At 33.3% G+C, this 70,303-nt stretch overlaps 8 protein-coding genes, 1 long non-coding RNA gene, 5 other non-coding genes and 1 pseudogene across 16 annotated transcripts; 2 read left to right on the top strand and 13 right to left on the bottom strand.

The window, feature by feature from the left end:
• Window positions 1–6,213: 6,213 nt before the first annotated feature.
• On the bottom strand, window positions 6,214–10,658 carry LOC114377076 (uncharacterized RNA methyltransferase PG_1095). Its single transcript, XM_028335465.1, has 11 exons — window positions 10,266–10,658; window positions 9,951–10,193; window positions 9,685–9,855; window positions 9,449–9,558; window positions 9,057–9,165; window positions 8,778–8,933; window positions 8,544–8,659; window positions 8,290–8,456; window positions 7,640–7,770; window positions 7,429–7,567; window positions 6,214–6,801 (listed from the first exon to the last, which is right to left on the bottom strand). The coding sequence occupies exons 1-10, from the start codon at window positions 10,554–10,556 to the stop codon at window positions 7,460–7,462; spliced, it is 1,602 nt and encodes a 533-aa protein (XP_028191266.1). The 5' UTR covers window positions 10,557–10,658; the 3' UTR covers window positions 6,214–6,801; window positions 7,429–7,459.
• A 3,830-nt stretch (window positions 10,659–14,488) lies between these two features.
• Window positions 14,489–16,133, bottom strand: LOC114375957. The gene is made up of 3 exons (XR_003658873.1): window positions 15,660–16,133; window positions 15,516–15,560; window positions 14,489–15,418 (listed from the first exon to the last, which is right to left on the bottom strand). It is a non-coding gene; the product is annotated as an uncharacterized LOC114375957 (long non-coding RNA).
• Window positions 16,134–17,896: 1,763 nt separating this feature from the next.
• Window positions 17,897–21,791, bottom strand: LOC114376405 (IAA-amino acid hydrolase ILR1-like 4). Its single transcript, XM_028334506.1, has 5 exons — window positions 21,310–21,791; window positions 20,826–20,951; window positions 19,806–20,120; window positions 19,069–19,197; window positions 17,897–18,537 (listed from the first exon to the last, which is right to left on the bottom strand). Exons 1-5 carry the CDS (start codon window positions 21,664–21,666, stop codon window positions 18,130–18,132), a joined length of 1,335 nt encoding a protein of 444 aa, XP_028190307.1. The 5' UTR covers window positions 21,667–21,791; the 3' UTR covers window positions 17,897–18,129.
• A 3,085-nt stretch (window positions 21,792–24,876) lies between these two features.
• LOC114374627 (jacalin-related lectin 19-like) lies at window positions 24,877–29,272 on the top strand. 2 transcript variants are annotated; one of them, XR_003658592.1, is made up of 4 exons: window positions 24,877–26,845; window positions 26,958–27,971; window positions 28,178–28,381; window positions 28,478–28,616. XR_003658592.1 is itself a non-coding variant. In XM_028332291.1 (3 exons), exons 1-3 carry the CDS (start codon window positions 27,969–27,971, stop codon window positions 28,808–28,810), a joined length of 546 nt encoding a protein of 181 aa, XP_028188092.1. In that variant the 5' UTR covers window positions 27,871–27,968; the 3' UTR covers window positions 28,811–29,272. The 2 variants fall into 2 exon arrangements, 1 of the variants encoding a protein (XP_028188092.1); XM_028332291.1 differs by lacking the exon at window positions 24,877–26,845 and having other exon boundaries at window positions 27,871–27,971; window positions 28,189–28,398; window positions 28,478–29,272.
• Window positions 29,273–34,441: 5,169 nt separating this feature from the next.
• On the bottom strand, window positions 34,442–35,430 carry LOC114376582 (ESCRT-related protein CHMP1B). The gene has a single exon (XM_028334754.1). The coding sequence runs from the start codon at window positions 35,312–35,314 to the stop codon at window positions 34,703–34,705; it is 612 nt and encodes a 203-aa protein (XP_028190555.1). The 5' UTR covers window positions 35,315–35,430; the 3' UTR covers window positions 34,442–34,702.
• Window positions 35,431–36,230: 800 nt separating this feature from the next.
• LOC114377137 (60S ribosomal protein L28-2-like) lies at window positions 36,231–39,750 on the bottom strand. The gene is made up of 3 exons (XM_028335544.1): window positions 39,546–39,750; window positions 39,275–39,438; window positions 36,231–36,595 (listed from the first exon to the last, which is right to left on the bottom strand). Exons 1-3 carry the CDS (start codon window positions 39,691–39,693, stop codon window positions 36,455–36,457), a joined length of 453 nt encoding a protein of 150 aa, XP_028191345.1. The 5' UTR covers window positions 39,694–39,750; the 3' UTR covers window positions 36,231–36,454.
• LOC114377717 lies at window positions 37,033–37,123 on the bottom strand. The gene has a single exon (XR_003659156.1). It is a non-coding gene; the product is annotated as a small nucleolar RNA R24 (small nucleolar RNA).
• LOC114377720 lies at window positions 37,749–37,839 on the bottom strand. Its single transcript, XR_003659159.1, has one exon. It is a non-coding gene; the product is annotated as a small nucleolar RNA R24 (small nucleolar RNA).
• On the bottom strand, window positions 38,039–38,129 carry LOC114377718. Its single transcript, XR_003659157.1, has one exon. It is a non-coding gene; the product is annotated as a small nucleolar RNA R24 (small nucleolar RNA).
• Window positions 38,311–38,401, bottom strand: LOC114377715. The gene has a single exon (XR_003659154.1). It is a non-coding gene; the product is annotated as a small nucleolar RNA R24 (small nucleolar RNA).
• LOC114377716 lies at window positions 38,567–38,657 on the bottom strand. Its single transcript, XR_003659155.1, has one exon. It is a non-coding gene; the product is annotated as a small nucleolar RNA R24 (small nucleolar RNA).
• A 3,686-nt stretch (window positions 39,751–43,436) lies between the features above and the next one.
• LOC114373027 (dof zinc finger protein DOF3.1-like) lies at window positions 43,437–45,025 on the bottom strand. Its single transcript, XM_028330585.1, has one exon. The coding sequence runs from the start codon at window positions 44,471–44,473 to the stop codon at window positions 43,835–43,837; it is 639 nt and encodes a 212-aa protein (XP_028186386.1). The 5' UTR covers window positions 44,474–45,025; the 3' UTR covers window positions 43,437–43,834.
• A 2,753-nt stretch (window positions 45,026–47,778) lies between these two features.
• Window positions 47,779–50,130, bottom strand: LOC114376564. The gene is made up of 3 exons (XM_028334739.1): window positions 50,007–50,130; window positions 49,218–49,406; window positions 47,779–48,139 (listed from the first exon to the last, which is right to left on the bottom strand). The coding sequence occupies exons 2-3, from the start codon at window positions 49,397–49,399 to the stop codon at window positions 47,953–47,955; spliced, it is 369 nt and encodes a 122-aa protein (XP_028190540.1). The 5' UTR covers window positions 49,400–49,406; window positions 50,007–50,130; the 3' UTR covers window positions 47,779–47,952.
• A 1,047-nt stretch (window positions 50,131–51,177) lies between these two features.
• LOC114376563 (serine/threonine protein phosphatase 2A 55 kDa regulatory subunit B beta isoform-like) lies at window positions 51,178–59,543 on the bottom strand. 2 transcript variants are annotated; one of them, XM_028334738.1, is made up of 14 exons: window positions 59,140–59,543; window positions 58,269–58,372; window positions 58,061–58,159; window positions 57,856–57,975; window positions 56,761–56,964; window positions 55,425–55,516; window positions 55,043–55,161; window positions 53,863–53,986; window positions 53,483–53,606; window positions 52,576–52,644; window positions 52,387–52,478; window positions 52,223–52,300; window positions 52,067–52,137; window positions 51,178–51,961 (listed from the first exon to the last, which is right to left on the bottom strand). In XM_028334738.1, the coding sequence occupies exons 1-14, from the start codon at window positions 59,249–59,251 to the stop codon at window positions 51,825–51,827; spliced, it is 1,545 nt and encodes a 514-aa protein (XP_028190539.1). In that variant the 5' UTR covers window positions 59,252–59,543; the 3' UTR covers window positions 51,178–51,824. The 2 variants fall into 2 exon arrangements, with proteins under 2 accessions (XP_028190539.1, XP_028190538.1); XM_028334737.1 differs by having other exon boundaries at window positions 56,758–56,964; window positions 59,140–59,542.
• Window positions 59,544–69,170: 9,627 nt separating this feature from the next.
• LOC114374667 overlaps window positions 69,171–70,303 on the top strand; it is a 1,460-nt pseudogene continuing 327 nt past the window's right edge.

Raw genomic sequence — 70,303 nt, 5'->3', positions numbered from 1 at the left:
CACATTTAAAAAATTAAGGTGTTTGGGAATAGATTTTACACTACACCAAAATTCATCTTTGGTGTCAATTTTGCATCCTTTAGTGGTAACATAAGTTATTATTAAAATGTTTAATGACAATTAGATTGGTATCCAACAAAAGTATTATCGATAATTATAGCAAGTGTCTGTAAAAATACATTTTTTTTAGTTTTGCCTTATAAATTAACCTTTTATAGGTTAACTAAATATTCATTTACCACAAAAATTTAAATCTAGGATAGGTTTTTATTTGTCATTAGTTAATCATTTTGGCCTTTGTCATTCTCTTTTAATAGTCTCATAACGTTATTGGTGTTTTGCCCAACAATATATGAGATGTCTTTATATTTTTATTACTTTTTTAGAAGAAAAAAAAAAGTTACTTGCTACTAAAAATAAATTTTGTTGTAATGTACATACAATATCTTAATCTTATGGTGAGAGTCAAACTGATATTCGAGTCAAAATTAATTTCATATTCAAAGAATGTAAACATGTCATACCTCACGGTCTAGAAAAGCAAAATAAATATAACTTAACCTACATTCTAGTATGTAGGAAGGTGGGTGGGTAGGAATTGTTCAAAAAATTGTCCTGCTATCTAAAATTCATCTAGAATTGAATTCTGCCGATTTCATTTTAACTAGAATCCTGCAATCAAATGTCATTGTCAGCTTCTTATTTATTTCATGTAATCTTATTTTCTTTCTCCCATAATAATAACGTTTCAGTCCAATATGATGACAATATTACATCCCGATTAGGTCTCCAATTTATTCTTCTTCAAAGTTATACTCATATTAAGAGATAAAATCATAAAGTTTAGAATCAATTTAATTTTAAACGTTATTATGATAATTACTAGACAATCAAAAAATGATGTTTAAACTTTGAAGTGTGAATGGAGAAACTTCCATAGCCCGCCCATTGACAATTTGCTGGGCCCCACTTTGGGCCTACACTCAGTTTATGCATGTTCAGCCCCATATTATAGGATGTGAGCTGTTGGCTTGTCGGCTTGGCTCGGCTCAGTTCAGCTCCATAGCTTATGGTCCCCAACTTAGAAGGTTAGATTCTTAATTTATAATGTAGGCCACACGAGCTACAACCTTCAATAATAACAGGTCACACGTGAACTAAACGCTCTTGTTTTGACATGGCGAATTTTCATTGGTTGAAGTTCTGATTAGATAGGCATCGTCCACATAGCAAATAAAAAAGGTAAAAAAAAAACAAGGGAGTTGTATTTTAACTGGGGTGGGGACCAGAACATCTCATCCAACCACCATCCATCCTTAACATTATTATCCTATCCTTTACTATACACTATATAATTTCAATTTTCTCATTTTGATGTCGATGTTTTGTTTTGCATATTTCTTCTTCACATCTCATACCGCATTCCAAGTTAATTTTCATCAACAAATTTCAAAAATAGGAGAGTTATAACAAGGATCATCGATGAAGTTCAAATAACTACTTCTATTATTTATTGGTAAAGTTCCAACGTCTTTGTTGTTTCGTTCGAAAATAAAATATTTTAAAGAAATTTAAAATGACCAAACAGGATGAGTTTTCATTGTAAGAAAGCTGGGAGAATTTATCCATTTATCACCATTTCATATTAGTGTTTTTAACCGTACGTGAAACTGTAAGGTTTTCTCTCTCGGTATGAGACACACAAAAAATGGTTAAAAATGTGATGTGACCTTTTTTAAGTATCAACAATTACATTAGGATGTTACTATTTAAAAAAAAAAAAACTGAGATAAGGATCGAGCACATAAATTGCTCTAACATGACAGGTATCGTATTCAATCTTTTGTTTTTATAATAGAAATTCAGGGAAAGGGAATGGTGCTTCGTACGAAAAACCTCTACACTCATAAAATTATAAAGATATTTTCATTTATCTTACTTCAAACAAAAAAACAAACAAGAGTTCTAATGTGTGACACTATCATATGCAAGACTTTTATCTTGTTCCACTGACTAACCGGCCCCTTGAAATTAGTAACGTTTTCAGCCTAAGAAGTGTTTTTTAAGTTGTGACTACCAAAGCAGCCAGCAGCCCATATGAACACACTATAATTTTGAGTTATGAACAATACACTTATTTTCTCTTCCATCTATTTTTCACTCAATGTTTTCTTTTTCTTTTACTTACTCGCCATAGTAATTACCATATTACATTTTATAACTTTTTCACTCTTCCATTCATACCATGGATCCCATTAGGTGTTTGTTACTCATTTTCCTATAATATCATATTTGCCAGACATACAATTTCTTAAAATCTTAAAATGTAAGTTTAGATTTAATTTAATTCTAAAAACTAGTTCGATGATTGAGGATTGTTCATCACTTATGTATTTTATTATAATTTTATCTCTAATCAATATGAAATTTAGATTTTTCCTAATATATCCTCTCATGCCAGTATTTTTGAGCTTGATGCATGTATAACATGATAGGTGGTCCTTTAAATGAATCTTAAACATACTTTGTTATCATTTTAGAATGTGAGTTTAAACCTAACTCAACAAAAAACTAACTCGAAAGAATTATCCTTCACTTATATATATATATATTAAGGTGCTTTATCTTTCACCAATATTCCACTTAAGATTTTTTCCAATAGTCTTCTCAACCCCTACGTTAGGATGGAAACTTATGACAAACTGCCGGTTATATATGGTTGAGGGAAACTGAAATTAATTAAAGCATTGAATAAAGATGATCATGAACCCCACAACCATGACTAGTAAAATACTAGTATAGTAGTTTGAAGCCTTGACTCAAACATCAATGAGACGTTTACTATTATATCATAATTATCCACTCTCTCAAAAAATTCAGTTGTAGAAAGCGCACAAATATGGTCTTTTATAATAGGTTTAATTCTATTTCATCCTATAATTTTATAATTTGTATATTTTAATTTTTATAGGTTGAAAATAATCATTTTAATTTTTATAATTTAAATTTAAATTTTCTTGTAGTTTCTGTAATGTGAAAGTAATCTTTTTAATCCTTATAATTTATATTTTAATTTTCTTTTAATTCTTATAATTTGAAAATGATCTTTTTAATCTTATATTTTATATTTTAATTATTTTTTAGTTCTTACCATCAAAATATGAATAATATTATCAATTACAATTAATTATAAAAATATTAACAAGTAATTCGTAACTAATTTTTCTAATAAAAAATAGTTAATAATTTATAATTAATTTGTAACTAATTATTTTATATTTTTTGTAGTAAAGACTAAAAAGGTAATTAAAATATAAATTATAGAAACTAAAAAGATCACTTTCAAACTATCGAAATAAAAGAGAATTAAAATACAAACTATAAGGACTAAAAATATCACTTTTAAGACCTAAAAGAGAATTAAAATGTAAATTATAAAAAAACAAAAAGATAATTTTTAAACTATAAAGATTAAAAGATATAAATCATCAAACTATAGGAATCAAACGAGTAATTAAAATTTTATAATACTATTGTGCAATATTGACTTGTGAATTTTTAACACTTGTAAATTTGGTATTATGTTGTACAACACTGACTTGACTCATGATGCATGACGTTATGGACTACGCATAGTTGTTTTCCTAATCAAGATGTACAGTTAAAAAAAGATGTGATCATTTTCTGTAATAGTTGTAAAATTAATTAAACCCAGTCCGCTGTGCTACAATAATATATTATTAACCTTTGCTGATAAACACCGGAGAAAATTGAAAAAGAAAGGGATAGAGACAAAGAAGACGATGGAGATCGGAATTGAAACTGAACACGTTACACATGCTGACACAGTGGTCATTATATGGACCATTAGGATATAGGCTTCTCGCCCCATTCATGTAAACCCATAACCTTCTTTTATGGCCCCAGTTATTAGTCTTAATTATTCTCAAAGCCTTCAATGAGTTCTCGAATAATGTCAACTTAACAGAGGTGGCCCATTGCCAGATCTTCCATATATATATCTTTGATTCCATCTAAGATGTGTTGTTCGAGTAGTCTAGAAATATCATATTGTCCCAAGGTTTAAAACAATTTAAAATAACTCACGCATTTTATTTATTGAGCTGAGTTAGACATTCAATATATCTAAAACTATCACATTTTATCTGTATTTTGACTCATTTTCAAGTTTTTAATTTAGGAGAAAAAATTAATTATATGTGATGTGAAGATTTGTGAGAATAATAATAATTTTTCATTTCTAATACTATACATAACTAAGTTCTTGGTACAGAAATAAAACAAACACGTCGGCCAAAGATCAAATAGCAAAAGGGGTGTGAGTGTGATCACCATCGTTGAATGAAAGGATTTACATCAACAATGAATTATCGTGGTCGCAAAAAGCTTCCCCTCTCTTTTATGGCGCTTAGTGTTTTTTTTTTTTAATCCCATGCATGCATATACAACGGATTTGTCACATACGATGGCCTTAGCTCAACAACCAAATAAAAGACCCTACAATGGGGGGAGATGATGATGTTGACCCCCACGTGCACACGACACCAGGCCCACACAATCATCTGTGTCGTTTTCTTTTGTTTCCTCTTTGTAGTTGAAGGAATATTATTCATCATTGTTAATTCATTACCGTTACAGTTATTTTACTCGAAAGTTATTCTTCTCTAGCTAAGTTTTACTACTCCCGTACACAAACTACTGCATTCCAAGTATGTATATAAATACAAAACCTGATGCTGACTTCAAGTGCCCAGATGATATCATGTTCTTTCCTGGTATATAAAATACGTTCCAACTTGTCACTCCTCGCATCTCGAGGAACCATTTCCAATATCAATGGATTTTTTAATATGCCAATCATGTTATTTCCTACAAGATAAATGTTACCTCGCCGACTCCTTTTTTTTTTTTACAAACTTAATTTTAACTTATCAAAGAATTTTAAACGGAAGTGTTTGGAGCTAGGTCGAGCACCCTAGGAACGAATAGAGATCATTAATACAACATAAGAATTATTATAAGGTTAGTTTTGATGATTAAAAAAATGAGAGATTGTAAATTCAAATCATTCCCACTATAATAAAAGCTAACAAATATACAATAAACATTACATTTAAAAAAAATAAGAGATACAAAATAATAGACCAAGTATGTAATCGTTGGGATTAGAAAATCCCATTAACCCAATGCCTGTGAGCCCAAAAAGTATGACTCTGGATTCTTCTCACATGTGAGTATAGTATGATAAGCATCACCCCTCTTACAAAAGTGAGAACAATCCTACCCAAACCAGCCCCTAGAAAAGACAGGAACAATTACTAGACCCTTAGAGGAAACATGGCATAAAAACGTGTGATACCCCCACTATCACAACAGGTCACGCATAATAGAGCTCGTGGAGGTTTCTTGAGTACCTCTCGAATGTTAAGACTTATCAACATGTTTTCTTTAGTGTGATTTATGAACATGTGGGCTGTGTGGGTAGATTTTCCGACCATAACAAGAATTCACGTCCGATCATAACAAGTATTCACACCATCTAGGCTTAGCGCTTGAGGAGCTATGAACTAATTAACAGAGTTAATCAAGGTGTTTGGAACATGGAACATGGACCAAGATCCTTAGGAACAATCGATACCATTGGATACAATCAAAGAATCATAAAAAGCTACAACATAAGAGACCAACTAAGTATATATAATTCTTGAAACTAGAAAAACCTGCGAGCCCAAAAAACAAGGACTTTATATCCTTCTTGACACGAGTAGGCAGCCATAAGCACCACTTATTACTAATGTTGTTAGAAATTGTATTATAACCGTGATAAGCACTTCTTTTCATCATGTCTATTATTTCATGGGCTTTAACATTTCATTTCTTATCACGGTTATATGCCACGTTTGGATAATATGCCTTGCAACCTAAAACCTGAACACTATCAAAGTATATATAACCATTTTATCTTATTAATTTATATTAGGTTTTATATTAGGTATTTTCGGAATATAGAAACCCCAGTCTTGTTCTAAGTCTTCATAAAGATACATTCTATGATAGGGTGAGTATTGCGAAACATACAGGTCTTGTTTAGCGTACAAATTTCTGTTTATACCAGCAAGATTTCTTGCCTGCTTTCAGTTTGAATAGTTCCCTTTTATCTCAGGGAAAACAGGCCTGGAATAGAAGTACAAATACAACAAAAAAAATTATTATCTCATTAGGTAAAATCAGCTACTTGGATCACACGGCACTATTAGGCTTGGTTAAAGAAAAAATCCCTAAATATATTATTCACTGATATCCCTTTTGATAACTTCCAATGTCATTCTTGGTCTCTCTCCCCCTTTTCACAGGACTAATAACAGTACAAATACACAATGCAAAATTACTTGAAAGCATACCCCAGTCAGTACATTTTTTTTCATACAGAGCCACAAAATTAGCACTTGGTCTTCTTTCTAAAGATAAAGAAATGAAGAGAAGAATATGATCTATTTATATGCACGCTGAATACTTTTGGGCTCTGCATAAATCCAAAACCTTTTGGGCTCTGCATAAATGGAAATGTATGAGAAACTTTTACAAGGTTGCAACGATGTGATCCCTGCATGCTTGCCAATGTTACCACCATTCATAATGATCTTGTATTTGTACACTGATGCAGTAGTTTTGGGTAGGCAAAGCATTAGGCACACTTTGCAGCATAAAAGTATGAGTTTTCCTATCAATCACCTTGAAGACCCAACCTTGAGTTGCATCTTGTATTAAGCTTGTAATCCCCTGAAAGCCATATTAGAATCAGAGAAATAAAGGAAACGAAGGAAGGAGCAAACAAGTAAACAAACAACAATACATTTGTAGAGAAACAGAATTTGAATTAGTGTGGATTGTCTATCACTCACAACTTCAACTCATACTATCAGTGGCCTATAATGCATTGTACAAATTCAGGAATAGGTAATGTTACAGATATGGCCTATAAGGCTATAACCTATGATTGCATTAATATATTAGCTGCAGCTGCTTTAATAAAGTCTTGATAACAGTGAATAGAAATGGAGAATATGAGAAATGGTAATTTTTATAGCAGTTTCTCATAGCCACCATGGGCCAATCGATGCAACTCAATTAAGCCAGCTGAACAAGTCCAGTTATCCCCTAAATTTTGCAATTCGTATTCATTTCATTAAGAAATAGTAATTACAAATGGAATCTATATTTGACAACAAATCAATATATAGGTTTATGATAATTGCTTTGTCTTTTTACCAAATCTAGTTCAAATGAATTGAATCAATTGATAGATTTAGATATTTCAAACAAAACAGCCACTAAAAATTCATCAGACATCCAAATTGCAAACTCCCAACTTCCAAATGTAGCAAAGAAAATGAAATAGTGCCTGACCTTGAAATGGAACGTTTTAATTGATCACAGATTACTGAAGCTCCAGAAGGCAAACACACTCAATATGAGGGGTGTGTGGGAACATGTCAACTGGCTGTAAGCTTATTAGCTTGTAACATCCTTCTATATTCTTTTCTTCCTGCACAAAACCTTCAACAGCTCAAATAATTGAATCTCAAAGCCCAAGAATATAAAATAAAATGACACATACCACACCATGACAAAGATAATCAAGGTCGCGTGCACATGTGGCAGGATTGCAAGAGACATACACTATGCGAGGTGCCCTAAGATTTAGCAGGAATTTAATCAACTTAATGTGCATTCCTGGGCGATTGGGATCTGCATTAAGTTTACAATGGTGAGAAGTGTAATGCATAGGGTGACACAAAAAGACAACCAATATTGTGAATTAAAATCTTCAGCAGTGTAAACAAAATAAATAATCAGCATGTTAATACCTAAAATGGAGCTAAGTTTGTTTTCTTGGCATGGAAACTGTATGTTGAAATCTTGAAGCGCACATTTAAAAATACCAGTTTAAATTACTAATTGGCACATTTCTCCATACAAGAAGTCAAATGTAGCAAGTTCCCCTCAATTGTATACAAGTCAGTACAGAAAGCATTACAAGTTCACATTTGCATGACACTTATCCACTTGATTTAATGAAACAACATTCAAGTGATTGAAAAACAAGGTGAATAACTGGCAAATCCAATTGGTAGAAGAATATCTCCATATGTACTCCTGATTAAGATTATATTCAAGTAAATAGCTTTCAGCAGAAGCCAAATTAATTAAGAGAAATACATATAACATAAGAATAAGTAGGAATAAGGAAACTTAGAGCAATGAAACCTGAAATGACAATGTCAGGTTTAGGAAAATTCTTCCCAAAATTCTCATCAATTTTATTGAGATCTCCCTGGACAAATGTTGCATTTTGTATTCCATTTATCTTGGCATTAAGACGAGCATCTGTGATGGCTTGAGGAACTACTTCATAGCCATAAACATGCCTAACACTGTTCAGAATTGGAAGACAAGAAATTAATCTCATTGCTTCACAGTTTATCCTAAAATACTAAAACCAGATGGAGATCAAAGATTACCTTCTTGCAAGCGTCAGACCTATGGTGCCTGTTCCACAAAACAGGTCAAGGACAATTTCTGAGTCGTCACCCTTGACTCCAGCACAATCTTCTATAAGCTTGTATAAAACCTCTGCCTAAAAGGGAAAATAAAAATGATTTTTTTTCTTGACAGGTGACCATGACTAAATTTAAGAAATAAAATATGGGACAGGGTCTAAAGAGAATGCCAAAATTTTTGGGCTCATTGCAAACCTGATAAGTATTTGTTTGAAAGAAAGAGTTGGCTGATATTTGGAATGTAAGCCCTCTTAAGGTCTCTGTAATGCTAGATTTCCCATACAAAGTGTATTCTTCCTCCCCAACAGATGTGTTGCCAACAGAAGTATTTACATTATTAATGACACTTACCTATCATTCATGCAAAGAAGAAACTTCAATGGTATTAAAATCAATATGTGCATACAGTTTGGAAAGTTAAGGAAGAAGCACCTTTATAAGAAAAAAAAGTAATTAAAAAACTTAAGTACCAACCACTTCAGGAAATACGGAAACTTTATCAACTAGGAACTTCAACAGCTCTGGCTTGTAGGAAGAGGTCACAAAGTTGACCATAACTTCAGGCTGATCAGTTGTTACATCCCTGGAACAAAACTCATATTAATATAGATATTAAAAAAAAACACAAGGTATCCTTCAAATTCAAAGATATAGGAATGGTACAACTACAAGTGTAATTTATGTGCACAAATAATTATAAACACTCTTTAAATCTCAAGTATAGACCTGGCCATACAAAACATCAAGTTTTGCTACCAAGTTGATCGGTTTGCTGCAAAATGAAATAAATTTTAATTTATTTACAAGAACTACAATATCCATGTGTGCCTAAGCAATTGTGGGATCACAAGATATAACTTATATACCTTCCCGTTCTCAGCATCAAATGCTTAAGAAATCCCTTGTGCGAATGAACATTATAGGGAGAAAAACCAAGTTGTGGATCTCTCCAACATTCTTGGACAGCTGCAAGTACCTATTCAGATTTTCAAGTCAAAACCAAAACAGAAGGAAAGTGATCAAATAAGGTTCCAAGATATGATAGGCAATGAAATAAAACTAAATCTTGCAAAATCACTGCAGTGGATAAAGCAGTGCATACCTTATTAGCAGGATGAGATTGCAGTAAGCAGTTGTCAACATTTAGAATTTTATCAAAGAAACCCGGAGCATGCAAGCCCAGCGCATAATTTTCATTAGCATCATCATCAACGATTCTGTCTTGCAGTGATTCTTTAGGCAACCATCTTTGGGGACCAAACGAGAATTCCATCTGCATACACACACAAAACAAGTCATTCATTCAGCTCCTCGGGCCAATATCTGGTTAAAAAAGAAGTAGCAGAGACAGCATGACTATTGACTAACCTTATTCCTGTAATGAAACTGAATACGACAAGGAACAATGGGCTTCAGAACGGCGTGCAGTTGGAGATGTTGGAGAGAAAACTTTCCGACGTGAATGAGCAAGTCGCGTACCTGCTCCTCCTTGGCTCTGAGCTGAGCCTCGTAGGACAAGTTTTGCGTCTTGCAGCCGCCGCAATAAGGAGCGTAGACACAAGGAGCATCGACAATGTCACGAGGAGGAGTTATGGTCTTGACCTTAGTTACCTGTGTGTTAGTTAATTAAATGAGAAAGAGAAAGGTGTTTGTGAAGAGAAGAGAAGAGAAGAGGTGAGTGACCTCAGCGTAATTGCCTTTTTTGCGGGTGACGCGGCCGATGAAGTGTTCGCCAGGAAGGGCGCGGTCGCAGAGGACAACGAAGCCGGTTTGGGTGACCTTGCAGAGGCCCTTCCCTTTGAAGGCAAGGGACTCGCACACCAGTTCGAGGGTTTGGCCGCGCTTGGGGAAGTAGGAATTCGGAGCGGGGTCCACATCTGAGGCCAGAGAGCAAGAGAGAGTGGATAGAGAAGGCCGAAACCTTCGGATGTGCAGTGGCAGCAGAGTGTTGGTTAGATACGAAATGCTCGTCATTTCGCGGTTTCACTCTTTCCTCTTCCCTCTTCTGCACCCTGCGCAGTCCAATGCTCACTTTCGCGGCGGACAGGTAAGCTAGCTAACAAACTATATGTTAGATTGGAGTTGGACGATAGGTTTTTAGCTCCCATAAATTAATAAAAGTTAAATTACTCCTCTAATCTTTATAATTTTATGTTTCTTATTTTTTTAATTTTTATAGTTTGAAAGTAGTACATTTTAATTCTTTTTTGGTCCCTCTAGTTTTAAAAGTGATTTTTTTAATTCCTATAGTTTCATGATTCTTACTTTTTCATTCCCTATTGTTTTCAAATTACAAAGATTAAAAGAGACTTAAAATAAAAACTATAATCACTAAAAAAACACTTTTAAACTATAGAAACTAAAAGATAATTAAAATGTAAACTATTTGAATTAAAAATACCACTTTAAAATTATAGGAACTAAAAAGGTAAAAATCATCAGATTATAAAGACCAAATGAGTAATTTAACCATTAATAAATATGAGGTTAAATAGTCATTTTTCTTTATAAATGTATAATTTATTGACAAATGTTTAAAAGATATAAATATAAAATTTAGTTTCCGAAAGTGTAAAAATTACGATAAATATATATGACTTTCGTCTATACCATTAATAAAATAATCTACATTGGCACAGAGAGATGAATTTGTTTGGTCATCTCTAATTACTAGCATAGGAACATATTTGTCATATAATATTTTTTTGACTTCCCGTCTTCTCACTTTGCTGTCAAATGCGACCCTAAAAGATGAAAATACTATAAAATCTAGTATCCAAAAGTGTAAAAAATACGACAAATATATTCGGACGTTAATAATAGATTATGACTAATTATTATAATTTTGAAAAATTTACAACGATTGCAACAAAATTTTGGGAGAGTTATATCACATTGATAAGTGTCTGTTTTCGTTATATATTTTTCAAGTTTCATCAACGGTTGAGACATGCATAAAATATTACCAATGGAAGTGAATTTTAATTATTTTGGCGAATTCTTCTTACTTTTCTTTAACTACAAAAGAAATTTAATCTTTTGGATGTTAATTCTTGAATAAATGCTATCAAAACATGAAAAAAAACTTTATTATAAAATAATAAGAAAATTATGGTTTCTGTTTAATCAAACACTATTTATTTAATTATTTTTTTTATAAAATTTTCATAATAAAATATGATTGTCTATTAGTATATGCAATTACATCAAATTACAAATTATAATAATAAAAGTTTGTTGATTTTAAAATTATTTTTTTCAAATCTTACACAATTATTTTTTATTGACTGATCATTTAAAAAATCATAACCTTAAAAAAATTATTCCAAAGGAGGTAAGTATTTTTTACAAATTAAAAGTGTCATTGCAATTATAATTTTTCCTAAAATTTATTCATGGATCTAATTTAACTATAATGTTTTACAATAAGTATTTTTTTTTACTTGAACCTTTCATCAAACATGGGAGTGTAAAAAAATTATTTATAATTTATAAAATAATTTATAAAATGAGTATTTTTTTTTCTTTTAAACTCAATTTAATTTACGAGTGTTAAAAAAAATTGTCACAATCATTATAAATTTTTTTAAATTATAATAATTAGTCACAATCTACTATTAATGTTTGGATATATTTGTTGCACCTTTCATGCTTTCGGGAACTAAATTTTGTATTTTCAACTTTCAGGGATGCATTGTTCAATAGAGTGGGAATACAAAAAATCAAAAAAATATTATATGACAAATATGTCCATATGCTGACAATAAGAGAGGATCACGTTGATAATCATCTCAATAACAAATTTATCCCTCTATGTCACGTAAGCTATTTTATTAGAAGTTAACAGTCAGATATATTTGTCGCACTTTTTACATTTTCGGGGGCTAAATTTTGTATTTTCATCTTTCAGGGATGCATTTATTAATGAATTACACATTTAGAGACAAAAGTGACTATTTATCCTAAATATCAAAGTGCTTAGAATTTGGGGATTCTAACGTTACACTTATTTTGTTCAAGGGTTGTCATTAGAACTATGGAACAAGATGGGAAGCTAAAAATTATTCTAGGTAATTTGTAAATGATATCTAAATAAAATTTTATGAAAATTATTTTCAACATCTATAACAATATATAAAGAGAATATTTCTTTTTAATATACATATTTCATTTGATGTTTTTATCCTTAAATTAATTAGAAAATTATCATCTATTATTCTTTCCTTTAACTACTTGTGTGTAACTACAAACTTCTCTTATTCATGTTACAAATCACAATATCAATATTGTTGCCACCCATGAATAACCGTTGACTCTTAGTTGTGGTTCCTAACATTTTTTCTATGTAGAATTCATCTCATTTACACATTTTGCCTCTAATTCACTCTTTCAAAGCCTTAAATATGTTTGTCAATCTTTTCTTCCTCTCCCTTTTTTGTCAATATTTGTTGGGTAATCAATGTTCTCACAAATAAAATTACTCACACTCACAAACACAAAGGATTGTGAGAACACAACAAAGATTACACAGTAGAAAAATATTAACAAACACAAGAATTTAACATGATTAGACACCTCTTGCTTACGTTCACGAAATCATTTCAAAAAACTATTTCACTATCACAAAAATAATTACAAGATTGTAACTCACCTCAAATAGTGTATCACTCTATAAACCTGAGTACCTCATTCAATGATTACAATAAATGATAACACTCTCACACAAAGATACTTTTCTCTCAACAAAGTGACTTTGTTTCACAATCTCCTTTTTCACACACTCGCTCTTCGTGTGTTGTGTTTCTCCACTAATTTTCTTCTTTATTTATAGTGAAGATTGTCATTAACTATAATAAATAAGCTCTCTTGGAAGTTGAAACAAAAATAATTTTCAATGCATCCATTCAACTAAGGTTCATCTAGTAAAATTCAATCTTTCACTTTGCATTTAAGTCACCTAAACCTTAATAATAAAAATTCAATTTCCAATGTGCATGCACCTTATGTTTTGACTTGAAACTCTACAATATTTTGGATCTACAAATGCCCACTGCTTTGATGCTTTGATCTTCAATCTTTCACTAAAGTGAGTCTTCACTTCGCTTTATTATTTTCCTCTTTTTTTTCTATTACTTTCGTTTGAATGTGTTTTATTTGTTTTTTTTTCTTCTTCTCTTCTTCTCTTCTTCAGGGTATTGTTTAAACGGGTTTGGATTCTTGAAATTTCTCTTCTTCTACTAATTTCATTATTTTTTGTTAATATTTATTATACATGTCATATTTTTGCATTTGATTTTGTTGATTTGTTAAGGATAAGTTTTATTATGTGGGGGTTATTTCCATATTCCGTTTTTTGTGCTTCATTTCTCCTCTTTTTTTTTCTTGAAAGTTCAAGATGAAGATTTGTTAATGTCTTGTGATACCAGAAAGGAAGAAATGTCGGGATACATTAGCCGAAGTCGATTTTGTTGGAAAGTGTCATTGTGCATGAAGGAGATTTCATGGCTTTAAATTTAGACTCATTCATTCACTTTTAACGTTGCGATCAGTATATGTTTGCTGCTCATGATAACCATGATACCTATAAGTCATCTGCATATAAAATAATGTTATTCAATATTCATCACTAGCATTCTCTTGTTTCTTTTTATGAAACTCTCTTTGCCTTGAGTTTTTGCTCATAACGCTAATTTTATGTCAGTGAATTGTTCTATTGAAGGAGTGAAGGTATTATTTGATGCTTCAATCAATTATTTCATTGTATTATTGCTTTGTCTTGCTTTATTTTTCTCTCTAATTCACTTTTCTCTATAGAATCATGCCAATTTTGTTTATCTTCCTTTATGATGCATATTCTATGACAACCAATGTTTCAAGCCTAACAACTTTTTTCCTTTCGTTCTGTCTTTTTTTTTTTTAATTTCATTTGTATGAATAATTTTATGTTTGGTTTTTCTTCTGAGTTATGCAATTCTCATACATCTTACTTTTGAATTTCCTAGAGTTCGGGAGATCAATGGTTAGTTAGTATCATCCCTCTTTTCAAATTTAATTAAGATCTTCTCTAGGAAATCAAGATGTGACTGCAGAGGAGGCAAGGGGAGTGTTGGTTTGTGCATGTTCATTGGGCTACTCATGTTACATTGATGGTTTACATTTGAATTTTTTAACTAAGCAATCTCAATATGTGATTGGGCCATACCATGAGATTCACCCACATTTTAGTGATACGTGTGGATGGGGTACGACAGCAATGCTGCGAATTGCTTCACCATGGGAGAATAACATGTACAAGTTGAGGGAGGGAAAGTTTACTACAGTATTAAAGACATCAGGAGAAAATCATCTCACTAGAATTAGGTAACACTAAAATCCCATCTTCTTTTATTCTCTCCTATTACAATTTTTCTTCTTTTCTCTTGATTCTTACATTTGTCATATTAAAGAGAATAATTTTTAGGCAATCAAATTAAGGATATATCTTTTTCTTATTTTTAAAAAAGAGTTTTCATTTAAGATTTTTTTAAAATTATTTCTGTTTTAATTTTTTTTCGAAGAGCACGCTAATTTGCGACGTGTACGCTCTAGTTGAATATTACATCCCCATGGGCCTCGGCGAACATATATGGCTAATAGCGGTTTCCCCCGATTGCTCGGTATCTTCGACTGTATTCAATAGATCTTTTAGTCTGGCGGCGCCGAAGATTTTAGGAAACACTTTTAACCCCAGGCATATCTTTATGTAGATCGGATAAGTAATTGCGGTGCAGGCAGACTGGCCCGCATATATGCCCAAAGCGAACACAATAGGCGCATTTTAGTTTTAGTCCCATGATCTGTTATATCAAATTGTGATAACAATATCATTAACTAGTAAAAAAATTATTTGTTCTATCAAATTGTAACAAGAGAAAATACATTTAGAAAACTTACTCGGAGCAAAGGAGTTAGAAACTGAAGCACTAGTTTTGCTGCAAGCTGCAAGGTAGATTGAAAACACATCAAACACACTATCAGAACACGGGAAAACATCAAACTAACATTAAATCTTAACGAGATGGATGCGGAAGTTCAAACTTTGTGAAAGGCGCAAACGAAAATTTATTGAGTCCCTTCTGTTTCGTTGTGCTAGGGTCTTGCTACTTCTCAATGATTGTAAGGATTTTTCTCCCAAGACTCTAGGGTTCTGGGTTCTCGGTATGTGCGATACCTTGACGATCCAGCAATTGTTGTTCCGTTATGTCTTTCGGTGATGGAGCGGGAGAAACGTGGAGTTTACGGAAGAGGGAGATGAAATAGTGCTAGAGGTTCCGACTGGACAAGCGGTGAAAAATGACAAGGCATGGAGCGGTGGAGAAACGTGGAGTTTACGGAAGAGGAAGAGGAAATAGTGTGCTAGGGTTTTGCAAGTTCAGCGATTGTAAGGGGTTTTCTCCCAAGACTCTGTGTTCTTGGTTCTCAGATCAGAGGAAACGGAATTAGGGTAGCTCACGTATGAAATCCACTGTTGGCTAAAAGAATATTTCTTGTATGGCTTTCTTTTTTGATGAATTCTACTATGCATGACTTAAATAGGGTTGGTACCATGCGTGAGTTCTTTTAGACCGTTCGATCTATTTTGAGAAAAATAGATGGCCTCGATGCAAGCTCTTACGGTGACCAAGAAACGACCAAATTTAACAATTGAAAACAGATGGGCAATCAAAAACTGACAGCAAATTAAAAGTATACTCCTCATATTTTTTAAGTTGTAACTTTCTTGATTGTGAATTTCTCGCAACTCAACTTATTACACTTCACACTTAACTCTTGGTCAAAATCCGGTTAGAATCTTTTGTAGGTAATATTTTCTAAGACTTTGGTAATCTAATTTGATTACTTTTAAAATAATTATTATTCTCACAAATAAACACAAGACTTTTCGTATGTTTTGTTCTCACTCACACGTTTTCTGTTAAATTTCTTAAAAGATCATTCATCTCATAATTATTTTAAGTCAAACACGCTTAATTATGAAATTTTTAAGTAATGAGCTAACAAAAAATATGTACATCTTATTGGTATAGGTAGTGTCAATTAATTCATTTAAGTTATCCTCGATTGTATAATATCATACATGTGCAACCTCTGAATCCCTCTCCTCCTGGTGTGATTCATCCAAAGTGTTACATGCTCACCAACTTCCGCCTAATTCATCCTTGAACCACACCGTATTAGAAGAGAGGTCAGCTCTAATATCATTTGTAACACTCATGATTATCAACTTCTAACAGCTCACACTTTATCCGACAGTTCACGGTGATACCTCACTCAACTCCTCATTCGTCAGAATCCTTCTTAAGTAGTCCTTTGTTTTATTCACACGTTTTTTTCTAGAAAACTTTCTAGAAGATCACACATCTTATAACTACTCCAAGTCAAACACACTTAACTATAAAGTTTTTAAGTGATGAATTACCAAAAAGTATATGTTATCTTGTTGATATAAATATTTATAATTAATTCCTTTAAATTATATTCAATTGTATAGTATTATACATGCACAACATCAGCTTGATCTCTCTTATTTTAGTGTAACTCATCTAGGGTATTACGCATGTGAATCTAATGAAACAAATTTTATGTCTTGAATCAATTCAAAAAATTCTAAAATTATGTATGAAAATTGAAAATGTAAAGTATTTCAAAATGACAAGCATCTCAATAATTAAATAAAGGAACCATTTTAAAACTTTTAAAAATTAAGTATCAATTTAAAACCAAAATAGGTTAAGCACCATTCTTATATTTTAGCCCTTAGAATTCTAGATCAAGAATAAAAAAAATACTACTACGGTCTCACAGTACTATCTTAAGTTTCTAACGGAAAATGTTGACTAGCACTATTGCCTTGGATTTGTGGACTAATCAAAGGGTGATATTCATCTGGCTACCTTTGGAACAGATGACATTAACCAGGATTTCTTCAAGAATATTTTAGAAGACAAGTCTTTACAGCTTCCTATTCACGAATATTTTCATATAACCGCATGGTTTATGGGATGAATCTTGTGCTAATTGCAGCATCATGCTAGTTTATTTATAAGCTAAGTCGCCGTTTTCAGAAACTGCCTTGCTCACGTGTCTAGGACATTGAACATAAACCACATTTTATTCGACTAGCAGGCAAATTTAGGCACAGCTGAACAGGTGTTTCAATGTTTTGGGATTCCCATCATCAGACTATCCCCCACAGTTCTTGCAAAGGAATCATCTCATTGTACTGTGTCTTTCTGTTCTATTTCAACTTAGAGTAGAATTCTATAATAGTTGAGTGACTTTGAAATTGTAGAAAATACTATCAAAATAAAAAGTTGTCTGTTCTTTCCCATTTGATTTGTACCCTAGATAAACAGGGTTAATGATTATAATGTGGAAGCACTATGGATTTATTTTAATTTGAATGCAATACATTTAGCACTAAGGATGTAACCAACCAATGCCTCACTACGACGTGATTGCACCTACAAATAACCCAACAAGGGCTTTCAACAATCTGCGTTGTAAACTATAATTCATCGTGATGTTTCCCCTCCACTACTGGTATGTCCTGATTTAATTTGAGAAGATAGCTACTAGCTAATGATGCATGAAGTGCAGCTCCATAAGGAAGTGCGTCCTCATTGATTTTGAAATATGGAGAGTGTGGAGATTCAAGATGTTCAATAGAGACATTCTCCATTCCAAGGAGGAAGAAGTATCCCGGAAAAACCTCTTGATAGAATGCAAAGTCCTCAGATCCCATCAATGGTTGCATGTCCTTAACATTATTGACGCCAAGCAAACTCCCAGCAACACTTTTAAAGTACTCATGCAAGTCACCATTGTTTACTGTAGGAGGGAAGAAAGGTTTCTCGTCGTCAAGAAAGTTGACCGTTGCATTGCATCTCTGCACTGCAGCTTGCCCAGTGATAACCTACATAAATGAATCAGCCTTAGCCCCTAATAGGATTGCAGTGAAAACTACAACAAGAGTACAATCATTTCTTGGTTGCAACACAAACCAAATAAGTTTGACAACAAAAGAAAAAAAGTCTGCAAGATTTTGACCCTATTTACCTGGCAGTAATTTATGAATCGTTTTATTCAGACAGTAATTTATTAATCTGCTTGCACAGTAGCAATTTAAAAAAAATAAAAAACACCCCACAAGAATTTAGGTCCCTGAATTTCAGTAATCCATTATTTGAATCCTCTAGTGCAACTTTTTCACCATACAAGTACACATTAAGAGAGATAAACGCAAAGATTTTGCAAACTGCCCAACAAATTTTGTTATATGCGGGGTCTCTACCATGATCCATGCATCTATTTTGGGGTTTGTCAATTAACAGTTTGCACAGCAACAAATAAGAATAAAACACATTGTTGCAACAAACAAATAATTGTGAGTTAACAAAGAAAAAAAAATGGTTTTCAAGTGTATAAATGAATCCTCACAACAGACCTGTTCAATCCGCTGTCTCAGTTGCATGAAGCTTTCTTTTGAAAAAGCTCGGAAGGTGCCACCAATTGCAACAGAGTCTGGAATAACATTGAAAGCACCACCTCCCTGAAATTTTCCTACAGTGACGACCTGTGGGGATATTCTTTATGTTAGGAAGACAACCAAGATTATCTCCATAAAAAATGAATTATTTATGGAAACAAGGCTTTATCATATTCAATAATCATTTAAAGAGATAATACTGTAGTATGTTTAACCAATCTACATGGTAGGCAAGGCAGTGTGCGTTGAACTAATTATTGTATAAGTTGTGAGAATCTCTATTCTCTGATAACATATCGATGTCCAAGACCCACAAGCATACAAAGAAGCTTTTAATGACTCATAATGATAAAAAAGTCTAAGGTCTCAAATTAAGTAAAGTCAAAAGGGTGGGAGTGGCACTGATACTTCCAAACCATGTGTAGATAACAAAAAAGAGTGAGTCAAAGAAAGCAAGAGAAACTAAGAATTGCTAATGATAGTGGTTTGATAGCTAACACTCAGCTTAACTTTCCTGCTTCCATTAGTTGTTTTTTATGCCCACTGAGCATATACAAGACAGGCTGGCCACTCTGGTAGTCATGGATTCAAAGCATGGTACAAACTGAATGGTCTTGGACCGTAAGGCAAGGATAAACCAAGAATAGATGAGTATCTAAGGCAGAAAGGGAAAGATTGAAATGAAATAAGTTTACCTGGGAGTCCAGAGGATCGGCCTCGCGAGAAACAATATGCTGTAAACTAACAATCACATTGGAAGCTGCCAATATTGGGTCTATAGAGTGCTGAGGGATAGCAGCATGGCCTCCCCTGCCATTTATTGTTGCTTCAAAGAAGCCGCTTCCTGCAAATATGGGACCCGACCTAGAGGCCACTTCACCTATAGGATAGGTAGGTGCAATATGCAATCCGAATATGGCAGAGATGTTTTCCAAGACTCCAGCATCTAAAATTTTCTTAGCCCCTCCACCTCCTTCTTCTGCTGGTTGAAAAACAAGAACAACAGTTCCCTATAGAGATAAATTAAGGAATGATATAAAGGATCCATAAGAGGACTAAAACAATAGGAAAACACAATTTAGAAAAAAGTAGTAAGCTGAAGTAACTGTCTTGCAATAGTAGATAATATAGTGGCCAACTATTTTCCTTTTCCAGTCTTCTTCTAGATTATGTTTTCGTTACAATTACGCACAGATGCATTATGGTTTTAAGACTAAATTTGTAAGCCGGATGATAGGATGATTGAAAGTTTGTAACACACAAAGTTGGCCTAATGAGCAGTCATAACCGGTAGCAGTTTGCCAATGTCTGAATCAGAAGTCATGTTTGACTTTGACATGATTACAATAAAAATGAAAAGGCAGAAAATTTTTTAACAGCAAAACTACATAACCATCAGAAGAGTCACAACCTTGGATGGAAAAGTAAGGAGTCTCAACTGCTAAACAAAAAAACCAACTGCCGGTATTACAATTTACAAGTGCATGCAAGACCAATTATAAATTTGTTAAAATTTATCTATTCTGTTGATTTTCTCATTAAAGGCTGAAATGTCTCACTTTTCTCCTTAAGGGAAACTAATCATTTTAGAGGAGTCAAATCTCATAGTATTGTCGAGATGGCAAAATGAAAGCAGTATAACATTTTAAAAAAAAAAAACAAAAAAGTAAAACAACAAGTTTTATATGTATAAACTATGAAGCAAAGGACCATACTCGTATCTCATTTTCATGCTCTTTGAGGATCTTTGCAGCACCAAGAAGCATGGCAACATGAGCATCATGACCGCATGCATGCATCTTTCCAGGTACTTTACTCTTGTGCTCCCACTCCACCATTTCCTAAGGTTAAAGAAGCAAAATAAATCAACAAAATATAGCCGAAACAGTGTAGCTCTTAGAAATATAACCCATAAACTGGAAAAGGGTAGGAGGGCTAATAATGAAAATTTGATTAGAGGCAAAGCATTAGTTTTTAATCAAACTCAAATGGATGGATTTCATAACAATTTATCACAGTCAAGGGACTCGAACCCGAGACCTACTAATAATTAAGTTAGAACAACTTCAAATCAGTTGATCCAGCACTCGGATAACGATAAATAATAATAATAATTGAAAAGCTAGAACCCTGACACAATTACAAGCACATGGTAACAGTAAATGGAAAGAAAGAAGAATATATAGAAATCATATAGACCTGCATAGGAAGAGCATCCATGTCAGCTCTTAATGCAACAAAAGGAGGAAGTCCAGTCCCTATGAAGCCAACAACACCCGTGACTGCAACTGGGTGTTTATATGAGATGCCCAGTTTATCCAATTCAGCTCTAATCAGCTTACTGGTCTCAAATTCCTCATAACCCAGTTCTGGATTCTCATGAATCTTCCTCCTGATACCAACCATCCAATCAAAAACCCGAGGATCCTTGGCTAAATCAAGGAACTTGGTGGTGGCGATTGCATTTGAGCTGGATGAGGAATCTGAGAAGATGGGTGTTGCAGCAAGGAAATGAAAAAAGACAAACAAGTTGACCCATTTCAAGAAAAAACCCATGGCTGCGTTCAACTTTGAGGTGGGTCTGGGAAAGAACAGTGAACAACACAAGATGAACAAACAAAATTACACAACTCACCAAACTTTGCAGTAGGAGTAGTGTTGTTGTTCTTATTCTACAACATATATTATATTATATATTATTAAGTATGATAACATTTTAGCCATTTTTATAGAATTTTGTTAGGAGATTTTTTTTAAAGTACTTTGTTTTTTTCCAGGATCGACTTTACTTTATATGTACTGCGACTTTGTCAGTGTAAATGTAATAAACATTTAGTAGTATTTAATTATTTAGAATTTATCCTTTCTTTATATTTATTTTTTTGTAAAGCACCTTTTTTTGTTAAAGAATTTTTCTTTATATTATGTAGTAGTATCAATGAATAAAATGATATAATAAAAAAATAAAATCATACGGACAATTTAAATTTTCTCTTGTTACACGTGATATTTATTCATTTTTCCCCTAAAAAATCCTTAATTTTTAGAATATGTTATATTGGACAGTCTGTAAACTCACATAAGATTTAAACATTTAACAAAACCTATATCAGAAAAAATATTCAGCTCGAAGAAATATCTAATACATTTAAATCAAATATCTCCTTCCACCATGTATTCATCTAAATCATTTTTTATCATGTATCTACATATTTCGTACTATACATCTCGATCTTTAACATATGTGAATGACATGTATCATTCGACCTGTGATTAGAAGTGTTTAAGTATTATTAGAAAGTGTATTATTCACCTAGTAATCAAGATATACAGGTCCATAGACCCTAAGTTCAGTAAGGTTAATATAAAAAAAGGTGAACTTTTCATGCAAGAGGACTAATTCATGTTAAAACATTCACAGAATATCACTAACAACTTTAAGTCAAATTCTGGGTTAAACTTGGAGTGTCTTTTGCTGGGATCTCCCCTATTCTCAGATGCACGTATCAAAGGATTTGATAAGGAATCACGTTAGAAGATCCTTCAAAATAAGAATAAATGTTCGATTCATTTGTAACAAAAACATTTTGACACTAAAAAGGACCCTTCACCATAGTAGGAAAACTTTGGGCAAAAGAGTAAATATTTGATCCATTTACGACACGATTAGAACCTACGCATCTGATGTGCATGCATATCACAATTCATGAAAAATAATTCCAAAATGAATGCGGGAAAATTTTGTATTCCCACGTTGGGATGAACAAAACAACTAAAATCAATCAACAAATAGTAACTGGGAAATACAAGCCATGCGGTAGTCACATTGCATAACAAGGAAGAGAATCAAAAAATAAATGAGATTGAGAATCAGCAATGACCAAGGTGTGTAGCTGTTAAAAGTCTTCAACCAGTCCATAGGCACACTTGATCTTCTTCTAATGGCACCGAGGCACTTATTAAAGTAAATATGGACTCTTTCGGCTACCAAATAACATCACAATTAACAATCCTAAAATGTGGGAACAATAATCTTAATGATAAACTGAAACAGAGGCCGCACAATAAATAGACACATGTATGCGGAACAATTAACGAACTCGATCCGGCTCATGAACTCAATCTCATGTCTTCTTTTTTGAGGTTTTGGATTCGCAAATTTAGGAGAATCAAAACATATTAATATCAAGAACTTATTCACTTTCTAAAGTATTGCAAAAAAAATTAAAAGTTGCAATCTATAATAATATTAAAATTTCATATATATCTTGTAATGTAAATTAAAATCTTTAACTTGAATGGTAAAACTTTTTTGACTGCAGATAGTAAAACTTTTACTCTCATGTTCTCTTAATTAGATAATTATAACACTCTTTCTTCTAATTTTGGGAGGTGTGTGTTTTGCATATTATCCTCATAATTAGCCAAGAAAATATATTTCTTTTAATCATCTCAAATTATTCTTCTTTTATTTTATTTTTATATTTGATTTTCAATTGTGTATTCATTACAATTAAAAATATTATTGTATAAAAACTCAATTCATTTATTATAAAGTCAAAAACTAATTTATATTTTAAAAGTATGTATTTATTACAATTTGTAGTAATAATATAATTTTTAAATTTAAACATTTATTTATCATAAATTATAATTATATATAAATAAATACTTATCTTGTATAATTTATAAACTAAAATATTAGTAATATTTAATTTATGCAAGTAAAAAAAAATTTAAAAATTATAACTTGATATCTAAAATCAAACCGACCAAATTTAAATTGGCTTGGTTTAGTTCAGTTTATACTAATCGAATTTTTCAAATAAAATTAATCCATTAAAATTTGATGGGTTTAATTTTTTTTTATATCTTAAATTCCAGTCAAAACAACCCTTTATATTTTATAAATATTTTTTCTGTAATTATTTCAATAAATTACTATGTATACTATGGACGGTATGGTATGGTTGTGTAGAAAACAATTTAGGAGTACTACTACATTCTTTTACCTCGAAAATAAACAAATTAAAATGTATGGACGGTACGATATGGTTTTCTAAAAAGCAATTTAGAAAATGATAAACATGTCGATTTGAAAGGGCGGCCAATGACGTCCAATCGGGTGGTCTAAGTCACAGCACTTGACTATTTTAATTTATTCACTTTTTTTTTTTCAGTGGTAAAGAAATCGATGTTATTTTCAGAATTATGTTTATTGAGATAGGTTCAATTGTCATTATGCATAGTTCAACAATATATATATATATATATATATATATATATATATCATTACGCATCACACACTCCATAAAGTGTGTTTTTTAATAATCATTTATCATAAATATATTATATGAATAAATTTAAGAGAATAAATTTATTCATTACAATATAAAATAATTTTATTTTACTATTTAATTATAAATTAACATATATGATAAATACTTTAAAAAAAATAGATTCTGTTATCGAAAAAGTTATCAACAATAAATTTTTATACACTATCGTTCAAAAGGAAAGTTGTATTGAACTACTTCATAATTCTCACAAATATGTTAATTAATATGATACGCAAGAGTTCAAAAGTTGATTGGATGACAAATAAACTCTAAATTTAATTAGCATATTTAAAATTCCTTCAACTTTTCTTTTAAACCTTGCTTCGGCCCATGTATGGGCCCATTAAGTAGCCCAATACAGAGCGCACTATGTTTTGCTGCTGCTGCTACTACGATTTCCTTAAAACCCCTTCGTTCGTTCTTTCTTTCTTTCTCTGTGACACCTCCGTTTTGAAAAATGAAAACCCTGCGATCACGTAATCTCTGCCATGGTCATGTTTAACGTTTCGCTTCGTTACCCGCAATCAAACTAATTTTCTCTGTTTAACGTTCCGCTTCGTTACCCTATGCCTATGCGTATGCCTAATAGCCTTCTTTCTTTCCCCATTTCCTAAATTTCATTTCATCTAATTCCTTCAATCCGGCACCTTTTTGTTTTATATATTGAATTCATTTTCATCTCATGGAATTTTTTATGTTAACCCTTATTCTTTAACTTTCTTTTTCTTAGAGTGTCTTGAGACGCGTTGATTTTTTGCCATCTCTTGTTCTTATGTGTCTTAAGTAGTGACTTGTTAGTGATTATCGTCTTAATCTCAATGAATTGCCTTTTCGTGTTTCTAGCTAGTCAAACAAAATGAACGTTAAATCGGTCATAATCTGTATTTTTTGGTATGAAAAGTATGAAGCTTGTTGGAAAAAGAAAACGAAAAAGAAAAAGATTCAGATCAAATGGACCCAATTGTTGATGAATCCATGGATCGTATTTCGCTGTTTCCTGATCACGTCATCCATCACATTCTATCTCACCTTCGTGAACATTGCAATCCGAACCAGTGTTTTGTCCAAGAGATGGAGAGAATTGTGGCATTCTTTTTCTGTTTTGATTTTCGATGAAAGAAAGTTTGCTGCAAAAATTGGACCTGAAGATAGCAGTAATAAGGAGATGATGTTTAGAAATTATGTATCTAATTCTCTACTTATCCGCAATGCAAAAAAAATGCAAATACGGAAATCGGTGTTGCACATGACCTCCTTTGACTTATTAGAAGATACCCCATGTCTGGAACTTTGGCTAACTATTGCTTTCTACAGAAACATCAAAGAACTAGATCTCCATGTTGGCATCAAGAATGGTGAGTGCTATACTTTACCACAAACTGTCTTGTCTTCCAAAACATTGACTGGCATAAGGTTAAGTGGTTGCAAACTGGGAACTTGCAATAATATAATGCTCCCTTATCTTCAGAAGCTTTATCTGCGCAAAATTCCCTTGGTTGAGAACTTTATTCAAAATCTTATTTCCAGCTGTCATTCAATTGAGGATTTAAGAATCATAAAGTGCTCCGGTTTGAAGCATTTGCATGTTTCAAATCTCATTCGACTCAAAAGGGCAGAAATCCACTACTGCTATCAATTGAAGAAGGTTGAGATCAGTGCTCCAAATCTTGACACATTTTGGTATTGTGGCAAGAAAACAAGTCCCTGCAAGGTTAGTTTGGAGGGGTGCACGTCTCTGAAAAGGTTGACACTGGAGCATACCCAAGTGACTTGTGATTTTTGTGAAAATCAGTTCTCCAATTTTCCCTTACTTGAAAAAGTGGGTTTAAGTATGTCCAACAATAAGAGTAGAATCATTATTATTTCAAATCCTCATCTTGAGAAGTTCACTTTAAAAGGATGCAAGAAATTGAGTGTTTTTTAGTAGAGGCTCCTAATCTTGTTGATAATTGATATGCTTACGTAATTTGAATATTTAAATCACATAGCAATTATCTAATTTTTCTCTTTTTTATTGTTTCTTTTGTGTTAAAACATTAGGAATTTAACTTCTTTTGAGTTTTTGTTCAATAGATGCTAAAGTTAACTAATTTACAATGTTTTGGAGTGTATTTTTTTATAGAATTACACAGTAGGAGGCCTAGAATAGGCATTTTAATTACTACTTGGACAAATTGGTGTACTTGCCAATCGAGCTAACACTTGTGTCTTTTGTGTGCAAGGGTGAGACTATGCCCTGGGTTGAGATTCACCCTTTCCGATCGCCAAGCTTTCTTTTGTACCTAAATCTGAACATACAGTTGTTGGACATGGCGACAAGATTTGGATTAGGATGACACCATTCATTCAAAAGTTCAATCATCAAGGATTTTAAATTGGTTCTCTATTCTAATAAGGTACTTTTCTTTTAACATTCTAGTCATATTTGGTTGTCTTCTTTGATGGATTTCCATTTCTAAAGCACTCTGTAGCCTCATTTATTTTTCATTACCCGGTTGCTTGATCCAGAATATTGTTATTCATGAAGATTTGAACAATGTCACATTGCCTCAAGTGCCTGACCTCGGCCGTGAAATTATCAATTCATCAGCATGTATTGATGATGCTCTGAATAGTTTGTTATGGAAATTGCACCCAGTGACTCTATCTATAATTTCTCCCACCGAAAGTAAATTCCCAGAGATATGTTTGTTTGTTTGTTTTCTGTTTCCAATTCATACATACATTCATGTTGAATTTAAATATGTCATCAATGATGAAGCAAGATATTATCAACTGGAAAAATGACAATTGCAGCTAGTGTATGAAATGATAAAGAACAAAGGCGAGGACCCAATCTGTTGCATATATAGTTCTTCCAAAAATAAATGTTGGCGGCACTTTCTGAAGGATGTCAAGTTTGAAGACCTAAATGATGTGAAGTTTGAAGACATTGAAGTAAGTGAAGACCAAAGGACTTCTACGTGGTATAATTGGTTGAAGAGTGAGTATACAACATTGGAGTGTCAAATTACTAATCTTAGATTGTGCTGGAATTCTCATCAACATGAAATGGAGACATGAAGACTTATTTACAAATGATTGACAGAAAATTGTTTAAAGAAAGTTGTACTGTGGAATTTATTCGTTTTCTTTTTCCCCCTTTTGATTACTGTTATATCAAATTATGGTTCAGTGGATACTTTGTTTATAGGAACACAATATATTTTTAACTTGATCGAATATAACCCGTGAGAATCTGTCATGCTCACAATGGTGGCCAGCTAATATATTGCAAATTATAATCGGAAATGAGCGATTTGATATGTGTAGTTCTGATTCGTCTAGTATAATTCCTTAATATGCTTATTGAAAAGCAAAAGTGATATTCTTCTAAAATTGTTCAATTGTCACTAATTTGTTGCTTATATAAACATCATTTTGCATTCCAATCAGTAGCTGCGCTATCATAACGTATTGATGTTTCTTCCAATATCTTGTACACGCCCCCTTTGGTAGTTGCCCTTTGGAAGTTGCCTTATGGTAAAGAACACAATGAATCCCTGTCGTTTATAATTTTATAATATTTTTTGTTCTTTAATATTGGGCTGTAGAACTAGTCGTCCTGTCCAAATACATGATGTAGAAAATCGCCTGTTTAGCATATGCTGTTGTTAAATTTCCATCGTTGTGTAGGTATGCTTATGTTCTATATATGTTTCTTCATAGTTAAACCAATAGGGTAATAGATTTTTTGTAGGAAGGAAAAAGTAGGAAGAAGAATGTAATAGTGGGACCATGGGGAGGCAACGGTGGAAATAGCTGGGATGATGGAATCTTCACAGGGGTGAGAGAAATCAAACTTGTTTATGGCCATTGCATAGACTCAATTCAGGTGGTTTATGATAGGAATGGCAAGCCTTTCACAGCTGAAAAACATGGAGGAGTTGGAGGTAACAAAACAGCTGAGGTAAACTTCTCTTTGCTTCACCATTTCATCAAATTCCAAACAAATATAAAAAAGTGTTCGGTTTTTTCATGTATCCTAGATTAAGCTGCAATTCCCAGATGAGTTCTTGGTCAGTGTGAGCGGCCACTACTGTCCAGTTGTTCGCGGAGGCACCCCCGTGATTCGGTCATTGACATTCAAGAGCAACCACAGAACCTTTGGACCATATGGAGTTGAAGAAGGGACTCTATTCACTTTTTCGATAGATGGAGGCTGTGTTGTGGGTTTTAAGGGGCGAGGTGATTGGTATTTGGATGCAATTGCTTTCACTTTGTGTAATACACGATCAAAGTCGCTGTTTCAGAAAGTGCAGAGGAGCTTGCTGTGGTTAACAACCACTGCTCCAAAATCTACATCCTCCAAGGATGGCTAGAAGACCAACGAAATTGAGAGTTCTCTATGTATAATGTACTGAGAGTGTAGATTTCTGATACAGTTGTGCTTCTTCTGATCTTTCATTTCTGTTTACTAGCTTTATAAGGAAATGCATAGTTTTTGAGTGTGAACAATATTTTTATAATTGTAATGAGGATATTGTCTTCTTAGCAAACAAGCCATAAAAAATGTTATTGACTGTATATATACCAGGAGGTGGGTCTCATTTTCCTTCGGCAAATAAGGGAAGTGGAGACAGATTCCCCCACTTTGTCGCCCCTAATGTTTAATGTGCCGAGTAGTATACCATGTTTTCAGTTCAATCTTTTCCTACTGCAAACATGCTGTAAAAGGAAAAGAAGAAATTTTCAGCTTGTTCATCATGTTTGGGATGCATACACATTTGTGCAAATCTCTGTTTTCTTCCCCACTTTTGCATATCACTTGTATATATTGTTCTGATTTGTGTCTCCTTACTTAGCCCGTTGTGTATTGTTCTGATATGTATCTCAACTCTCACCGTGAAAAGAAGGGTGTTTAACCAGACAATTAAAAAAATGATAGTTATAAGGGTTTATGGCAGGTCTTCCTCTTTGGTTTGGTGTTTATATAAAACATTCAGTCCACATATTCCACCATATTTCTAGGATTTTCAATTCATCTGTTTCGATGTGCCTCTAATTTGCAGAACATGCAATGCTATCTAATATCCATAGTGAATCATCAAAGGGTTGTCCAAAAAAATATTTCCTAATTCCCTTTTTTTTTCGGATTCGAAACCAAACTTTGAGATGATGTGGGGTGTGTATCATATGAACAAGCATAGTATCACTATAACTAGAGCTCATTTCTATTCTATTTGGATGGTTTGAAAGCTCAAATTCTTTGCATGATTGCTGAGAGGATCATTCGTATTTCTAAAACTCTTCTCTTAACCATCTTGTGAAAACCCCAATCCTTTATTCCAAGACGGAGTCACAAGACAAATATAAGAGCATTTTACTAGTGTATTAAGTATTGATACACGAATGAAAGGCCATGCATAAACCGCTCAAAAATATGTTGTTACTTTTTAGTAGAATTTATATGAAAAAGGTGGGATCACGAGGGCGTAAGCCCCGTTCTGTTAGTCAGGAAGACCATGTGAATGACTGTGACATTGGCCAATGTCTTCGGCGGGACTCGCAAAGGCTCCACACGTGTCTCAGCCCCTCGCTTCAAAGGAAACGAGACAAGTCCCAGCTCGAAGTTACCCGTTTCCGAGTCTGCATCTCTGCAGTCGTGGCCCGGGGACTTTCCTGAGTCTAGCAAATTGCGTAGACCCACTCACATCGCCTCATGATCCACTGTTATTTTTCAGTTGAACTACAACCTTTATAAACTCTTTCAAAACATCTCTATTTAGCGATGTGGGACTTATTCTCAACACATGATACAATTTTTAGCTGTCGCGAGATAAGTTAAAATCAAATTAGCCAATGTTAGCCTTGCACTCAACCGTTTAGCATGTTTGGATTAGATTCTCATAATTAATTCTAAAACCATGTTGAAAGTCAAAGCAATAAACAGTTGTTTCCACCTCAATTTTTCATCGTGGTTTGGGCCCTATAATCATTTTTAGTGGCTATCCAAACTTGCACTCAGACTACAAAATCAAATTAACAATACTACTAATTAGCATCCAAATCAACAGAGACAAAATGACCTTCCTATTGATTGATACAATACAATGCTCTGCCAATTCAGATTAGTTAAAAACTTAAAATGCATTTACTTTTTTGTTTAAAAAATTATGTTGACTTAATTTTTATTTGTTTAATTGTAGAATCATGAGCTGAAATAATATGTAAATTGTTTAATTAATCATGAGCTGAAACTGAAATTTTATTTGCCTAGTGCCAGTACTTCTGAAAATTGACGACAGTATACTGTTTGTATTTGTAGTGTCGTAAACTATGAAATAAAATATGCTTAACCTATTGGAGGTTGCTTTAACTGAACTTGCATAACTTATTTAACAATATATTTTTTGCAGTTTAGACTAATTATGAGTATAAGAAAACAAATGTTTCCAAAGAGTTGAATGTACATCGATTATGGATGTGAAATGTAGAGCCGGAACCTGGAAGTTTCTCATGGTATCAAGAAGGATGTTTAATCAGACAATAAAAAAGAATGTAATGCCCCAACTTCTAACAATTTCCATGGAATTTGTTCCGCTAAACGACTAAAAGGTGTAATTATTTTTTTCTAAATTATTAAATAGGAGTAAATTTTAAATTAATATCCAAAAAAAAAGTCTTTGCATACCATATGACTTATGAATATAAAATTGTAAATTTATATTACTTTTATTTATTTTTTATTTTCTAAATTTACGACTTCTATTTTTTTTTTAGAAAATATAAATTATTTTGTGACTTTTAAATTCATAATAATTTTTTTAAAATTAATTATTAATGAATTTAGTTTGTTTTCATTTTTATTTTTATTTAATATTTTTTATATTATTTTATTTAATAATTTTTTTTTTAATTTTAAGGATTATTATTTATTTTATAAATTGGAAAATAATGTAAAAGATTTAAATTTAAATAAAAATATTAAAATATACAACGCATATTTGTTTTAAAATATTCTTTTTTTTATTAATATTAAAAAGTCATACACATAATATTATTATTTAAATTTAATTCTTTTACATTATTTTTTTAATTTTAAAAATAAATAATAATCTTTAACATTAGTAAAAAAATAAAAAAATATTTAAAAAATAATATAAAATAAAATGATATACAAAATTATAGAAAATATTAAATAAAAAATAATATAAAAAATATATAAAATATTAAGTAAAACAATATACAAAAATATAAAAAATATTGAATAAAAATAAAAGTGAAAACAAACTAAGTTTATTAATAATTAATTTAAAAAATTATTTATGACTTCTAAAACAAAAATTAAAATATTTATGACTTCAAATTCATATTTAAAAAAATAGAAATCGTAAACTTTTTTACGATATTAGTAGAAAAGAAAAGAAAAACTAAAAGTTGTAAAAAAATTATGACTATGTACTCAAAGTCGTAAGATACATACGACTTTTTCCTTTTTGGATGTTAATTTAAATTTTGTTCTCATTTGGTAATTTTAAAAGAAAAATACACCATTTTTGTCGTTTGGCCAATTCGTTCTGGCTAGCGATTTAAACTGATGATGCATTTTGTGTTTAGAGTAAGAAGTCTGTCATGGTTTGATGACTTGCTAATAAAAAGAGGATCTCATGTCTCAGCTTATATTTATCTAATTATTGAATTCAATCTTTTTGCCATTCAAGTCTAATATTTAGTATCTGTTATGGAAATTGTGCTTTAGCAAATAGAAGCATCGTTGGGGGAGACAAATACTAATAGCATTGTCTTAACGATCAATTGATATTGTCATATATCTACGCTTTTTTTTTGTTAAAAAATAACGTGTCCCTTCTTTTCGTTAATGGTAAGCATGTGGTACATTCGTTTTGTATGAATTTTGTAGGTCTTTGTTGACAATCAAGATTTTCGGAAGGGACCACTGAAGCGAGATTTATAGCTTTTCACGAAATTGAAACAATGTAGTAGTCTTTAATATGATTTCTCTCTTTTGTGGCTTTGTAATTGATTCGTGATGCAGTGAAAACTTCCATTTGCAATTATAAAAGAAACAACTTGAAGCAATTTTTACATTGGATTAAAATATTCATATTAAATTTTACTTGTACTTGTTTTTAGAATAGAATTATTGAAACATAAGTCATTTTACTTGGAAAATAATTTTAATCATCAATTTCATTGAGCACTAATTATTTATCTTGCTCGCATTTTATATTTCAACATTGCACTTCCGACTTATACAAATGCTTTGCCAATACAACTCTTACGCACGACAAAGTAAAGGAGTCAGTTGAAACAAAGCTTAAAATTAATCAAGACAAAGGGTGAATTGGAGTTCATTGCAGCGTAAAAGTATTTGTTTTGCCCAGCAAAACAATTCCGCTTCAAAGAAAACTATACACGTCTGAACACTCTAGCTGCATTCTTGATTTTTTCCTTTTTTATTATATATATTTTCTGTTTTGCGCTAGTCTTGATTTTCACAAGAAACATTGATAACCACAGGAGACTAAGGAACGTGAAAATCTACAAGTTGCTCAAACGGTGGAAAGTTCTGAACAAAAAATGTACCCATCATTTTTTATCCTGAAAAACTGTTGGCTTACTCCTGCAACTCTTAGATCAGATAATTCAGATAATTGTATTTTGCGAGGGTAAACGTAGTTATAAACAGAAGCTGTGCTTTCCAAAATATCTTTCCTACAATAAGATTGATATGGCATATGGATCTATACTGTGTAAGAAGGTAAGTTTATTGATAAATGAATTTATGGTTTCTAAATAGATCTAGCAGGCTCCAGAGTAATTTGAAAATAAATGGAAGGGGCCAACAGAAGCTCAAAAAGTCCCAAGGTTGTGAAAACTGACTCCAAAATCATGGGAACACCACATCACTGATGCTACCAACAAAGGCTGCCCTGTGTGTCTCAACTGTTTTCAGGAGATTCATTTAGTTACAAATCGATTTAAATTTATAGTCATACAATTGTTTAAGTAAGGACTCAGTTTCAAATAGCATTAAGAATGAATGTGGTCATGAGCAGCATAGGTTTATTCATAGCTCTCATATAGTACCCACAAAAAATTTCCAGGTCCTGGTTCATTTCTGCACTTACTGGTGCGCACCTTCTTTAGCTATTCTTCAAACTGGTCTCCACCTGTCAAGATGTTCTCTTTCTGAATGTGGATGTAGATGAGGTTAAAGTAATTTATGTGTATAACCTATGGTGGGGAGGGACTTCATTTTTGGTTTGGTGTTCACATTAAACTATCTAGTCCATATACCACCACCTCTCCAAGATTCTCAAATTCATTCATTTCTAACTCGGTGCCTCTAATTTGCAACATATGAAATGCTATCTAATGTCCATAGGTAAAGGGTTCAAAAAATATTTCCTAATTATTTATTTTCAGATTCCAAATCAAATTGAGGTCATGTAGGCAGTGTTTATATCAACATGCATAATATCAACAGAGTTAATTTCTAATATATTTGAATGGTTTAAAAATACAAATTATATGCATGATTATTGAGTATCACTTGTAATTCACTCAAGTCTTAACCAACTTTTGTTCTACATTTTATGTTCTATCTAAGAAGCTGCCCCCAAGTTGGAAACTAAAGGGTCTCATAGCCAGAGGGAGAGCAGGAAAAATATTAAGTGCAACTTGGGAAGGGCTAGTTGATAAAAAAAAAAAATTAAAAAAAACTTCACCAGCTACCAGTGCTTACTTAAAGAAAGTATCCTTCCTTTACTTTCTTCAAAGGACTCTGAAATCTGAAAATGGCTTAGAAATGTCTCTGGTTCTGCCCCATCTTTTATGCCAAGAAGCCCACATGACATCCTCTATCATTCTTCTGAGGAGAAACCAAACCTCACAAGACATTTTCAATCAACCATTCAGAGATTAACCATGTGTAAAATACTGAAATGCATTTTTCTTATGCACCACAGCCTCTAACACGCGCGGGATGCAAGCCAAACCCCAATCCATTGTTCCAAAACATAGTGAAAAGACAAATATAAGCATTCAATTAATGTATTAAGTATTCACACAATGACACTAACACTAACACGAAGAGAAGGCCATAAACCCCTAAAAGGGGAGCCCATATAACAAGTGCCAACTGAATTCAGTTAAATATACACAATATATATATATATAATATTCCACTGCATCAGCGACGAGAATCGAGAAACAACGATAATGATGATAGTATTATTACTGATAAATTAACCTCGGGCCTTGAGTTCAGCAAGGCGGCGAGACAAGTCATCCTCGTCGACCTTGTCGGCTTCCTTGGCCGGAACGGCGTGAGCGGCGGGCTGGGGGAGGCCGACGGAGACCTCGAGGCCGTAGTCGTCGGCGACCTGCTGCATGAGGCTGTTGACCTCTCCTTCGGGAGTGGAGAGGGAGGTGGATCCCGCCATGGCGCTCTCCATGAACTCGGCCTGGACCTCCATGTTCACGAACTGCTTCTCGAACGAGTCCATGGTCTCCGACATCTTCTGGAGGTTCCCCGTGGCCAGCGACGACTCCAGCGATTTGACGATGTTGCCCATCGACTTGCTGATCGTCGTCATCTTCGCCTGCGTGTCGAGGCGGGCCACGACGGCGTCCAGGCGCGAGGCAAGCCGGAGGTAGTTCATCTGCTCCGTGCGCTTACGGATCGCGTTCTCCGCGTAGATCCGCGCTCCGTCCATGTTGCCTTTCTCGATCGCCTTCTTCACCTTCAGCTTCTCCGATTTCTCCTCCTTCTCGCACTTACGCGATTGCCGCTGCAGCGATTTCGACGTGAACTTCAATTCCATGATCTGGTTCATCAGCTTCTCCGTGTTCCCCATCTTTGCTTAGGGTTTTTCGTTGAGACCTTTCTTACGTTCCCTTATTTTTATTCATTGATTGGGTTGGGCTGCTTCCACGAACCATCCAACTACTTTCTCTCTCCGCGCTTTGTTCTCACACGGCCCAGACTCCGTGACTCCTAATTAACATGTTTTCATAAATAAGCTAAATAAATATCTTAAAATTCTATTATTAATTTAATTTATATTCAAATAAACCGTTGATAAATCTAAACGAAATTACAATCTCAATCATTCATTTTCTAATTAATAACTATCATTGTTTTTCATCTTTTAAACAATTTCCTCATTTAAGGGGATCCAAATAATTGTTTTTAGATTATATTTGATAAAATTAAAAATGATAAAAACTAATTAAAGTAACTGAAAAATATAAAATAATTAAAAAATAATAAAATTATGACAAATTAAGGGTTAAAAAATGTATTAGGAATAAAAATAAATAAAAAATGTAACTAGACAACTTAATGTTAAACTTAATGTTAAATATGTCATGCATTAGTATTATTCATCGGTGGTTGACTAATAAATATATAGACTTCATACTTTGCTATAATTTTAAAATAATATTTGATTAAGGAAGAAACATTTTCCAACATCAATAGTTCAATAATAAGTCAACTCATAACTCATTTGCAGCCGGAAAAAAAACTAAATTCTTTTCTCTTTTTAATCTTCAAGGCAGTTTTTTAAGGAGCACCATCGTACACAGCATTCATCTGTTACTGCTCTAACTATGGCGCCCTCATGGCTTATGAGACCCAGGGAAATATAGTAATAATTGTTCAAAATTGCTTTAAAAATGTTTAGAGCCCGGGCTTGTTCGACCCTTCTCTGTTCAAGGAATAAAAAAATTGTGCAGTTAACGAGATTCCGCCTTTCTTTTCAGATGATATATGTTAATATGAACTTCCGTCCTTCTTAAATCATCTCTTGAAAAAAAAAACCAACCCAGTTGTTGAAAGCTATAACATAGTAGTTCCGGTTGTTGTATATTGAAAACACAATAAATTGCCTCTCCAAACAAAACTAGAAAATCTAGAATTGAGTTCTGGAACACAAACTACAAAATGGGGAAAGGATGGAAGAAATTTAGAATGCAATTTAACTCTTCTAAATTCACTTCCTGCTGGGGACCTTCACAGCCTGTCTGTTCCTCTTCTTCACACCAGACTTAGCTACTCTGAGGCTCCTATTGACAGCGCTCAATCTTGCCAGAGCTGCCTTTTTGAGATCAGGCCTGTAGTAGTTATCTGCTACCTGCAACACAAATCACAAGGGTAGGAGGAAAAGGCACTAAATTAGCAACATGGATTTTAAGAATTAATAGACAGTAGTACAGGATACAAAGCAGCAAGCATTCAACGAGTAGAGAAAGATCCAGTAACAAGCTAGCAAAATTATGAAATAAAATAGAAGAATACAAAACTATCGTTAAAAGAAACTTAGAAATTGCATGAGCAAAAGCAAATTATGTTTATTCACAGCAAAAAAATTATAAGAACAAGTAAAATGTTTGTGGCAGCCAAACAAATAATTTCATATTAACACCAAATTCAGACTGAAAAGAAGGTATTGATTGCCATGGAATTGGAAGGGAACTACATAAAATTATAATTTGTATGGCAGGCTTTAGGAGATAATAGTTAATTAGCAAAGGAAAGAGAGGGCACAATCTTTCTGTTAACAAAATGATTAAAACTCAGAAGCCAAGCGTAACAAGTAAATTTCATTGAAGGAACCCAACTAGAGATTTCTTCTTACATGTTAGAGGCTCATCACCGCTGGGTAAAACTCACTTCTACCAGAGGTTCACAAAAAGGTATCCATTTGAGAACTTGATGAACAAAAACCACATTTCCAACAGTCATATTTCTCAACAAGCCAATCCATTCATTTAATTTTAAAAGAATATGAGGAAATGTACAACATGTCACAGAAATTCCACTTATGTTGTACAAATGCCTAAGGATCTTCAGCATGTTAAGTAAGCAACAAATATAAATTACACCAACTACTAAAAACTAGAGAGACAAGAAGATATGTTTAACTACTAAAAATAACTCGTACAAAACAAGGTTCGATGCATCAAATTATTTTGAAATTCAAGTGCAATATAAATTTTTCCCATCCACTTGGGGGCAGTTTCTGGGGGGGAAAGGAAGTTAAACCCAAAAAGCATTATTGTCAAAAGATGAGAAGCTGATGCTGAGTTTCAAAGCATATTTAGCTACTGGAATTGACAGCAAATATAAATGCAGCTAGCCTGCTACCAAGGAAAACAAATTATTGTCACATAAGAATAGAAATAGCTTTCGGAAATTACACATCTTTTATTCCATCCCATTGACAAATAACAGGGAAGTCCCCCTACAAAAAGGAAAAGAATTCATGACACAACTTCAGAATTTTAAGAGCTCAGAAGCCAAGCGTAACAAGCAAATTTCATTAAAGAAACCCAACTGGGGATTTCTCCTTACATGTTAGAGGCTCATCATCGCTATTGGAAACTTGTTTGTGTTGGCAGAGGTTCAAAATTGTTTCCATTTAAAACTTGATGTACCAGACCGCATTTCCAACAGTCATATTTATCAACAAACCAACTCAACATTTAAAATTAAAAAACATGCGAGAAAATGTGCAAAAACATGCGAGAAAATGTGCAAAAAGGAAAAGAATTCATGACACAACTTCAGAATTTTAAGAGCTCAGAAGCCAAGCGTAACAAGCAAATTTCATTAAAGAAACCCAACTGGGGATTTCTCCTTACATGTTAGAGGCTCATCACCGCTATTGGAAACTTGTTTGTGTTGGCAGAGGTTCAAAATTGTTTCCATCTAAAACTTGATGTACCAGACCGCATTTCCAACAGTCATATTTATCAACAAACCAACTCAACATTTAAAATTAAAAAACATGCGAGAAAATGTGCAAAAACATGTCAGAATTTCATGACGCACAATTTCAGAATTTTAAAAGCTCAGAAGCCAAGCGTAACAAGCAAATTTCAATGAAGAAATCCAACTAAGGATTTCTTCTTACATGTTAGAGGCTCATCACCGCTGGTGGAAACTTGTTCATGTTTGCAGAGGTTCAAAAATGATTTCCATTTAAAACTTGATGTACCAGACTGCATATTTCCAACAGTCATTTTTATCAACAAACATACTCATTCATTAAAAATTTAAAAAAAAAAACATGTCAGAATTTCATGACAACTTCAGAATTTTAAAAGCTCAGAAGCCAAGCGTAACAAGCAAATTTCATTGAAGAGATCCAACTAAGAACTTCTTCTTACATGTTAAAGGCTCATCACTGCTGTTGGAAATTTGTTCATGTTGGCAGTGGTTCAAAATGGTTTCCATTTAAAACTTGATGAACCAGACCCTATTTCCAACAGTTACATTTATCAACAAACCAACTCTACATTGGACAAAATGTGCAAAAATACATCACAGAATTTCTCCATATGATGCACAAAAATGCATTCAAGTGCAATATGTTTATTTTGATAAGCACTAAAGTGCAGCATGTTAAGCTAGACCTATCAGCCCAAAACAAAAAATAAAACAACCACCAAAAGCATACAGGACAGCTTTAAAAGCTAACAATCACTTGTTCATAACAAAGTTTGATGCACAAATTCTTTTTCAATTGAACTGCCTAACACAAATTTTCACACCCGTGAAAACAACACCAAAATATCTACTTTAGGAAGTTGATGGGGAAAAATAAAATTAGTTAACCCAGCACACACTGCTAAATGTGAAAAAAGACAGAACAATTTTTAAACATTTTTTCAGGAACAAAAAGCAGAACCGAAAAACATATTTAGGTACTGGATTTAACAGCAACTATAAATGTAGCTACCAAAAGAAAACAAATATTGTCCAATAGAAATAGAATCATATTTTAGGAATAATAGAGCATCAAGATTACCTGATTTTGCACAGCCTTTGCCATCCTACGGAACTCCTTTTTCATGACAGATTTGTGAAGCAAAGCAGCAGGCTTGTTTTGCTTCTTTGTCTTGGTTGTTGCGAGCAACACGGACTGGTCTTTACCAGCAGGTTGAACAGTGACAGTTTTCTGGTTCGCCAAACCTATCAATACCATACGCCCCACAAGCATAAAATGAGCTTTATTCACATACGATTAATCACACATTTGAGAATAAGTCTCACTTGGTTAAAGATACGATGATTATTACCGGAGTACTTGAAAGTGTTGAGGTTGTAGAGATTGTTGGGCTCTCTGCTGAACTGCACGCTCTGAGTGCCCCTTCCGAACTCTTTCACCAAAAAGGAGTTGTTCTTCTTCACGATCTCCCAGATGAGCTGTCCTGGTACGGTCGACATCTTCTCTTCTACTACTTTTCCCTCACCGGAGACGCCACGCAGAAATGTAGATTGAGATCAATATGCCACAATATATATGTATATGGAAAACCCTAATTGCTTTGGAATAGACCTGGCCCGGTTACCTGTTCTTACTGGGCTTGCAGCCCATCTAATAAACATTAACGGAAGGCAATTACTATTTACACTCTCCTTTATCTCCACTTCACTTCTCATCTTTTATCTCCAAATTACCCTGCTAAATCATGCATGCCTATGTTTGAATTTGTTGAATTTGACAGAAAGCCCAGGTTCGGGTGTTGCTACCACAATGGGTTCATCAGTGATAGTTTTTCGGCCACAACAGCTTGTCGAAGGGGAGTGTGTTATTCTAGATGAGTTACACGAAAGAGGAGGGTGAGAATGCTTTTTCTGGAAAATAATTAATTGGGGAGAAAGAGACAAGGGGAGTGCATTTTGTAGGGTAGTTTGGGTAAAAAAACAGAAACAAGGGAAGTCTACTAGTATAAAAGCATCGTGTAAATAGCAAGTGCTTAAATGAACTAAAGGGCTTAAAGCTCAAAAGTGAAAAGACACACACAAAAGATCCCACTGTTGAAGACAAAAATAAATCCCACAGTTAAACTGAAAATAATGAGAAAAAATTCATTCGTTTGGAAAAATTAATTGAAAAAACCAAGAAATGTGATAAAATAAATAGTTTTTTTTTTATGATTATACCTGTGTCAGCTTGTCATTTTAGTTCCTATATCTAAAAAATTTAGGTCTTAATTCTTATATGAGCAAGTTGTTTTTTATATTTTAGTCTTTATGTCTCTATTTTATGATGATTTTTCAATATCAGAAAACTAACAACATGGATTGATGTATAAAAATAAATTGTATGGAAACTAATATGTGGAGTTTTTAGATAGAGACTAAAACCAAAAAGTTCCCTAGTTACTTGAACATTTTAATAAATTCCCTCTTCATGAGCATTTGGAATTGCTTATTAAAATATATTGGAGAAAATAAAGATGTCAAATTAGCAGTTGATGGTCTTGAAGACTTTTGTTCTATTGCTATGTAACATGAAAAATTCCAATTTGAATCTTATGAGTTATATTAATGTTTAACTATGTTTTTAATTTTTGTAAATATGATTATTTTATTTAAACGTATGTTACGTTATTAGTACATAAAGATTAATAAAAAAAAATGTTTTTAAATTTAATAAATGTTGCGGAGATATCGGTGTAATGTCGCCCACTATAGATTTTTTAAATTGTTTGAGTCAACAAGAAACTAATTTTATGCTTCGTCTTCAATGTTCTCCACGACGATAACTAGAAAGTATAGTTTTTCAATACTAACAAATTTTTCTTTTATAAACTTTGAACCCAGCAACAGTTATATTTGGAAATAGATGTAGGTGTATGTTTAGACTTTCAACTTCATCAATCTTTCTTTGTTTTCCTTTCTAAAACTCGTCATCATTTTATGCGTAATTAATGCTTTGACTTTTACAAGCTCGACGACGAGGGTGGAGGGATGAAATTTTGAAATATAACAATGTACTGAATTTTCATAAAATATAGAAGGATGCAAACAATGACCATTATAAGTTTTATTCAATATTCAGGCATCTCATACTTTTTACACTTACTATACCTAATTTTTCACTTACTCGTCATCTTAAAGCTGGATAAAAAAAATGACGAAGGCAATGAATCAATGAGAATGAAAAGAATAAGAGCTCTCACATAGTGAGGAGAAATATATTTTCATTGTATTGAATTGAACGAATGATACAAGAGAAAGAGAGCTTGTCATGTATTCATAGTTGCATAATATGCATGAGTTTGAAAGCTACGAGAGACATATTTGTATCGGATTAAAAACGTGTATCGATAATCAGCTACACTAGGAACATTTACAATGAAAATTGTTTAATGGGTTACTTATAAAAAAAATTAATGTGTCACATGTGATTTTGAGTTATTTAAAATTTGGGAAAATTACTTATATAAATAACTATTGTTTAGTTGCTTGATTTTGTATTCAATATGGGAGTGAGAGAGAAATATTTTTTGAGTTAAATAATTTGTTAATAGAAATTTTTATGGGAAAAAAAATTAATTGAATTGTTTAACATTGAAGTGACATAAATTAAATTACTTATAAAAAGACAATTGAAGATGTTCTGAGTGGATGACCATTGTATGCAGCCGAGATGAATGTCTTCTTGATTATTATGTTTTTTTTTTTTACAAAATGCATTATTAAAAAACAAACTTCTTCAAAACAAATTGGAGTAATTATTCTCAGTATAATAGGCACAAAAACGAAAGGTAACAAATCTATTTTTTTTTCCCTTACAAAAGCAACAAAAAGGATGGAACTTAAACCTTCATGGATCTATTTCAACTTCACCATTAGGCAAAAACTAACGAGTTTAAAAAATCTGTAATTAGCTAAAAGTGAGTTTGACATCTAAAACTCGATATGAGAGAAGTCATAATGGTATAGGCATAACATCCATCCCCACCTCACGAACCAAAGTTATCCAAAAGTTGACATCGACTACATTAATTAATTAGATGAATGAAATAAATACGAATATTTTCTTTCTTCTTTTGGTATAAAAGATGCATATACTCTTTTCCTTGATCATTTTGGATGGCAAATAACTAGTCAGCTGTCCACAGTGAAGACTAAAATCACAAAGCAGTTTCCTTGAATGCAGATTTGTAATTCACCAATACTTTGCTTCTTCTCATTCGACGATAGCTTGGCTAACAATCACAAATCTCCTCAGCTGCAATTAATATACGTTCATTTGATTCAAGATATAGACTTGTTTCTAAAAGTTAATCAAACCCCTCTCGAGTCTTGAGTAATGTAACTCACAACAGGAAACCATAAATTACAAGTAGCTTGAAAATATAACGCGGGGGGAAATGAGTATCAGAACTTAAATTCAATTATATGCAGATTCATAAGTACTTCGAATAATATTCTCTAATTAGAATTGAAATTTCACATACATTAAGTTAAGGAAATACAACCCTAAATCACTAATTCTCATTGAAGATCAACACCGAAAGCAATTAAGAACTTGCATCCAAATCTTTACTTTTTCAAACTGACCCAGCAACCCAACTTATGTATTTTGCGTAAATGATTGAAACTTGGAGAGCAGAGTGGTCCGGTATTAAACACAGCATCAGCAAGGAATGTGGTCCACAAGGGCTCACTTAAGAGTTAATTTAAGATGATCACATATCAAGTAGACAGACACAACTTGATCGATCAATAAGACAACTAGTTCAAAATGAAATTAGTTATGGGGAATTCGAAGCTAGCTAGAATTTAATGCTTTCTTTTAAGAGATATTAGTAAGGCTGATTCTCAAAATATTCCATATCTAGAATGAACACAAACAAACCCAACATTTTCTGGTAGAAATCCACTGAAAGAAACTAAATATTCTAGAATGAGGATGATCATGGAAAAACAATGGCCAAGTTGGAAACTTAAGAATAAAATATAACAAACATGCACTATCGATTTTCTCCTTTCAAACTTGTCGACCCTCCATTGAAAAGGTATATTAAAAAGTATACAATTTTTTTGTATAGTGCAGTTCTGGACTCCAACCAAATTCAACGAAACCTCCCTCCACCCACTACCAGAAGTATTTAATTAAGCAACTTGTCAAGTAGGGCACTATCATACATACATACAAATTGCATATAACAAAATTGCGCGTGTAAAATACTCGTATATAGATAGATTAAATAAATTAGAATCTCCAAGCCATGGCAACACTTCCTGTACGTGATGAGACTGAAAACAATCTCACTACAATAACATTCATATCTCCCCATACCCTGTCCTAAAAAATGACTTGCTTTCCATTTCTCTTGCATCATTGATATAAGTGAAGAACACCAACCACAAAACATAAAAATAAAAATCCAAAAGAAAAGAAACTTAATTTACCTAGTGATCCTATTGCAGTGGCCTTCTGGTTTGTAATCCTCCATAATAGCACGACATATATGCTTAAACTTAAGCCAGTAATATAATTATATATATAACTATTTTCACAACATGTCTAAATATACAGATCAGGGTAATCATATTCATTAATTTGTCATTACTGATAGCTTGACCCAGGAGTGAAAATAGCAAGGTTAGACCAGCCATTAGTACCATTACAACAGCCTGAATCACCATTTTGCAAACTCAGAAAACTCTCAGCATTCCCATTGCTTTGCATCTCCAACCCGGGATTCTGACCCGAACCCGGAACCGCCACTGGAGTACCCGAACTAACATTCTCCCCAAACTCTTCCATTTGCACACTTTTGAGATTAGACCCACTTGAATTCAGACCCTCCAAGAGGTTCCCTAGGCCCAAATGGCCACTCGATGCCAAAAGGGAACGGAAAGACCCACCACCACCAACCGGGTTGGGGTCAGTTCGGGTCGGGTCGATTTCTGGAGCGGGTGCAGAAGAAACTGGGGGTGATGGAGAAGCGTGTTTGGTGTTGTTGTTGGATGAAGATGATCGCTTTGTGTTCTTTCTGCTTCCACCACCAACGGGGATGTTTCTCAAGGCGCCACCTTTGGTCCAATACCTTCTGCAGTTCTTGCAAAAATGGCGTGGCTGCGAGAGGTTGTAGTTGTTGTAGTAGCAGAACTTGGTGTTGGTGGAGTCACAGCGCGGGCATTTAAGTTGTTCCTGTTCGGGAAAGTGGGGTTTCATGGGTTGGAACAACGTTGGATCCTGCATTCTCCTATTCCTAAAAGGGACTTCAGTTTTCAAACACTTTTTTTTTTTTTTGTCAAGATCTCAGAACAAGTGAGGAGGGAAATGGAAAGAAGACAAAATAAGAAAAGGAAGGATATAGAACCGACCAAAATACTAATAAATGAAGCCCTTTTTGTGAGTAGAACTAGCTAACTAATTCCAGAAAGTTGTTGTTGTGTGTTTGAAGAAAAAGCTCAAAGAGAGACAGAAAGTTGTTACATGGGGTGTGATGGATAAGTGTGAGATTGAAGTTGGGAAGTTGCCTAGTCGACGGAGGAATTAAAAGAGGCACGGATTTAACCGGACTCAGGAGATAGCAAACAAGATTCGAGAAAATAGGGTAAAGGGATATTTTTTTTATTTGTTGGAGAGTGAATCTGGAAAAATGTTGATGGAGATGATCAAACTGAGTTTGTCCGCGTGAGCGTGACGAGTGATAACTCTACCACACTCCGCAGCCTTCAAATAGAGAGAAAAAATCCCCCCCCTCTCTGCTCCAAGTTTTGGCTTCAATCTTGATCTATATTCCCATTACTACCCACTTAACCAAAGTTAAATGACTATTTTTTCAATTCAGTACAATTGCATATCTAAAACATTTGAATTTTAAAAAATAATCATAAACTAGTCAATTTACACACTCAATAATTAAACAATTAATTGTGTTAATCTAAGGACAAAGCTATTTTATTAATTTCAAACAAAAACATAAAGTGAAAACACTTGTTTTAGGTGTAAAATACCTATCATCCATAATAAATAATTCTTGGGAAAGTTTCAAATTACTAATTGTGAATAACTAATGTTGCTTTGTTGGTCAAGAAGTCCAAAACCAACGGAAAACAATAAATAATTTAGTTAATTTGGTTCAACATCCGGTACCAAAACTGTACAAAAAAAGTAATGATAATTAAATAGAAGTACAACAATGATGTAATAAAAAAATTGGTAGAGAGACAAATAAGAATATTGAGGGAGGGAATTAAGCGTACGAACATATATTCCCGTGGTTATAAACAATTCAGTAACAAATCAACACGTTTACTGGCGAGTAAACTAGACTAGTCTTCTTTTTTCCTTTATAACATTTACAAATTACGATATTAGAATGTCTCTGTTAACTTAATTAGCACATCATCCTAAGAAAGACAAGTAATGACCTCATTAGTATTTTATTTTATTTTTCCTGACTTGACCGACATGTCCAAGCCTAATAATGAGTTGTGTGAGCCGCAGCTTAACTTGGGGAGCCAAGGCAGCCGAAGGTGTTTGAGCCGCCGGGAATTCTGGCCCAGTGATCCATGACAGGCTTGCGCGTGAACAAAGCAAGTGCCACCCCATCATCATTTTTATTTCATCAGCAGATCAGGGCCGTTGAATCACAGCCAAGCCAATCAGGGGCGTTAGATGAGGATGCGAACGGTTGCGTTGAGTTACCGCCACCCCCAACACAGCCACAGCCAATGCCAGCCGCGACACGTGGCACAACCCCATGAGTGGCATACGCACTACTAAGGCCAGGAAATGCTAAAGCAACACGCGGGTGAGATGGGTCCCACGGGTTTGCCTTTTTATTGGCTGTTTCGAGTCTTGATAGTCGACTGGTGTGGCTGTGATGTGGAAATGGTAAGGGAGCATGTGTAACCAAGGCCCTGATGGATTATAATTCAAGAGAGCCACCGTCCTCCTGCACATACATGAGTCATTAGGTGGCCCCACGTACGACTACTTGATGACACGTGTGCGCTGTTCTGAGTATACATTGGTGGGATGTTGCATGAGAAGAGTGTCATGGGGAATGGGACCCCAAAATTACGAATTTGGCTTCTCTTCTATTTTTTTTTTATGCTGTTTCTGTACTGTCTCTTTAAAACGATCTCGTTTTGAAAAGTTGTGACTAAATCGTTTTGAAAAGCACCAAAAAAAAAAAAATAAAGACATCATAAAAATCAAATCTAAAAATTACAAAGAGAAGGAAGTGTGTCTATGTGCCCTTAACTCAAACTCAATTTCAACAGCCAGCGTGTGTGTGCATGTGTGTATTACCACCGTCGAGTCATGTCGGTGTCTCTTCCCCGTGCAACACGCCACCCATGCATGGCTTCGCCTACCGCGATACTATATACCTACAAATACATTTCTTATATCTTTCATTTCAAACTCTACAAATATCATTCCTCCAATGAGACACATATAATAATAATATGCATCAAAAGAAATCTGACTCAACGCAACTTGACTGGTTGCCATCCACCCGTGAGTCACATGACTAGTGCTTGAATTTACACGCATCCTGTTAGTAAATGACCTTCCTACTTCAACTAAGATGAAAATAATCTTACTTCTTTCTTCTTCTTTTTTTAACCAAAAAAGGAATATATGTTTTGCAAAAATGTAAAAGATGTGATGTGATATATGCCAAAGAAAAATAAATAAACTCACAATATTTGGATTGACACAAGAGTTTGTCCATTATTTTTATGCTGGAAATTGGTTGTTCCCCTGGCCATGCAGCTAAAGACATGCAGCTATGTTAGCCGCTAAACCCAAAATATTGCTAACCATATTGCATATAGACATATGTGTGTTTGGGAACCAGTTTGCAATATTATTGCATGGAAATTCCCACTTTTCAACGTACAAAAATAAAAAAAGTAAGAATTTGTAACTTTTTCATTCAACCCAAACATTTAGAGTTTCTCAAGTGCAAATCAAACACACTATATATAGGTTAAGGTTTCTATCAGTCACATGAAACCACACATATTTGATATTTCACATGTATATATGATCATACACGTGTGACTGAGATTGTGTGTTCGAGATTAAAACTCGTGCATAGTAAAAATTGTTTCGTAGATGGAATATAATATAAGATCTCAATATCCATTGATACTGACCTACGGAGCACATATTCTTTTTAACTTAAAGAAGGGAAGCAACTATTTAGAACGAGAATACGGTTCTTCCCAAGATTCTTCGTTAGGGTACTAGTGCATTACCGCAACCACATAGTACACATTCCTTAGTCCATTTAGCTAACACGGAAAGTGAAGATACTCCCAAATACGCCTTAATGAACACGAAACCAAAAGAACATCAACATTCTAATGTGTAACGAGCTCAGCTCAGTAATCAGTATGGTTAATTCCAATTGAATTGTAAAATCATCTTTACCTTGAAGCTTCTTCAAATATTCTATGATCAGTACACACATACCCGACAAGCAAAGGAGTTTGCTTATAATTTAAATAATTAAGCATTGAAGCAACATGAATCTCCACCAATTTTCACAAATTATTATGCTCGCCATATTGACTGGACTTGTCATTTTCATACATAAAAATATCAGAATCAAAACATAATGTGTAAAACTGGACCAAAGGCCTTATGTTCCAAACTATACCAATTTCAATCATAAAAAGCTAATAGTTGTATGGTCTAAAATAGAGCAGTTCCACTTAAACATAGTAGCCCGTGAATGTAAATCCCCTGCCTACAATCTCACCTCCCCAAAACCATGCAAAACACTCCAGTCCAAACAACGCAGCAAAACCAACTTTCTCCATGTTTAGGTCCTGCCTGTTCTTCACAAGGTTCTTTGCATGATCTAATTCCTTCCAGAATGAATTGTAACGATGAGGAATACTGCAGAAAGTAAGCAACAAGTTCAATACCTGAAAGAACATACTACTACCAGCTGTGATTGTTGTTCAATCCCACCTAGAACACGCCCCAAAAATTTAAAATTGGTGTGTGGATTTTTCATATTGAGTAAATTGTATGGGTCCAATGTTGGACAAAATGGCGAAACACCAAAAACACATTACAACTGATGTTTGCACTTTGGCAAGTTAAGCAAGGCAAGAGTAAAAAAATATGTTTGTGAAGGATTTATAATAGCTAATTACACAAGCAATTGCCATTTCAAAGCAGAGTGCAGTAGTGATATTTGACAATTCTAAAATTTGAAAAAACAATTATGTCAAGCCTAAAGGTGAATTGCAGACGCATCTTAGTTTTGATTAATATATAGATTGCCATAGATGCATCTATGACTACCATTGTAGCAAATTCAAGTTCATCTATTAAAGGATTGTGAAATGGCTTATAAGCTTCATAACTTTTATTACATTATGAAAATTGGTCGGATGATTCATAGTTTTTTAAAGTCCATGTTTTCATATCGTCCACTAGAACTTTTACACTGGCATCCATTGTTTATAATGCATAATCTTTGGTTCATGGTAATAGTTATGGATCTCAACAAGTTTTTGCTTATTTACGCCTCAGAAATCAACATGATACATGTATAATCCAACTTCCGGAAAGGTAGCTCCTGTTGGCTTTACATTGTTCGAGAAATTCTGTTTGTCAAAAACATGCACAGCATGCTGCTAATGGATTAACTTTAGAGAAAATGAATGTGATTTCATTTGATTAATATTTAGTGAGGGAAATAAAATTATCAAATTGAAGGTTACTTCCCATTTTTATTCATATTTCTGAAAAGTGAGAACAGTTGGATTTAGATGAAACATTTTTATCTAAGTAAGCAAATAGAATATAAATTTAGGTGACTCAAGGTGACCAATTCTAAAATGAGACAAAATTGCAATGTTCACAACAAAATGAAATAGAAGACATACAGCTCTAATTGTTCTTTGTATACAGAGCAGTAAAGAGAATTTTTGAAAGTGAAGAAATAAGGACTAAAAGAGCGAACCTGGCGAGGCGAGTATAAAACAACTGTTTGGCCAATGATTGACACTTCTCAATGGTGGGTGGATCCTGGATATAGTGTTTATTCTGATCCAACAATAGCCTGTAGTATGAAGCTCCATGGTTTTTCGCTGCTTGTGATGCTTGGTTCACCTTTGATTGTAACTGGGGAATCTTTGATGCCATGGATTTCCTACACAAAGTATCAAGGTGTTGGCAAAGGTGGAACATATATTGAAATCTCATAATTAAATCCTCATAAAATATTCAATTGTGAAGAACATAAAAGAAAATAAATTCAGTATACTCTTCAAGCAGTTAGGAGGAGGATATATACAACTATACCATAAAAGTTACCATGTGCAAAGCCAACAAATTTAAATCTAGATTTTAAATTAGATCATTCATAGTCAAGCGTACAGATTTGATTTGATTTTTGTTTAAAAAAAAAAAACTGAATTAAACAGGATTGTCTATAGTTATAAAGACAAACACGAGTTATGTATCCTTGAAACATCGTAGGAATAAGTAGCCATGTTGCACCCACCTACATCGTAGAAATCCAAGGTTGTGAAATTGGAAAACATGAACCACTCATAATTTCACAATGGTTAAAGACACAATGACCTATGTGTGGTGTGTAACGTAAAATTACAAAGACATTTATCGATCTTCATGTAAACACAAAGGTAGAATTTTTAGATAAAACCAGCGAATCACGGGAGGCGCTGACAGAAAGAATGAAAACAAACAACATTGCTAGCATTGGAACATTGGATTTGGTTTTGAGTACCAGAAAGGGTAGTTAGTTGAGAATTGATATGAAGAAAAAGCAGAATCGAGCCTCCACTCTGCGCTGGAATTGGATTACCGTTTCCACCCGCTGTGTCGCCTTGTACTCCTCTACACTTTAATTGCTTCACTCTGCTACTTCTAAATGTGCTTGCTTACGTGTTATACAGAAAAATAGAAACAAATGTTCTTATATTTTAATATTAATAGTAATACATAGATATGAAACCAGACTTTTTTGGATTCGGAAATATGAAACGAGACTAATCACTTAAATGTAATAACAACCAGGTAAGGTCTTCCACAGTGAAAATTCCAAGCTTGAGTTTTTGACATTATAAGGAATTTAATTTTCATGCACTGTTAGTGTAATATCAATCAATAAGAAATTATTTTAAGAAAACTGCTATTTGTTACAAAATGATATTTGCACAAACTATACGAATATACATGTGTGCATTGTTTTAAGAGAAACAAGGTGTGCTGAATTGGTTTTGATGGAAAACATGGCAGAGTAAAAGATAAAAAATTGACCAATCACAACCACCTTCTCTATTCATGCAATTAATTTTCTTGCAATTTAGCGTTTTCCTTATTTTTAATATAACTTTTTAAGTAATTATTATAAAAATTAATCAAATTACGATTTAATTAGATGACATTGTAAAAAAAATTATATTATGCATTTAATTAAATTCTATGTAAAGTTAGTCTAGAGTCATTATTTACTTCTACTCAGATGAATATGAATAAAAATGACCAAATAATTGTTTTTTTTATAGAGTTTTAAAACAGAATTTGACTTTCAAATCGTTTAAAAGTATTGTGATGTCATTTCTGGATGACAATTAGAACAACGACATCAATAACAACGACAACGGCATTCATTTTTTCAAACATGCCTTAGACTTTCATTGTCAATATTTGCCACACTCCATAAAGTTTAACTTATAAAGTATTTTAATTCAATTTTATAATATAGTTTTACTTTATCAATTTACACATCTCTCACACGTCTTGCATTCGTAGAACTAAATCCCCCTTTGATGCATACATTCCACACATGCATATTAAACACTCAGATTCGAACGTGAATGTTATTTAAACTTCAAATGCATACTAACGAGAACCAGCAAAAAATGGGGGCTTACCCTCCAGGCTTAATCGTTCCAGAGATAATGCTGTTTATCCTACATTGCAGACTAAAAATTATTATCTCTTAACAAAAAATTAACAGGTACTACAGCAAAATTAGACTTTGAAACATGTCAAATTAAATTCCAACACAAAATTAATCAATAAAAAAATGATGCACTGCAGGTTTCAACTGCTCCATCCCACAGATATATCTGAGCAAAAAAAAGAGAGAGAAAAACTACATTTTTTAATCTGAATCCTAGTGGCAGATATTGAACATCCTTTAGTATCTGTTGTAGGAGAGCTACAATCACATTTTCTTCTTCACTTGCAAGCCAAACACAATTTGAAACATTGATTGCACCTTCTCTTTCAGAAGAAGATACAGAAATAGAGGGAAAGAATATTAGGATTGAAAGGAGAAGAGGAAAAAAAAAAAAGGAGAGAGATGCTGCCTTTCCAGTAACAAAATAAGGTCTCCTGCCTATCCAGTAATTTGAAAACAGCCACTTCTGGATCCTTTCTCTAAAAGCTCTCTGAAGGGCACTTGTAGTGTGAGAGTTAATAGTGTATATGTAGCCTCTCCAACCCAGTGTAGTTGGTAAGATGGGAAAAGAAGCAGCCTTCTCCACAGCAATATGATATGACCATGCAGATACATGTTGTCTTCAATCATCTCTCTTTACGCATAGTACATGTACAAGCTATTTGCAGCAGCACAAGCAATTGAATTCTCACTTGGATGCCATGCTAAGTGCAGCAACTTTGTTGTGAAATCAAAAGAATTCCCATTAGCATCCACTCCAGGGGTTTCTGCTCCTGTTCAAGAATATCAAATATTGAGACTCTTGACAATATTATAGTAACAAACCAAAAAATATTTATGGAATCATCAAACAAGGGAAAATGAAAAAGAAAACTGACCCCGTCTTACAACACGTGTTATACTATTTCCCAGTGATCTCGAAGGCCTTGAAGGGGTTGGAACTAGCCGTCTGAGGGAATGCAAAAGTTAATCTAAATGCTACTGCAATGCCTAACTAAAGGCTATACTTGATGTCAGAGCTACCATAAAATTACCTCATTGGATTTTTACTGGCTTCTAGAGTTGTAGCCTCAGCACTTCCAGGAGCACAACCAAACACACGAAATAGATTGCTGTCAAAAAGTGAAACAAAATCGTAAGATGCAGGATAAACAATTCCAACGACAACTGAACCACGGATTAAGTTTGTATCAGAGACCTGTAAGAACCAGTTGCTAAGCGCAATCCATCACCACTTAGACAACATTCGAACTTATCAAAGATTGAGTCATTTTCATATAAATCGCAAAGCTGGCATGTTCAAACATAAAATATAACCAGTTATAACTCGACAAAGCAGTAGAATGAAATTCATAATTCATCACTTATCTAAACACAGGAATCTAACCTTGGGTCTTAAATACTCATGAACCTGGAAAGTTGCAACGGGGCCTGAATCCATATTAATGTCCCACAACTGACAAAACAAGTCATTAGTGAAATGAGATGAAGCTTTAAGAATTTATAACATACAAGAAGAAATCCCCCAAACAAAGTCAGAAATGAAAGGTGTCGGTATGTTTATCTACACGACATTTGAATTCGAAAGGAAAAGAGACCTAAATCAATAATTAGTATTCCATATAAACTAGAATTAAAGGTTCATATCCATCTCAATTTCCCACCCATTTGAATTGTTTTTTCCCTGCCCATTTCCCCCACCCATATGAATGAATTTTTCCTGCCCATTTACATGGTCTTTTCTGTCCATTTTGTGTCATCATTCACACGAAGTTTCTGTTTTGATGACGACTCTGTATGCATATGAAATGTAGGTAGTTGAATTGGGGTTATATGCAGTATTTAGTCAATGTTATTTATGAAGAATTTTTTGTGAATTGGGGTTATATGCAGTATTTAGTCAACGTTATTTATGAAGAATTTTTTGTGAATATTATTTCTTCGAGTGTTCAGTTTATTTGTATGATAGATTAATTTTTGTACGTGGATTTGGTGCAAATTTTAACTAAAGAAATAAGTTGAGATTAATTTTTTGTCAAAATCATGCTAAAAAAAGCTTCCTAAATAGTGTTTCTTTAAATATTTATTTCAGGCATATTTAATAAATTGCTTGCTAATTGAAAAATATTAATAGTTAAAAAATACATTTCCAAAATATTCACCCTTTTTAGCACAAATTAACTATTGAGATGCTGTTTTAAAAAATAAAAGTTAAGGGTCCTAATTCCAAGAGTCCAAAATATTGTGAAAGCTTTAACAGAAAGCATAGATTTTGAAATTAGAAAATTTCAAACCTTTAAAGTCATGTAATCACGACTAAGTATGTATCTACCATCCTTCCCAAATTTTATGTCCGAGATAGAAGCAATAATCTCCGTGAAAAATGATCTGGACCCTGGAGCTTCCTGTTCCTCAAATCTGCATCAAATGCCAAGGGTATTGTTTATTAGAGTCTACCAGGTATTAAAAAAAATACATAAATTCATACATATAACAGGCTTCAGAAAAATTCTGCTTCAAAGTCCAGACCAATAATGAGAAACAGATGAGCTATCCAGAAATTCTGTCAACTGTTTCAACATTTGTTAAAATCTGAAGACTGAAAGCCTTATGGGAGGAATGGGATACTTATTCGTCAGGAACGAATAAGATAACCACAAAAGAATGTACTTACAGTTTGGCATGAGAATCACATAATGCTGATTGCCGCAAGTCAACAAGACGGATTGAACCCTTTGAACTGCTATATGCCAATGTATTACAATGTGTAGGGTGAAATTCTGCTGATGTTATAACCTCTGCAATAATAATATTTAGGGTCAAGATTCAACCAATACTTTTAAAATGGAACTGAGTGGGCAAAACAAAAAAGGAAGCAGATTATTCTTCCTTCACTTTGCCCTAAAACCCATGAAAGCCCAAATACTATGTTCACTGCACCAAAACAGCCATCAATACAACCTTAAAACCCCAGTCTATCACTTGCCTCTCACTATGAAACACCCTACCAACCTTCAACCCCACCTGTTTTAACCCTTGATTCATCCTACAAAACCAGAATTCTGATATGTTAAATTCTAATGCTTACACTATCCTACATCAAACAAATTGAGACTGGAAAGATTTACACAGGCAAATGGTGCTCAAGGGATGAATTGGCCTGAGTTTGACTTCGGCAATTTTTTTTATCATGTTTCCCAACCCTAGAGCTCCTCAAGATTGAGTCTAGGTTAGGCTGGACCAGCCACAATGGCCAAAAAGCTTATTAGACAATACGTAATCTGAACAGCAAGCCTAGAGAGAAAAAAGGAGATTGGACTGGTTGCATAAAATTGTGTCTCATGAAAGTTACACACTGCTCAACAACAAACCACTCTATGAAAGGAAAATATATTATCAAAGGATAAAAATTATAGCACTACAAACATGGTTTGATACACCATATAATATTTATCTATCTTGTCAACGGTTGAAGGCTAAATAATTAAATTTAAAAGACAATTTGCGATACTTTCAACCACCATAAAGTGACAATTGTTTTCTGACACTGAAAAATTTAGAATGGTTATTGTGAAACATTTAAGATGAACCCAGGTCCAACCCAACTTGAATGGCTTAAGCCTGGTAGAGAAATTTGAGCCCAGAACTGGCCCAATTTTTAAGATGAGCCAACATGCTAGGTTGGATTAATGAACAGGGTGGGTAAGGCCATGGCCCATGAGCACCCACTGTCAGTCAACTAAAACTTATACATTGCAATTATTTCTTAAACCATATAAATTAATTAATTTTAGTGTTTTACCAAGTTACCAATAATGTTAACAATAAAGGATAATTTTTTTTATCAAGCTTACCTGTCAGATCCTCCATATTTGCAGGCTTTACATCAACAATATTAAAACTTTGATTGCTAATTTCCAGGTTCCAAAGATTTATTCGCAGATCATCGGCTGATATGAAAGTTTCGCCATCGCTGGAAGATATGAGCAACATAACACCATCCAAATTTGATCAGTATCTATAAAACCATGAAATTAAAAAAAAAATGTGCACAAAATCATGTAGACATAAAGCAATACCCCAGAAAGAAAATAACTAGCCATCCTTTTTAGAAACATCACAATAAGAGAAATAAAAATAATATATGCAAGATTGACACTGAATACCCAGAGGGTTCTCAATTCAACCAAAATTTGCTAGACTATGGCAAAGTACAAAATAAGAAAACTAAAATACCTGTTATTTGAAATAGAATTGATGTGATAATCATGAGCATGCGCATACACTCTACGGCATCGGGCAACTAAGCTGGTTTCATGGCTACTTACCTACATATTTTAAAACACAGGTTAGTACTACAAATTCTCAAAAAAGCAATTGTCAAAGTTTGAAAAAGAAAGAACTTCAACCACTTCCAATTCTTTCTTCTCTTCTAGACTACCAACATCAGAGAACATAATAATATAAAAACTAGTTAAAAATAAAAAAATCAAAATAATCAAAACACAAAATTAAACTCCACTATTCTCTGTTCGCTTCTTCCACTACTTCCCTTTTCTTTATGAAGAGGACTATGCAGGACGGCTAAAATTTCTACCCATATGAATATACTGAAATACTCCTATCAAATGCATTTAAGCAAACTCAAACTCGGAGTTATAAGGTTGGTTTGGTGGTTGAAGCCTTAAAGGGAGAAGGGGGGAGGGAGAGGTCATGGGTTTCAATCCCTCCTACTAACATTCTAACAAAACTAACAATTAACATTAGCAGTTAAAAAAAAAAAAAAGCACACTCAAACTCAGCAAGCTATGAGTTTTGGGTCTGTATGATTCTTTGGAGCAACTTTTTTTTAGCTCTCCTTCTCCTTAAAAGGAGAAGCTGGACCAAACACATTTTCTGAAAAGCTCATAAAAATTAAGCAGCTTAACTTTAGTAAAAGAAAAGGGAGAACAGATGGCTTTTTAAAAAGTTAAGTGAAGAAGCTTTTAGGGGGGAAAAAAACTGGCTTCTCTCATTTTCTTTTCTCTGTCCCCGCTCCCCTCTCTCACTCCTAGTTCACTTGTCTGTCTCCCCACTCTCTCTTAGGTCATCTCTTTTAATTTAAAAGATGAAAACTGTCAAACAGCTTCTACTTTACTTTAAAAGCTCTTATGTCAAGCTTTAACTTTAAAGTAGTTTTTAAGCAAAATATAAAGAAAAAAACTGAACCAAACATAGCCTTTAACAAAATTCATTTATTTAAATAGAGAAATTTTAAGTTGTTATACCCTAAATTAGATTGAGAAAACTTCACTAGAATCATGAAATCAACCACTATAAATATGTTTGTTGTACCAAGCATTTTGAGTTCAACATATTTCTGCCAGGCAGTTTTAACTTCAAAGCAACAAGAAACAACATAACTGTATTCAATTTTGAAAAAGAATAAGTAAGCAATGCAGAGCTTTGACCCTTGCATGTTTATCTAATAATTTCTCAATTGTTTATAGTAAAAGTCATATCATAGAATATTTAATCCTTCATGAATAGAAACAGTAAAAGAATTGCAAGTGGAAGGGTTGGATACAACTACCATGGGTAATCTTAGTGATGGTATGCCTCCTGGTGGAAATGAAAAGTCATTGCTTATATAATTGTATCTATCTGGAGATCCTCCATTTGCAAGATATGGCCTAGAACTACTTGAATTGCTTGAACTAGCAATAGATCCATTCCCCATTGATTTTGAAGGGTCAACATTCATCTCAGAAATTTTCTTGACCTTCTTTTCTTGAACCTGTGCAATTCTCAGATGAGGAAAAATACGAATGAATGACCTAGGGGATGATGGATAAATCAGATTATTCATCTGAACACACAAGCTAAACACACAAGTCAACAACAGAAGTCAAGGAATCATATAAGTTTAACACTTAGGCTTAAAGTCAACTCAGAGTACACAAAAAAGAAAAGGTGAACGACACTGTAACAGGACAGAGGTAGACCAAAGCCAAGACCTGTGTGAGATGAAAAGGACTTGGGTGACAACTGAGTTGAGCCATAAATGACACACAGAAAAGAGCAATGAGTTACAGGGCTTGGGCAGAAATATGCAGCAAGCAGTAGGCCAATGGGATGGTGCCAAAACAGAGAAATCTTGTGGGTGCGAAGGTGCTTGAATGAAAGAGTATTCAAACAAGGGTTTTTAAATTCTTTGCTATAAGGAAAAAAAGGGAGAAGCCATGAAATAACCCCCAAAATGAGGTTAATGGGGAACGGAGACACTTTTAAGCCCCTACTCAAAGTTGCAGCCACAAATCACCATGATTTCTCTAACAGTAGAGGGTGAGAGCTGCAAGTAAAAATAGTACTCAACAAGAAGATTTCTGCAGTGGCCAAAGACTGACACCATGACAGACTGATAGTGGCATTATAGCATGCAATTAATAAATACAATTCAAAATATAATTGGTAACTTAGAAGGCAAAACCTTGCCAACAGAATCCAATTAGATAAAAGATATACGGGCTCAAGCATTAATACATCTCTGTAACCAGAAAACTGACAAAACATGTGCAACAAGTGATCAAACTTAGTTCCTCAGAAGTGCAACCTTGTGCACAATTTATCAATGAATTGATAAATGACAGCACTAAAAGCATGCTAAAGGTGATCATTCATTTCATACCTTCCAAAATTTGATTGTTTTATCATTTGTAGAAAGAAGGAAGAGGGCACCATTAGCTATTTGGCACCATCTGATTTTGTTGATTTTCTCTTCAATTTCCAAACTCTTAAGATAGTCAAACTGAAACAATGATCATACATTATAAATATTGACTCTTCTGACCCATAGGATGTTGGTGCAACATTACTGACCAAATGATGATTACCTCTGGTTCGTGACTCTGAAACTCTGTTTTGTAACGGAACTCAGGATGCCTACCAATAGAATAGTCCACCCTCTCCAAATCCCTACTTGATCCACCATGCTGCATGTTTCAGCAAACATACATGTTACAAAATTAAGTGCATAACAAGGAATCTGTTTGTTTGTTTTTTTGACACAAAAACACTTGCATAAGCAAAAATCAGTCTTACATCTTTTGTATCTGTTCTCTCAAAGAGAACCACTCGACCACCCCGATCACCAGTAGCAAGATGATCACCGGACTTGTCAAATTCAATAGCTGAAATTATGTCCACTGTAGAAAGACAATAAGGTCAATAATCAGGAAACTTTCACATTATCCTGAACCAAAATCTAATTCAGATATAAAAGCACCAACCAAATCCCTCTTTCGCAACCATTAGGACACACACTCAGTCAGTCCCAATCTTCCCTCCCCTTGAAAGCACCTAATTCCATATCTAAATAGTTTTCTTCATATAACACTACATATCTGACCAACACTTTTCGATATTTCCATTTTCTTTTCACTTTTGTTTGGAAAGAAAACGAGGTTTCCTGCCTGACACAGACAGAATTGCCATACACACACCCATTCTTAAACTATCAGCTAAACATTTAACTTAAGAGACCCCAACCCAGCAAACACTGCCAAAACCAAATTGTCTTTTTACATTGTCAAAGACACATGTTAAGACCAGACCCCAACAGTCAATCTTGAACGCCACTAACCAAACTACATCACACCAAGATCTAAGCCATCATCCTCAAATAAGTTCACACACATTGATTGACAAACTAAAGCAACCAATCATCAACAGCAGAAGTGGCTGTAGCACAAACAACACCAAAACCAAACAAGACCCACAATCAGACAAGGGTTAAAACACTAACCCAAAAGCCAAAAACAAGCATTACTCGACAAAACAAACAAGGGAGCAACGAAACGCGATCCGAAACGGATCGAATCAAACCCTAATCCCAAACCAGAAATTGGATCCGACAGAGACACGAAAAGCATGGCCTCTTTTCCCACGCACGCATACGAGGTAGGGCAATTACCTTCCTGAACCTCTTCCCCTGCCGTGCGTTCTCCGAAGACCTGCGAAAATTTCCACTCCAGAGGGTGCGGCGGACCCGCCGGAGCTGCCACGACCTCATCGCCACCGTTCATTTGTCACGAAATCAACGGCCACCGAACACGCAACTGAATCGGCCAATCCTATGAGTGCATCAAAGATCGCTTTCTGGGTTTTCACAAGATCATAGGTTCACAAAGACCCGTCTAAAAAAGAAATAAAATTTCTTTTTCTCTTCTCTTTGGGTTCGCAGTTGAACCATTGCAACACATAAAAGACCAAAATTTCTCTCTCTCCTACACCCTTTCTCTTTCTAAGTTATTCTCTCACTACGAGGAGAAAAATGGAATTTTCTGTATTAAAAAATTACTCAGCAAACGGTTCTTTGGAGATGAAAAGGAAAAACAAAAAAACATAATCACACGTACACACTTGTGTTTAGTTCTCTCTCGACAATAGGTTCTGTTTGTTTTTTAACTTACCTAAATAAAACATATAAATTATAATTTTCCTCGTCTGTGATACCCTTATTTGTTGTTACTCAACGAAGTGTTGTACGTAGTTTGATTGGACTGTGATAGTCGAGTAGTGCATACTGTGTGGCCGGACTGTGATGGCTGCGTGGTACAGTCAGGTGAGGTTAAGAATAATTTTTTAAGATGATTGAAGTTGATTAGTTAATTAAGGATTTGTTTGGATTGTTCAATTAAAAAATGTCGTTCTATGAAATGACTTGAATGTCCTTAATTTTATTTTTATTTTTATTTTTTGTACTTGTTTTTATCGGGGAAACAAGACCATATTTATAAGAAGGAAGAGGATTTTTAGGAAATATTTTAATGAATGAAAAAAAATGGTTACAAAAAAAAAGAGAGAGAAAAAAATTTGGGTCTTGGACAATAAGATCGCTTTGCATGTGACAATGGTGAGAAAACACATGCAATGCAAGCAGTGCTGTTACTGGTTTGTGATGACTTGTGCTTGCACAAGTTTCCATTCCAAACTTCTGTATGACCAATAACTTGATTTTGACATGGAAATCATGAGATGGGCGTTTACTCATTCAGGCACACGACACTTTTTTTCTCAAGTATTTGGACTTTTCGTCTCTTATGATGTTAGTGTTGTTACTTTTATGTGTAATAAGGTATTTATATTCATATTTCAGCACTCATTTTAAAATAGGCACGTATTTCTATTTTACTTTTTAATCTAAAGTTCAAATTATTTTGTCAATATTTGAAATTTTCTGCCAAAGAAAACCTTTGAAGTTTTATCATTTACTTAAACTTAGTTAGGAAGACAACATTAATTAACGAGAGTTTTTTTTAAAAAAAACTAAATAATAAATATTATCAATAACTAAGTGGAATATTTCAAGTGTAGGAACTTCATGTGGAATAATTCAAGTGTAAGAATGACAAAGCTATTTCTAAAAGTAAATCCCTAGGCCGTTGTACAGTAGATTTCTCATGTTTTTTTCTTCTTAGGGGGGTAAAAAATATAAAGGATTATTTACGATGGACAATGACAAATTCCTAAAGGATTGCTATTTACTGCGTGAGGTCGTCTTCACGATGATTGAAGTTCAACCTTGAAATTGACAGGGCACCATCATGCAGGGGAAGAAGACGTCATTTGGGTGCGTGTGTTTCATAACACGATTGCTATTGATCGAGGAAAAACAGAGAAAATGAGGCTAGCCTTGGAACAAATCGTGCATAGGTTAGGTGCAACCCCGGTGCAAGGATAACCAATAAGTAAACAAAAAAAAATTATATTTAATTAGTAAATATCTTATGCACTAAACGGAATCTTTTTTAAAGAAAAAAAGAGTTAAAAACAAGCATTCTAACACTCGTATAAACATATTTTTATCATTAATTAAAATTTACTTAAAATCATAAAACTGTGTAATTTTCTCTATGTAATGAGTTTCGATCATAATTCTATAGTTTCAAGTATATTTTAACTAATAGTAAAGAATACGTTTAAATAAATGAGTATGTTAAAACTTAAAAGAAATGGTTAAGAAAAGTTTGTCATTGTTTGGATAACTGATTACCCTTCTGTCTTTGTGCATTGTATTGCTTTCAATTTTTATTATACTGATACTGATAACCATAGTTACATTTTTTTTTATCTTAGGTAATATATAAATTAGTGAGTCAAAAATAAAAAAGTTTTAAATATATTAAATGATTTTTAGGTAAATAAATTGAATTCTTTTTTTATATTTTAAACCTCTTAACTTATCCATACACCTGATAACATATAATAGAAAAATCGTTATAATTATAATATTGTGTGACTGTACTGTACTACTAAGTATGCAGCTTTATTAGTATTGTTTTTTTATCAGTGATTGCAATATTTTTGTTGTCATTTGGAGTTTATTTTACTTTGTTTTAACGTTTAGGACTTGTTTAGTATATTTGCTCGAAATCTCTGCTACTGGTGACTTATAGTTACGGCTTTTTGTATTTTGGCATATAAGGTAGTACAGTTAGAGAGAGTTACATACACTGAAGCATTGGGTCACTCACCTAGCTGTATATTCACCGAGTTAGTACTGTATTGCCCCTTTGGAAGAGTTAGAGAGAGTTACATATATTGAAGTAGTTTGTGTTTGAATAAAGTTCAGTTCAATTGAACATGAATGACCATAGGAACATATATTTCCGTTGGAAGTTCATTGGAAAGTGAGAAATGGGAATGGAGGCTCAGACTCTTGGTATCAGAGTCGATGGTTCGATTTGGTGATCGTCTCAAGTTAGTAAGATGGCAGCGTAGCGTATCCTGTAGATGGAGCGATGATACAAGTATCGCAAGTGGTCAGAATGACTATACTCATGGATGATAAAGACTTCCACTCGAGGAAAAGACTCACACTTGAGGTGAAGTTCCACATCGGATAGAAATAGGAAAGTTGAGCACCATATAAGATGAGAAGAAGACCCATAAACCTGTGCTTTAAGGTTTTGGGTTAGAGTGTGGTGTTAGATTTCCTTATGTGGTGACCTGTGGTCCTTAACTAGGATTGTTTTGTTTGATCACGACCAGTGATGTTTTTAAACCGACATCAATCAATGTTATTTTTCGGTTAACATCAAATAGGATTTTTTTTGTCAAAGTATGTCAGCCGGGACTATTTTTTGGTTTAACGTTTGTTGAGTCTATTTTTCAGCCGATGTTGGTTAGATTTTTTTACCAACATCAACTAAAGTTTGTTTGGCCGACACTGGCTAGGATCTTTTCGAACAACATTGATCAAGATTATTTTTAGTCAACGTCAGCCTAAAAAATCCTAGCAGGCGTTGACAAAAAAATCTACCAAATATTGGCTAAAAAATAGCTTGGTCAATGCCGACCAATAAAACCTACCCGATGTCGGACGAAAAATATCATTGATCAATGTTGACCAAAAAATCCTTAGTCGAAGTTGGCTAAAAAATAGCCCTGGCCAATGTCGGACAAAAAATCCTACCCAACATCGACTATAAAATAGTCTTGGCTGATGTTGGCTAAAAAATAGTTCTGACTAATGTCGACCGAAAAAACTCTAGTGGATGTCGACTATAAGAACCTAGTCGATGTCAACTAAAAATAATCATAGTCGATGTCGGTCAAAAATACCTAACTGGTGTTAGCAGAAAAAACCTTAACCAACATCAATAAAAAAAAACTTAGCTAATGTGGTTAAGAAATAGCTCTGACTGATATCAGCCAGAAAACCCTAGTCGATGTCAGGAAAAAAAATTCTAACCGACGTTGGCTAAGAAAATATAGTTGACATAAGCCAAAACACCCTAGTTAACATCGGCTAAAAAATAACCCTAGCCGATATTGGTTAAAAAATAGCTTTGGCTGATGTTGGCTGGAAAAACCTAGTTGACATCAGCTGAAAAACCCTAGTAGGTGTCTACTCAAAAGTTAGCCATGACCAATTTCAGTAGAAAAAATCTAGGCAACGTTGGCTAAAAAAATCATTGGTCAACATCAACTAAAAAAACCTGGATGACAATAGCAAAAAAAATCCTTGGTAGACCTCAGCAAAAAATTCTCATTACTGACGTTAGTGAGAAAATAACCCTAACCAACATCATCTAAAAAAAATCTTAGTTGATATTAATAAAAAATAGCTTTGGTTGACATCATACAAAAAAAATTTTGGTCGAAAAAACCTCAGCCAACGTCAGTGAAAAACAACTTATGTCGATGTCAGCCATAAAAACTTTGGTCATCCGTAGTTGCGAATGTTGAGCGAGAAAGAGTCGCGAACAAGAATGTGAGTTAGATTGAGCATATTTGAAAACAGAATTTCAAATTTTATATTTTTTGAGAGAATTTGAAATCCCACTGTTTTAGTCAATCAAAATGATTCATATAAATTCCAAAAATTAAATCTCCTTTTAAATATTATATCCAAACAAATTATTTTATCATGAATCATTTTAAATTTCTTAAAAAAATAAATTCTCTTACTGAATTGCTCCATCTAAACACTATTAGAGTTTTAATCTCAAATTGGTGCTGTTCAATTACCTTCTGCTCTAATCTTGCTTAAAGTCGGCTATATCGACTTCTTTCATGCCAATTTGTTACATTTACATGTTAGTGTGATATTGCATCATTCTTGTTATTCAGTTTCACAACTGTACTGCTTTTACACTTAATTACAAGATTTACAAGATTGTTGCATGTACGTCAAAGTGCATTGCTACAGATGATTCTATTTTACCTGTACTTTTCTGTCCCATTAATTGTGTTGTTGATAATAAACGAGTAAATTAAGGCATAACAGGCTAGGCTATTTGTCTGATAAAGTTCTCAGTTTGTTGAGCAATAAATTGTCCCTTTCTCCCTCTGGTGCATGTCTATCTACTTCTTGTTCAATTTGTTCTAGGCTTATGCTAAATATACCTCCCATTTATACTTTTACACCCCCTTCCACTTATTGAAAAATAATAAGATATAGGAGGTGCCCAAGTAAAGACAGAGGTGTGCTTAGCAAGAGCCTTTGTTCTTTGGTTAAAATGATAAAGGTCGGAACCAGCCGGACAGTAGAAGCTTATGTTTTAGGTCTACTAACAAAAAATATTTACTATTAATATTTATAAAGGAAAAAAGCCTCATAATAAAAAAATTATATATTTATAAAAAAAAGTAAAAAAACTCTTCTAAAATTTTCTTTAGGACTCGCTTATCATTTGACCAGTCCTAAGAATACTATGTTTTTCTTCCAATTCACACTATGCAGGTGATTTTTCTTTTTGACTTAATTGACAGTGATATAGGGGTCCTTATCACCATTAGACACATCATGGTAAGCAATATATTTTAACCTTGATGGATGATCACTCTTGATCCACTTAGACTTATTTGATGACTGAAAAATTGGAAGGTCCTGATTGTATCATGCAATTGTTTACAATGATCAAACTCAGTTTAGAAAGGTGATCAAACAACAACTCAAGTCTGATAATACCAAGGATTTGGCTTTAATTAGTTTCCTTCAATAATCCATCAGTTGTCCTTGTGTCCAACAACCTGAGCAAGATTCTTTCAATAGCAACATTAATTAAACGTTTTAAGCTATATGTATAAAATATAAAATGTACCACACACTGACACACATGTATCTCATAACAAATGCAAAACTACATATTTAAAAGATCTAAACCCTTACAATCGTACCAAGTTTCAACACAGGTTAGTACATAAACAGGATGAGGTGAAAAGTTCATTTTACTGGGAAAAGATACAATAAAAAATTATTTACGGTTTATATGATCTTTCTATTACTTCTTTTGTCAATAAATAAATTTAAAATTTCACATTTCCCGTTTATGTAACCATTAATTAATTAGTTAGTTGATTGTCCACCCAGGGATAATTTTACTATTGAATTTTGAGTTGATAGCTAAAAAAAAAAGAAGGAAGCTGATCAACTGCATGAAGCACTCAACCTGTATTTCTGCGCATCAAATACCCTGCCCTTTTTCTGTGTTATATTATGTTTCTCTTGTAAATACAATTTGAGTGCTTAACTTCTGCCTAAGATCTTTGTTCTGCTCATATCTGCTGGCAGTAGTACTAATTGCTCAATGTTGGGGCCTGCATTGAACGCCAAATTAGGGTCTATGTTGTGCAAGAAAATAGTATAAAATATCAAATAAAAAGACGAACACTAACTCTCAATATGCACTAGAATGGTCCATTTCTTAAATGGACGTGGGCTAATCCACAGGAAAAATAATGTGGCAATGCACAGAATTTTCTTTAGTCTTGTCTAACTTTGCCCTGTTGTTAAATTAGCAGCGTTTGGCGAATAAATAGACCCAACCTTTCTTAATATGTGTACATTTAATCCTATCTCTGTATATCTATTTATAATTGCGCTGGCACTAAATTGAGGACCTCAAATTCTCTGTTTCCAAAATATAAATCAAATCAATAAGCATAAGAGATAATATAAACAAGATGCTTCGAGTTGATAGATGGGTTTTATCTGATGCACATGTGAACGAAAAATGGAGATATTCCTCTTGTCAAATTTTTAAGCTTATCTCAATTGAACGAATATATTACGTGTGTGTATGTAAAGGCTTATGGCAAAGAATAAATAGCCACGCTGCGATTTTATTTATTACTAAATTGCACCCCACTTCAACTAACTAAATCCACGTCATTTCATACCGAAAGAGAAAACGCCAAAACAGATACTGAGCGAAAGGAGGAGGCATGATTTGTGTAGTGTCGATTATTCTTTTTAAAGTGGCGTTTGACATACAAAATGATGATGATGCTTAATTTCTTAAGTAATTAACTTTTCTATTCAATGTAGTCACTCACCTCCAACATCTTCTCCTTCTCTTTAATTCTATTTTTTTTACTCTTGTTATGTTAAATTCCTTAAGGTTAAAGATATCAACTCTACGAGAATCCTTTGTAATCGATCGAACCTTTTTCTATTCAATACAAGTTTTATTCATGATATTGAGTGATATTATATGTTCTTAATACTCCTTATTGATTGGTTATTAGTTGATTGATTTCAAGTTGTGTTTATAATTAGAAATCTTTGAAAATGTAATTGAGCTTGAGCTAGATTGCTTAATACTGAGATGAGTCTAGAAATATATAGAACTTCTTGATGTATGTGCTATTGTGGATTTCTAATTTTAATGTTTAAATCAATCATCTTGACTCTAAGAGATTAAAGCATTGGGGTTAATTCAAAGGGTTGAACTTTAATCAAAGAAATTAGACATATAACCAAATTTATTAAATTTAAATTTCAACATTTGTGAATGAACTTGTGTTGGATTAGGTAAATTTATAGAAATAAGCCATGAAGGAATTTTTCTTTTTATTACAAGAGGTATGAGGAAAAAAAGAGAGAAAAAAGTGAAAAACACGAGTTACGTGGAAAAGCTGAACCCATGTCATCAACTAACAACAGGTGATTCATATCTCTATGGGCCTCATCTAGTTAAACAAAAAAATGCTACCGTTTTGGCATTTGTCCGCCTTTCTCCACATGTGATACAATTGCAATATCAATACTATAAAGATGAGACTGCTGCTAGGTGCACCAAGTATTATTGTTGGTGCATCGAGCACTAACTACGAAAAGAGATTCATAAGTTAATTTTTAAGACTTGTGGATTAACTTGATTCGTAAGTCTTTTACGGATCAAGTTGATCCATAAGTTGATTTTTAAGACTTACGGATCAAGTTGATCTGTAAGTCTTTTACGGATCAACTTGATCCGTAAGGAGAGAAATTAATAGGGATAATTTTGTCATTTTCAAAGAATGTTGGGTGCATCAACAATAATGTTTGGTGCACCTAGCAACACTCTAAAGATGATAGATAGGTGAAGGCCTTGTGTTTTTGAGTCTGAATAGAACAACACATGCTTAAATCTCATATCCCAGCACACCTTAAAGACTATGAAAAAGAACAATTTATTTTATTTTATTTGGACCTTATCGTTTTTTATTTTTAAAGACAGTTTAAATTTTTTTTTTATCAATTTAAAATGTAAAATGTAAAATTTATCTCATTAACTTCATCCCATCTACATAAAAATTATGAGAACCAATTAATGTTCATAAAAAAAATGACATAATGATAAAAAATTATATGAAAAATGAATATCATGAATAGTTATAAAACTGAAAATCTAATCATATTTTTTTAAAATTGTTCATTAGGCTTATTTTTTAACTGATTTTCACATTTATGTCTCTTTTGATTTTGAATATCAGTTGATTTTCATGATTTTTGTGTAAGTAAATCTAATAGAATAAATTTTATGTCATGAATCAATAAATAAAAAGTTTAAAATCATGTTGGAAAATTAAAAATGTTAAGTATTTTTTTTATTGATAGGAATTGAACATGATATTAAGAATTTATTACACTCTCAATTAAATAAGTTAAACCCTTTGTCATTAAAAATATTAACTATTTCAAAAAGACAAACATCTCATTGGTTAAATAAATAAGAATACCATTTTAAAACTTTAAAAAAATAGGAATTAATTTATAACCAAAATAAGTTAAGCGACAATTCTTATATTTTATCCTTAAAATTGCAGAGATCAAGAAAAAATACGACTTATCAACAAAGAGGGTAGAATTCCTATAAGTCGTCTTACTTAAATTTGATTGTTGGATTTTATAACAAAAGATAAATTTAACCAATATATTCGAGAGATAATTAATAAAGTGTTATTTTAGTAAAGATTTGTGAGTGCTTTATTATATTCGACATTAATGTAAGAAATTGAAATATTGATTAAAATAATTTTTAAAAATTATTGATGGAATAATAATTAAAAAAAATTAAATCAATATGACATAGAAATTTATAAGACAGAAGAACTGTCTAGGGTCAAGACTCAAGAGTGAAGCATGGAATTCATAATATAAAGATAAACAAATTAATTAATTATGAGCTATCTGTAGCTTGATAGATTGGTGCCTTTATTATTTACAAAAGAACAAAGAAGGAGAAGAATACAAAGCAGAATCTAAATTGAGGTGAGATTTCCATCAGTTGGGTTGGGAGTAACGTGATGATCGATATCCAATCTACACAAAATAATAAACCAAAACAACAACATAACAAAAAGAAAGCCATACAAGAAATATTCTTTTGCCAGCAATGGATTTCATACGTGGGCGACTGCATGATTTACTTCCCCGCCAATATTCCCTTTAATTTGATTTCACATTAGCCCCCGATTGTATGACCAACAAAATGTTCCTCCCATCCAACTGCTCTAATGGAATTTTATTTCCATTAGGAATAACAATAAAATATTCTATGGAATCTATACCTTTTGGGTTTGTTAGCCTTCACGATCGATCACTTCAATTTTCTCTCTGGAAATTGAATACAAAGAAAGACTCGATTTTAAGAGCAGTAGGAGACACCCAATAGGAGTCTGATTCTTGGAACATTGTCATTTTATCTTGTACATTCGCTTTGTAACTACAATGGCTGGAATTGTGGTGATTTTTTACTTCGACAAGACCATTGTCGACTGTGACAGTGATAATTGGGTTGTTGACGAGTTGGGTTTCAATGAATTGTTCAATCGGCTCCTTCCCACGATGCCTTGGAACACTCTCTCATGGTAAGCTTTTGATTTGCTCCAAATATATGTTTCTCATTGTGAGTAGTTCTATGCTCTATTTTATTTTTCTTTTCAAGAAAACATATTTAAAAAAATGTCATGCCACACCCATAATCTCTAACACAATTTTTTTTTGTTAGTTGAAATTTATTAAATAGAACAAAGTCTGTGAGTCTCATGTTATTAAATGATTTTTTTTCATAATGTTGAAATTTTCAATAAGTTGTAACTAACAATAAAGATGATATTTTTTTTGTTTGACAAAAAACAATAAAGACAATATTAAAAAGAGTGTTACTAGCCATTCTCAACATTTTTTAGTTTCTTATTATTTGCATTTCGGATTGGTTTTGGCTTTAATAGGATAAGATGATGATGGAGCTTCATTCCCATGAAAAAATCATTGAGGGCATTGTCCAAGTTCTTCAGAGGATTCCTATACACCCCAGAATAACCGGTGCCATTAAAGCAGCACATGTTTTAGGGTATGTTATGTTTCTCTTTCCTTAATTTCTTTTTTCTTCCGTTTTCCTATAGTGTTTTTTTTTCACTTTTAAAAAAATTGGAGAGGAAGAAATACATGGTATCATTTTGTGATTTTCAGGTGTGATTTAAGGATTGTAAGCGATGCAAATATGTTCTTCATCAAGACAATTTTAAAGCACTTAAAAATAAGGGAATGCTTCTCAGAGATCAACACCAACCCAGATTAATGAAGAGGGAAGGCTACGAATTTTGCCTTACCATGGCTTCAACAAGTCTCCCCATGGATGTACTTTGTGTCCTCCAAACATGTGCAAGGTCTATATTTCACAAATCCTTTACTTATAAAATATTAAAAACTATCACTTAGATTAGATTCGTGCAATATTTTGTTCCAAACTTCACACTAAACAACACTCAAGAACATGGGTGCTCACTGGAGTCAATGAGTTCATTCGTAAGTTCTAACATGAACGGTTGACCATACACCAAATTAAGTCAATCTGAATTGTCAAAACCAATCAAACTTTCTCACCTTATTTAGGCCTTTGATTGGTGCCCTCAAGATCTCACATTAACTTTTAAACAGTAGAAATTATATAATAATTTTGACCGATGTTGAGGATCAAATTTGTGTATCAACCAGCAAAAAAATTGAAACTTGTTAAGTTAACCAATTAAACTAAAATTATTCAATAAAATTAATTATTTAAACAATATAAAAGAAAAAATAATGATAAAATAGCGAAAATAGAACATGATCAAAATGCTTTAAACTACTTAAATAAATTCTTGACCAAAATATAATTATACAAATTTTTAACTTGGTCAAAGAAATTAAAAACTAACTTGAATTTTTTGCCATATACACTTATCATTGTCTATGGATTAAAGATTGCTACAGTGACTGAGATTAACATTCTTAATTTTTCCCTTACAGAGTCTAATCATAGAGAAAATCCAAGAGTCAATATCTTGAGGAGATCATAACAAGAGGGTCATCTATCTTG

This window comes from Glycine soja, chromosome 11 (genome assembly GCF_004193775.1).
Source record: "Glycine soja cultivar W05 chromosome 11, ASM419377v2, whole genome shotgun sequence".
Taxonomy (NCBI): domain Eukaryota; kingdom Viridiplantae; phylum Streptophyta; class Magnoliopsida; order Fabales; family Fabaceae; genus Glycine; species Glycine soja.
This window is presented reverse-complemented; position numbering and strand designations above follow the sequence as displayed.

Coding starts and splice junctions, on each gene's coding strand:
- LOC114377076 (XM_028335465.1), bottom strand. CDS start 10,556: ATGACGAGCATTTCGTATCTAACCAACACTCTGCTGCCACTGCACATC. Junction 9,856..9,950: donor AGTTTCATTACAGGAATAAG/GTTAGTCAATAG, acceptor GTGTGTATGCAG/ATGGAATTCTCGTTTGGTCC. Junction 7,771..8,289: donor ACCTGACATTGTCATTTCAG/GTTTCATTGCTC, acceptor AACTTAATGCAG/ATCCCAATCGCCCAGGAATG.
- LOC114376405 (XM_028334506.1), bottom strand. CDS start 21,666: ATGGGTTTTTTCTTGAAATGGGTCAACTTGTTTGTCTTTTTTCATTTC. Junction 20,121..20,825: donor AGCATGAAAATGAGATACGA/GTATGGTCCTTT, acceptor TTATCTCTATAG/GGAACTGTTGTTCTTGTTTT. Junction 19,198..19,805: donor CCGATCCTCTGGACTCCCAG/GTAAACTTATTT, acceptor ATATCCCCACAG/GTCGTCACTGTAGGAAAATT.
- LOC114374627 (XM_028332291.1), top strand. Junction 28,399..28,477: donor GAGGTAACAAAACAGCTGAG/GTAAACTTCTCT, acceptor CATGTATCCTAG/ATTAAGCTGCAATTCCCAGA.
- LOC114376582 (XM_028334754.1), bottom strand. CDS start 35,314: ATGGGGAACACGGAGAAGCTGATGAACCAGATCATGGAATTGAAGTTC.
- LOC114377137 (XM_028335544.1), bottom strand. CDS start 39,693: ATGTCGACCGTACCAGGACAGCTCATCTGGGAGATCGTGAAGAAGAAC. Junction 39,439..39,545: donor CAACACTTTCAAGTACTCCG/GTAATAATCATC, acceptor TGGTATTGATAG/GTTTGGCGAACCAGAAAACT. Junction 36,596..39,274: donor CAAAGGCTGTGCAAAATCAG/GTAATCTTGATG, acceptor TTTGTGTTGCAG/GTAGCAGATAACTACTACAG.
- LOC114373027 (XM_028330585.1), bottom strand. CDS start 44,473: ATGCAGGATCCAACGTTGTTCCAACCCATGAAACCCCACTTTCCCGAA.
- LOC114376564 (XM_028334739.1), bottom strand. CDS start 49,399: ATGGCATCAAAGATTCCCCAGTTACAATCAAAGGTGAACCAAGCATCA. Junction 48,140..49,217: donor TTTTATACTCGCCTCGCCAG/GTTCGCTCTTTT, acceptor TACTTTCTGCAG/TATTCCTCATCGTTACAATT.
- LOC114376563 (XM_028334737.1), bottom strand. CDS start 59,251: ATGAACGGTGGCGATGAGGTCGTGGCAGCTCCGGCGGGTCCGCCGCAC. Junction 53,987..55,042: donor AAATATGGAGGATCTGACAG/GTAAGCTTGATA, acceptor TTATTATTGCAG/AGGTTATAACATCAGCAGAA. Junction 52,479..52,575: donor ATGAGTATTTAAGACCCAAG/GTTAGATTCCTG, acceptor TGAACATGCCAG/CTTTGCGATTTATATGAAAA.